Source organism: Dipodomys merriami, unplaced genomic scaffold (assembly GCF_024711535.1).
Source record: "Dipodomys merriami isolate MVZ:Mamm:240054 unplaced genomic scaffold, mDipMer1.0.p SCAF_2, whole genome shotgun sequence".
NCBI lineage: Eukaryota > Metazoa > Chordata > Mammalia > Rodentia > Heteromyidae > Dipodomys > Dipodomys merriami.
The window spans coordinates 87,454,546-87,526,634 of record NW_027203381.1 but is presented as its reverse complement, the minus strand read 5'-3'; the positions used below and the strand labels follow the sequence as shown (position 1 = coordinate 87,526,634).

Below are 72,089 nucleotides of genomic sequence, written 5' to 3'. Positions count from 1 at the left end.
GGAGTGGAGGGGGGGTGGGGAGTGGAGGGGTGGGGGAGGGGGAAACGTGCTGCCCACTATGTTGTGAGCAGAAGACAGGATGCTGTTAAGAATATAAGGACATGTATAGTATCTTTACAATAAAAAATTGAAAAAAAGGATAAAACAACAAAGAATTATCTGGTCCGAAATCTCAATTGTGCCAAATTGGAGACATTTTAAGTGTAGGATTTTTTTTTTGTTGTTGTTGTTAACAACTGTTGTTATAGAAAGCTACCCAGACTCTGTTGGGAATATAGAGGAGGAGGTGGTCAATACTGTAAGCAGTAAGAGTTGTCTCCATGGAGAATGGTCTTAAATAAGGCCTGTTGTAAGTAGGCTCTTGAAAAGCTTGCGGGGGTGTGTGGGGGGGGGTTGGGAGCGGATATGTTCCTGTGGAGAGGGTTGGAAAGCTCTATTTTCTAGACTAAGGAAGTGAAGTGAGCAAAAGCACAGATATGTGAAATAACCTTTTATCTCTGTGGACTGTAAAACTTGAAGATGTGTATGGGGGACTAGAAATCTAATTGGGCGGGCAGAAATTGTTTCTTCCAGTTGGGGATTTGTTATTATTTTTTTTTCCTGAAAGATGTGGGAAATAATGTGTGATTCAAACAGGGACATGATGTGATCAGGAATTTATGGGATTTATCAACCTTGTTGTGAACTGTCACATTTATAAAGAAAAACAAAATCCTGCATTTTTATGTCAGAGTAGAACCAAGGGGGAGGGGCTTAGTGGAAGGAGGGAATGTTTCTCCCAGAGGGAAAGAGAATTCCTCTTGTTTTCCTATAAATACTTTGATTTTGATTCAATAACTTCCACTTTCTTTGTCATAATTACCTCAAAGGAATAAAACTTACCTATTTTCAGTAGGATCAAAAATGAGTTTTTTTTTGTTTTTGTTTTTGTTTGATTGCTTGGATCCTGCAGAATTAAGCTACTCAGTTGTAGCATTGTCTTTTGTTAGAAATTCTTTTTTCAGATTCTAGCCATGATGGGAAAAATAAAATATGTTTAGCAATTTACAAAAATGACAAGAAATGTTTTCTCAGTTACAGCAAAACCTTGTTTCTCTATGTCAGTGATTCTCAGCTCTGAAAACTTGTTAGGCTCACTGTGGGAGATAGGTTGGGATCTGTACTTCTGAAAGCTCCTTGGGTAATTTGAATTTGCATTAGTGTGATGATTCTTACCTCACCTTAGCTCAGGGGATTCTCTCATGGATAGAAAATATTAATCTTCCATTTTATTTGGCTTTGTAATGATTTGTTTTTAGATTTTCTCCAATTAAAAATTAAATCCATTTCCATTAAAAATTAAAATCCATTTGCATTTTTTGAGTATGTACCAATTTTCAGAAAGGTAAGATTTTTTTTTCCGGAGAGCATTACAGGGAACTTGACTAATTCTTACATCAAATTCACAAGACGATGAGTCTCATTCAGGCAGCCAAGATAACTAGAGATTTAAACATGGAGTTTTTGAATAGAGGCATTAGTAAAAGGGGTCTTACTTTGTGCTTCTGGCTGGTTCAAGTGGCAAGTGAGCATAGTCTAGGGAAGGAAAGACTGGGAGTGTGTTTTCTGAGCGCTCTTTCTGCTCTTTGGACCAGGTTCAATACCATTCTGGGCAGCTACTTTCCATTGGGGGGATTTCTTGACAAAATGATAGAGAATATGATTGTATTGTCATTTATTCATCCTTCAAAAAGCGATCAAAGATGTCAACCTTCATCTTCTGTTTACTCAAATAGTTGTTAATAATTTGCTCTATTTAAGGCAATGACCTTTTTTTTCACCTATCAAGAAATAGAGCCTGTATTGCTTATGAATTTATTATCACAATATACTAGCAAACAATTGTTACAAATCATCTTCTTCCTTCTCCTCTCGAATACCTTTCCCTTTGCATTTACCATCAAAGTTTTTTTTTCTGAAATAATTCTAGACCCATTTTCTCTTTCAGTTCATAAGATGTCATATAGACATATCATATAGACATAGCCTCTAACTCCTTACTGAATATTTATAACAAACCTCCTCCCAGACATGAACAAATAAATGATGAGTCAGGTTCTACAGTCTAACTGTAAGTTCAAACTTAGAACTTTCTTTTAATACACTTTCCTTAATATTGTCTTATGAACAGTTCAGTATTAGGATTCTAGCTTTTTGTTGCTTTATTTTTTCCTGCCAGGCCAATGAAAACACATTCCATATGGAACATTTTTACCCATGGGTACCATGTTTTACAGCAAACTTTTGAACTATAATCTGTACATACATGAAAATTGTATATACCAGACTAATATCTTTCCACATTTACCATTTGTTTCTATACTAGTTCTTCCTATTTTATAAATTGTTTCATGACAATGATGTTCTTGACTGGCTGACCAATATTCTAGCCCAATAATTATTGCAAAAGATTGTTGCACTCTAAACTCATGCTTTCTGGCAAAGCTTGTAGAACATCCTCCTACTAGGATCAATAAAATATTTGGAGCAGTGTGTGGATAATTTGAAAACAACAACAACTGTACTTCATTCTATTTCTTTGATTTTTTTCCTTTCCTTTCCTTTTCTTTTCCTTTCTCTTATTCTTCTTTTTTTGTCAGTTGTGGGGCCTGAACTCTGGGCCTGGGTGCTGTCCCTCAGCTCTTCAGCTCAAGGCTAGCACTCTACCACTTGAGCCACAGTACCACTTCTGGCTTTTTTTTCTTTTTGCTTATGTGGTGCTGAGGTATTGAACCCAGGGCCTCAGGAATGCAAGGCAAGCGCTCTACCACTGAGCCACCTTCCCAGCCCTTGGTATTCTTGATAGAATATTTACCAAACTATTAGTAAATGGACTTTTCTTTTTTATTGAGGTGGGATCTCCATATCTATAAGGATTTATGTTTAAATTTGCCAAAGGCCACGAATTACTATTTAAGATTCAACTTATATGCAATCTCATGCACAATAAAGGTGTGGCTTGAAGCCATTTCTAGGGCTTACCTATTGCTTTAAAGAATACGGTGGTCAATGAGCTGAAAGTTGGGTTTAGAGTTATATCTTATATGCCCAACTTTGGTTATTGCCAGGGTATGATGTTGTGAGTATTATGATCATCTCAGCTATACTCAAAAGCTCATATGTTATCTCTTGTATTTACTTACTTATTTAGGTAGTACTGGGGTTTGAACTTGGCCTCATGTTTGCTTAGGCTGTTCTTCTACTTAAGCCATGCCTCTAACCTCGCTTTTTCTTTTAATTGGTTATTGTGGAGACAGTTACAAAGACTTTTTTTCTGTTCAGGTTGGTTTCAAATCAGCCTCCTGAGTACCTAGAATTCGAAGTTGCTAATATGCTGCCAATAAGCTATTATCATAAGAAGTAATTCCTGTCCTTCAAAACTCTGATTCTCTAAAAACCTTGTCACCATGTTGACTTTGGTCCTGTTAATATTTCTGATTTCTTTTTTCTGTTTTTAACTAACTCAACTAGTTAAAGATGAAATGTCTTTTTTTTGCCAAGTTCTACAATCGAGTCAGCCATTAACAAGAAACTTTAAGAAAGGTGAAAGGAGAGTTTGTAACCTACCAATAGATAATAACCTGTTTCTGAATTTTTGTTATTGATAGGTTTCAAACACAAAATTGAAGTATTTTAATCTTTAGTATTTTGTAACTTGCCTTTACACAAACTTTTTAATAAGTCACTTTAAAACAGAAGTACTGTTGCCATGTAAAACTCGGAAGTAATGCTCGATTATTTCCTTTGAATTACCTGTGTTGTGAGCAAAGATTTGATATAATAATCATCTTTTCTAAAAAGTTATATGACAGAAACAATGTAATGCTAATGAAGGGGCCTAAGTGTGTGGCTTTGAATTTTAGGTTCTCTCTGATTCCAACATTGATTCTAGATAATGCTTCTGTATATGTATGCTACTTGATGCAAATGACTAAAAGTTATCTGGATCTGATTTAGTCATGCTCAAAAAGTACCATATTGTGTGGTTATAATTGTGTTGTTAGCAAACCACTACATTAAAGATAATTAAAATTATCATTTCAAGAACTGTTTTTAGCTATCATCTCTTTTCTTAGTTGTTGCAAGTAATAAACTCATGCAACTATCTAGGAAAAGCATCGAACTGCTTGTCTTTGATTTTCACTCCTAGGAAACAAAGGTGTCTTTGTTTCCTTCAATGCATTATTCTTCAGAGCACTGTCACAAAGATTACTCTTGTATCACCTAAAAAAGATCAACAGTAATTTAAAAATTTCGGACCTTTAATAAAAGTGGGATTAAACATATTTTAGACAGAATAAAGCATTTGTATAAATTATTTTGTGATTATTGCTTCTTATAGGCCTCTAATGAAAAATATTTTCAAGGAGAAATACAATTGTAAAACCAATAGTCAATGAGTTTTTTTCCACATAATTTTAATTTTACTATTTTTTTGTCCATGGAAGGCCGAATCAAATTGTTCCAAAGTGGAAGAGCTAATGTCTCTCTTTATCAGCGTGAGAATAGGCTGTGAAGTCTTTTCTCACTAGTTCTTCTTATAATGAGAAGAGGTCTTGAAAGTGTTGTAGGTACATTGTTTACCACTTCAATTTTCATGATCAGAATAAGAAGGCAGTAAAGCTTAACCTCTAATAAGGGAGATAGGTTATTCCTGAAAGATAAAATTTTTCTTTGAAAATTTACCATTACTTTTTCTTATACCATTGCTAACGAATCATAATTTCATAGGCTTTTTTTTTTTTATAGCTGAACATCATCTTTGTCATTCTGCATTCTGGTGTTTATTTCATGTTCGATAACTGAATGCTAGCCCGTCAAGTGACTTTTCCCAGGCCATGCAGTAAATTAGTGACAGAGTAACAGAACCCAAGCTTCTGTTCTGTAGTACATGTAGTGCATGTAGTATAAATGTCAAATTCTGTGAAATACACAGATATTATGGAAACCTAGAACCTCAGACTCTAGGAGGAAGCTTCTGGAGTCTCAGGCCACAATTTATAATGTTAAGGCAATTATTTTTCCTAGGAATATGTTCAGTACTTGTAGAGAATAAAGATAGTCTCCTAAATTCACTTCTAGAAGTTTCTAAGATTATTCACAAAATTAACAACATAAAATGAAGCAAAAGTGTTTAAAATATCTATTTAATATTTAAAAATACTCTAGAGGCAGAAACACATGCACTTTATTTAATGAGGTCACAGCACACTTGCATTGGCTTTCAACCAACTTAACTGCATTTTCTAGAAAGGTACTACAATCAGTACAAACAACATATATAGTAATCCTGTTATTTCAGTCAATGAGTTACATCTCCCTATAAATATGTAGACAATATCAATCTGATTTGATTTTACTGGATCCAATTTTATATAAAAGTGCAAAATTTTTACTCAGTTAATATTTTAATCAAAATAGAAAGTAACTTGCTAAATGGTCATATTTAAACTACTGAAAATATCAACATACATAGATTCTTTAGCACAAAAAAATTTCTCTAGCTTTTGATTTGCTTAAAAACTTTTACATTTACTTATTTCAGAAGCAAATTCACTGGAAAAGGATTTATCTTCTAAGCTAATTATGATTACTTACTAGGTAAAGAATTTGTCTGAGATAGCCAACATATAAATAATGCTTTTCATAGTCTGCATAAGGATTTGATATATTAAAGTTGTTTCCACAGTTATATAGTTCACTTAACTCAGATCACATAATCCATATATCCAATCCATACATCATTCCTAACAGTAAAGTTATATATTACCCACTTTACCCTCTGTAACACCAAACTTGTAATGCTTAATATTTGTTTATATTTTGCATTTCTTGGTTCTTAAAATATTTGTATGACTTTTATCCAACTTTAAGTCTTTTAAATTTTGATGTATGTTTGCATTTACTCATATTCTTTTTGGTCCAAAAAGACCCTAGATTTCTTAAGGATGAAAAGTGATATCTGCTATTAGGATTTTTTGGTATTACAAGAGACTAAAGTGATATAAACACGATTCAAAACTGAAATCTTTGCTTCTAGTTGTTTTATAAATTGGTCTCCATTTTTTGATTTTGAAAAAAAGTTATGAAATATCTTTTTTGATGGAGAGTTTTTAATGTTAAATTGATATTGGATATTATCATGAATTAATTATAACTTTCTTGAAATTAGTAATGATATTGTGAGATCTTTATTCCCATGACAGGTAAAAGATTAATGTTGCAAATGTCTGAAAGTTATTTTCAAGCGATTCAACATCTACCACTACTACCAGAACAAATAGATGGATGAATGGAATTTAAAAAAGATTAGAAAAATAATGTCTGATTTGAATTTCCATATCTCAAAGCTTTATTGGACTGATAATTTTAGCTTCCAAAAATATATCATTGAAAATTCTGATCTCATCTTCAAAAACTGTGGTCTCATTGAGGGAAGAAAAACTTTCTGTAAAAATCCCATGAGAATCTGTATGTTTCTGTCTGTTTTGTGTTTAAAATTAGCTAATGTCTTGAATATACCTAAACAAAGATTGTATTATTTGTGTTTATGTTAAGTCAATTACACAAGTCTGCTCTATTGCCCCTGGTAGGCAATATTTAATATTTAATACTGCCTGAATACCTTTGATTTGTACTTAGTTTCTTTGGGGAAAGCATTAATCAACATTTTTCTCATCCTACTTCTCATCTTCTATGATTCACATGTGGAAAGGGAGGGAAGGGAGAGGGTAGAGGCTGGTTTAGAGACACAGGCACTGGAACCAAGTTATCTGAGTTCCAATGCTGTCTCAACTACTTCGTGGGAAAGTGATCCTGGGAAAGTGATCATTCTTTGCTTTGTAATTACCTGTATCCTTCAAATACCTGTAAAATCAGGATCATTATAATACTTATTTCATGAGTTTTAGTCAGATAGGAAGGGTACTATTATTAAATCTCTTATAGTAGTGCCTTGTACATAATCATTATTGCATTTAGGAGTTTTTCTAAAAGATACTTTAAAGCATTTTTATTGTCTTTGAGCAGCTGTGCAAATGAGTTGCTATTTAACGAGCAGTTTATGAATACAATGTGTCTTGGTTAATGCCACCCCTTTCAGCATCCTCACCAATTCCTTCCCTATCCATTCCTTCCTTATTCTTAATGTTGTAGGAATATAACATTGAATTCTTCTTTTATATATAAAAAACAATAAAAATTAAAGGTAAAAATTTAATAAACACTATTACTGTTTGTTGATTCTCTAATTCATTTGTTATTTTGGTGTCCTAATTGGCCTCTGTGGAGAATTTTTATCTGTGTGTTTGGTGGGTGTCACTGCTACCCTTAGAATGTGCATAATAGATGACCTAACTTGTAATTCCTTTTCTCAAAATAGTTATGATACAGTGATTCATCCCACCTCTACCCACTGACTTACACCTTCTACCAGTGATGATACACGTGATCTCTTTCTGTGATTCAGGGAAACTCACTAGGGTGACTTTCTCCATTCTTCATCAGAATAGCTCCAATCAATCCTTCAATTCTTATCCACTTTGGCATGTCTCAGAACATCTTCCCCGAACCCACCCATCTACATGAGGTTATATCTTAAGGGTTTCTTCAAGCATTCTTTACTTTCACCAAATGTATTTGTAAGTATATTTTATGTGTGATTGTTAATTATCGCCTCCTTCTTCAGCCTGTAAACTCTGGGAAGATAAGGATCATGTTTGTGTGCTCAGCTTTGGACCCCCAGCACTTTAAGTCTGGCAGTTAGAAACTGCTCAATAAATGATGTGTAATAAATACATAATGAATGAATTGATATAGAAATTCAGTCTTGAAGTACGATTAGAAAGAGTCTCTTGCATGAGGCACAGGTTGTGTAAGGGGTAAAGAAGCTGTGTTTTTATTATTCATTTTTGTAATCTTGATATTTTTGATTATTGGGAAGTGGATTTATACTCAGCTAGAGTGTATAAGTCTGGTGTCCTTTGGTTTGACTGATTTCTGAGTTGTTCCTGCTTGCAAATATTTTGTAAATCATCCTTATTAAAAAGGTTTTCTTTTTGGAAAGGTTGGACAAATGGGATTGCATAAGATTGCAGAGCTTCTGCAGGGCAAATGACATAGCTGGCAAGATCAATAGAAAGCCCACCGATTGGGAGAAGATCTTTACTAGCCATACAACGGACAAAGGTCTCATATCAAAAATATACTTGGAACTCAAAAAATTAAACCACCCAACAACAAATCCTCAAAGAAACAACTGCCCAATAAATAAGTGGGCGAAAGACTTAAAGAGAAGCTTCTCTGAAGAAGAAAGAAGGATGGCCAATAGACACATGAAGAAATGTTCAACATCCCTAGCCATAAAAGAAATGCAAATCAAAACAACATTGAGATATCACCTCACTCCAGTTAGAACAGCAAAAATCAAGAACTCTAATAACAACAGATGCTGGAGGGGATGTGGACAGAAAGGAACCTTACTTCATTGTTGGTGGGAATGTAAACTTGTTCAACCACTTTGGAAAGCAGTATGGAGGTTCCTCAAAAGACTTCACATAGATCTCCCCTATGATCCAGCAATCCCACTTTTGGGCATTTACCCAAATGTTTACAAACAAGACCACACTAAAGCTACCAGCACAACTATGTTTATTGCAGCATTATTTACCATAGCTAAGATATGGAACCAACCCAGATGCCCCTCAGTAGATGAATGGATCAAGAAAATGTGGTATATATACACAATGGAATTCTATGCCTCCATCAGAAAGAATGACATTTCCCCATTTGTTAGGAAATGGAAAGGTTTGGAAAAAATTATATTAAGTGAAGTAAGCCAGGCCCAAAGAAGCATAGGTCCCATGGTTTCCCTTATTTGCAATATCTAGTATAGGTATGAGTCAAGCGGAAAAGGCCAGATAATGTGATGTTAGGAAAATGAACCCTTAAATATGTATTTTAATGTTTTCGTTTCTTTCATGCATGTATTTCTAATGCATTTATAAGATTATTCCTTTATTGCTTTGTATGTCCCTCCCCCACAGTGTAACCCCCGCTTTCACTATATTTGATATCAGTATATCATGTGGAGGAGATGGGGACAAACAAATCGTTTAAGGATTCAGGTGGACCTGTTGCAACAATGAGAAGTACAAAATGTCATGTCAAAACCAGCTTTACAATTTCGGTGTGGGGGGGGGAGGGGGGTATAATTGGGTGGGGGGAGGGGGGTAAAATTGGGTGGGGGGAGGGGGGAGGCAGGGAAGGGAAGTGAAGGGTAAACAAAGGAGGAGGCTGCAATGCTTGGTAAGAAATGTATGCATTATTCTGCCCATGTAATTGTAGCCCCTCTGTACAGTATGTTCTCAAATAAAATAAAATACAATTTAAAAAAAAAAAAAAAAAAAAAAAAAAAAAAAAAAAAAAAAAAAAAAAAAAAAGAAATGTACTCACTACCTTGCTCATGTAATTCTAACCCCTCTGTATAGTATTTTCACAATAAATACCTTATTTAAAAAAAGAAAAAAAAAAAAAAAAAAAAAAAAAAAAAAAAAAAAGGTTTTCTTTTTGGAATAGGCATACTAATTGTCTGTGTCAAATTAATGAGGGAAAAACAATCCATTAACTAAAGTATCATTTTGTTATATAGTTCATGAAAGGATGAAGAAAGGTAAAATACTTAACGTAAGTTTAAAACTATGTCAGAACTGTATAATGTGTAAGTACCTTGAAGAGGGACTTGAATTGTTACAGAAAAGCTCTTAAAGTGACTTAGTTCAATCTGTCAGTTTCAGTACTTCCCTAAAACTAAGGTACCAGAATAAATGTTCTCAGGGATACACCACAGAGCATTTAATCATTAGATTACTTGAAGAACTCTTCAACAGAGAGACACACGAGGGAGGTGGGCAAAGGGAAATAAATGTACACTCATTCACTCTATGTCAGAGACAATTAGAGTAGGGTTTCTCTGAGGAGTAGCCATTGGCATTCATATTTCCTTATGGTATACATCAGCATCTTTAGAGGTATAAAATTTCCAAATGCCTCCTTGATAACTAAGTATATTTCCTTCTTTGAGGCATTATTCTGAAATTGCATGGTGTGTTTTATTCTTTGTTTAGTAAGACAAGGACACTCTACATTAAAGAAAATATATGTACATAATAATGGATATTTCAGACGAAGGCTTGTATTTTCATTTGCCTTTTAATATATAGGGTGCTCTAATGTTCCAAGAGCAACATAAAGAATATAGAGCTCCAGTCTAGACATTCCATCAAAAACCATGTTTCCTTATTAAAGAATTATGATCTCCAGCACTTAAAAAAGCAATGATTTTAGAGGGTGAGCCAATATATTCTTTTTTTTCCTAGGAGAAAAAGTACCTCTGAGTTTCGCAGGACAATGAGTTTTCTATTGTGCTAGTACCACTTTACCTTCTCTCCTGTTGTTTGCTTCTAAAGAAGGCCTTCTTTCTTAGACTTTGATCTCTTGAAATACACATATGTCTTCTTCTCTCTTTTCCTGGGAAGGTTTAAAAGTGTCTGGGCAGTGACTGATCCTTTCTGAAGTACAGGCATGAATGGCTGCTACGGAATGAGGCTGCGTCCTATGCCTGAACTGCACATCCAGGCAATGTAGCTCTGAGGAGGACAGGGAATGAAGAGACCAAGGCATCACTGACACCAGAGAACTACTTCGTGTTTCTGAGAATCCATATAATTATGAGCCTGTTTTAAATTCTCATAAAATCTGCTTGAGTTTAGTAAAACGAATGGTAAACCTTAGATTGATGATTGTATTTTCAAAGAAATGATGTGTGCTTTGAATTTCCTGTTTTTCCTCTTATCAGTAACAATATCATACATACTGGCCTATAGGAAGGCCAATACAATTAAGGAAGTATAAAGCTTTAATACATGGTGTGAATCCATTTGCCTCTGCAGAAGTTCTTCTTAAGAGCAGATAAAGACACTTTTAAAGGTGTCCAGGTTTTTTGGTCTGGTCATGGGATACTATTTAATAAATTACTTTTGTCAGGCCCTAAGTGGTCACCTTTGTACACCTGAAAATGCAAGTTTAATGCAGGTTTTCAAAGTGCCTAAGTTATTCTGAAAGGATAATTTATACATGGAAAAATAGTTTTTTTTTTAAAAAAAGTTAGGAAGTGGCTACAATGAAAAAGAAGTGTTAATTAAAGACAGATAGATCTGTTTATTTATAACAAAAGTTTTTTTTTAACCTCCAAGATTTACTTCTATGGATTAAATATACGTCTTGGGCTATCTTATGAAAAATTTAAAGGAGTTCTTCCTTTGCAACTCAGAATGTCTATTTTCCATAGCACTGATCACAAATAATTTGCAGTTTGCTCTTGTATGTTAGTTCTTCCTGATTTCTTTAACTAGGATATATATGCTGTATCTCCATTTCCCCCTAATTTTTGTTTTTCAGACCCTTCCCATAAAACCAAGCACATGCAAACATTCATTAATTATTTGATAGATGAATGAAGAATAAATCTGTCTTGATCAAATTTTTTAAATAACTGACAAATTTCCTTTTGATGGGGAGAAATATATATCATTTGCTGGAAAGTGCTATCACATAATGGTTGGGTGATTTTCTTGAACCCTTCTGCTTGGGTACAAATCCTGATTCTCACACAATGGCTGGCTGTTTAGCATTTAATGGCCTTTATTTCTTTTCTCAGGAATTGGGAGAATGAATTACTTGACAGCTTTGACATGGTTAAGAAATATGTATAATAGAGTTATGCCATTCTGGTACACAATCAGCCCTTAAAACTCTGTAGTAATACTGTTATTAAATCAGTTTGTAAAAAGAATTCTTTTTTAGGCAGTCATTGCTAAATGAAACAGAGTTATGGCAATTATGTGGATATTAAGAAATATTTTGCCCCAATCATCTGAATCATGTAGTTCAAGGCATATTTTAAGCATATGTTATTAACATAATTTACTTTCTGGAAATTAGGACATTAATTTTATTTATTTAACAAACTCTAATGAAGTCAAACAGAGTGGTGTAATAATTGCAAAGGTCGAGCTCAGCTTTGGATTCTGCACTGCTATTTTCTAGGTCTGTGACCCTGGACAAGTCAATTTAAAACTTTTAAGCTTCAGCTTAAAAATTGTTTTATAATAAAATAGAGAGAGCTGTAGTTCTGGAAGAACTGAAAGAATTGAGTGTGAATTGAAGGAATTTTTTCTAATTTATTCAATCCTAAACAAACAAATTAAAATTTTCTATCTCAGAAGAGCTTATCATTTTAAAAGGAAATTGTATTATGACAAATATTGACAAATTTGACCCAAATCATTTAGCATTCAACTTCTTTTGTGCTGCTAATTATCAAGCTAAACCACATGAGTGTTGAAGAGATGAGAGTTTTTTTAAATGAATATTTCTGGGTTCTTTAAAATTCATCATTCTACATACAACCCTGTTTTCCCTCCCCTTTCCTCATCAATTTAAATTTATGAAGGCACTAAGTAAGAAGTACAAATCTCTTGAGTAAGGTTATTATTAAAATTTCTATTAATATTTATAATGTTGGCTATGTTCAGCCACCTTGTAAGTCACTATTCAAATCCAAGCAGAAGTGTGGGTTGCTGAACTTAGATGTGCTAGAAAAGATGGGAATTGCTTCTGCTGAGATTCTCTAGGAAGTACTTCTGGAGCCCCAGTGTGACAAGAAATATCTCAGATCATTCTAGAGTAGACTTCACAAATCAATCTATTCCAAGTGTTTTACTCAGCTCATGACTGGAATAAAGATGTATGAATATGCATGTGTCCAAAAACTACTAAAGCCAGAACATCATGTTTTGATGAATGCATAGAATGTTCAGAATCCCCAAATCCAGAGCAATGTATTTTATTTTAGAAAAACAAAATTAGGAACTGTGATAAGGTAGGATTTCCCTGCTTGTTACTATCAGCAAATGTTTACTGTTTTATGTGGAGAGGAACTGATGAAGACAGGCTTGGGTGGGAGGTTTGCCCGTTAATAGTTCTCTGTTTTATTTTAACTTGTTGGTATTTAATAGCCTCTACAAGTCTTGCCATTGCAATAAGCACTGCTGATATTGCAGGGATTCAAAACAGGAATACCATCTGTAAAAGAGGTGTTGGTGTATTTTCAAAATTCCATTTTCTGGACCCTAACATGAAAGCATACATCAATCACTATAAATCAAATACTGTGATTTAACTAATCAGGGTTATCATTAACTCAGGGTTCTTTTGTTTCTCGTGAAACTAAGTTCTGGAGTACAGTGTTGGCCAGTGGAACTCAGGCCTAAACACTGTCCCCTCCCTTGCATGTTCTTATAAAGGACATGACTTACACAAGAATATATGGTTCCTTACACTTAGGAATTTTATGTCTTCTGTGTACTTAGACTATCAATCTTTACGCAGTTGTACAAAGAAGTTGCCATTTAACAAAGCCATTTATGAATATGATTCATCTTGATCAATGTCACCTCTTTTACCATTCCTCCCCTGCCCACCCCTTCCCTCACTCTTCATAATTTTGTAGAAGGAACAGTGGATTCTTGTCTGCAGTTCCCCCACTTCATTCACCTACCCCTTTCCCTTAGACACCACTCTATCTCTTGCAATTATCCGCTTGCTGATATTTATTTTGTTGAGCTTGGACTTTGCCATTCTAAGGAATTACACTATTTGAGTTCTCCCTTGAAGCTACCCTATTTCAGTTAATGCATTTGTATATACTTGCATACCACCAAGCATATTTAATCATAAGGTTATTAGCCCTCAGATATAAAGGAAACATGCATCCCTTCACTCTCTGGACCTTACGTGTCTGATTTGCTTCACTTTACATAATTTCCCTAGGTCTTTCCATGTCTTTCAAATGGTACAGCATCAGTTTTTCTGTTGCATAAGTAAAATTCCATGTGTGTATACACAATATTTTTTGATCAGTTTGTCCATTGTGGGACATCTGGTCTGATTCCATACATTGGCTCTGGTGAGCAAGTAGTGCTGCAGTAGTGCTTTACTATATTCTGGTTTGTAGTCTTTTTTGCTTCTGTATATATTTTTTATTATAAAAATACTGTACAGAGGGGTTATAGTTACATGAGTAAGATAATGAGTATATTTCCTATCGAGCATTTTTAACTTCTCCTTTGTTTTTCTCCTACCATCCCTTCCCTCCCCTCCAAGTTATAAAGTAAGTTTTCAACATAGTGTCTTTTTTTTTTTGGATGGGCTGAACTCTTGGCCTGGGGGCTGTCCCTCAGCTCTTTAGCAAGGCTAGTACCCTACCACTTGAGCCACAGCACCACTTCCGGCTTTTTTCTGCTTATGTGGTGCTGAGGAATTGAACCCAGGGCCCCAAGCATGCGAGGCAAGCACTCTATCACTGAGCCAACTTCCCAGCCCAACATAGTGTCTTGTACATCTCCTTGTTACAATAGGTCAACCTGTATCCTTATTTCAGCATTTTGTTATTTTCCTTTTCCTCCCCAAATCAGATAAGGTGATCTTAGGGAAATGAACCCTAAGATATGTATTCAAATGTTTTTTTTCTTTCATGCGATTGTTTCTAACACATTTATAAGATGATTTTTTTGTTGCTTTGTATGTCCCTTCCCCACAATTTAACCCCTGCTTTCACTGTATTTGATGTCGGTATAATTTGTGGAGGGGAAGGGGAAAAACAAATTGTTTAAATAGGGATACAGGTGGACCCATTGCAACAATGAGATGTACAAGTCGTTATGTAAAAAACGAACTTCACAAATTTGGTGGTGGGGGGGAGGATTGGGTGGGAGGATGGGGGGAGGATAGGAAGGGATGGGAAGGGGAAACAAAGGAGGAGGCTACAATGCTTGATAAGAAATGTACTCATTATCTTGCCCATGTAATTGTAACCTCTCTGTACAGTATTTTCACAATAAAAAAGAAAAGAAATGAAATGAAAAACGTATACACAAGATGCAGGGCACCAGAATCAAATACAGTGAAAACAGGGGTTATACCATGGAGGAAGAACATACAAAAGAAATTAAAAAAATCACGTGGTACATTATGAATACATTAAAAACAACAGCAAGAAATGCTCAGGAGTGGAATTACTGGATCATGGGGTAGTTCTATATTTAATTTTTTGAGGAAATTCTATGCTGCTTTCCAGAATGGTTGAGCTCATTCACATCCCTACCAACAGTGTAGTAGCTTTCTCATTTGGCCACATCCTCACCGGCATTTGTTATTATTAGTTTTCTTGATAGTGGAAATTCTAACTGGGGTGAGGTGGAATCCCAATGTTGTTTTAATTTGCATTTCCTTTATGGCCAGAGGTGTTGAATATTTCCTCATGTGTCTATTGGCCATTTTTACTTTTTCTTCTGATAAGATTCTCTTTAGCACATTAGCCCATTTTTCAATTAGGTTATTAGTTTTCTGAGGGTTTAATTTTTAAGTTCCTTTTATATTATAGATATTAGGCCATTGTCTGGTGTGTAGCTGCAAAAGTTCTACCCCATTCTTCCCCCATTCTGTTGTAGGCTGTCTTTGATTTGCTGTATTTCTGGGTGTTTGTCAACGAGTTCTTTCCTGTACCAAGGAGCCCCAGTGGTTCTCCCACTCCTTCCTGTAATAGTTTAATGGTTTCAGGTCTTTCACTGAGGTCTTTGATACCTTTTTTTTTTTTTGTCGGTTGTGGTGACTGAACTCTGGGCCTTGACACTGTTCCTCAGCTCTTCAGCTCATGGCTAGCACTCTACCACTTGAGCCACAGCGCAACTTCTGGCTTTTTCTGCTTATGTGGTGCAGAGGACTCGAACCCAGGGCCTCATGCATGAAGCTACGTTCCCAGCCCCTTTGATACATATTTTTTTGTATGAATTTAGAGTTTATACAGTTTATAAGGTCTTATGATCATCATTTAATTTTCAATAGCTGAGAAAGAATTTGAATTCACATCTGAGATAAAATTCATACAATTGAATAGGTTAAGCTTTGTTCTACCTCTTTGTCATCAAAGTATTTAATAACTGTTTTAATCTCCATGCTAGTGCTGAAGCTTTTGTTCTCAGTATGAAAGAAATTGGCATATCTTTTTTGCCATCTTAGATTTGATCAAATGCAGTAAAAAATTCGACATATATCCTACAAAATTACAAAAGGTGAGGGAAGAGACAGTAGGGGAGGGAAGGGTGAGACTGTCGAAGGGTGACTTTGGTCAAGATGCATTGTATTTATAAACTAAGATGCATTGTATTTATAAACTAAGATGCATTGTATTTATAAACTCTTTTGTTAAACGGCAACTTCTTTGTACAAATACTTAAAGATAGTAATAAAAAAGTAAAATTACAAAGCAAGATTCTACTACTGTTCTCAGTTGTTGCAATTAGCATGACTTTTCATTCATTTTGCCATACAGATATGTCCATCTGATACCTTTCACTGCTTTCACAATGAGAAAGGAAAGCTTGTCTTTTAAATGAATTATTTTTCTTCCCCATAATACCCATATTCTAAACTGTAGCTATTTAAAAATTTTATTAATGACATAATAATGTACTTTTTAATAAGATGAAATGAGTTTTTAAAGGAGACACAATTTAGAAATTAAGCGTGGTAGTGTGTGCGTGTAATGCCAACAATTGGAAGGCTGAGGCAGAAGGAGTACGTTGTAGGGACAGTCTGAGCTATGTAGCTGGACCTGTCTCAAAAAAGAAATAATAAAAAAATGGAAGTATAATGGAACAGTTAAGGACTGGTGGTGTGGTTTAGTTGGGTAAAGCACTAGCCGGCGAGCCAAAGTGTCAGGTATTGAATTCAAATCCCGGTCTTGGTCCTAAAAAAATAAAAGAAAATAATTGATTATGATAAATAGTAAGCAACAGAATCACACAGTTCTTTTTACTAGCAGGTGGCATTTAGGTAGTTTATACACCAAACTTCACTAACAGTAATATTTGTGGTTGCATTTTGTTTCTCTCACTTGTTTTCTATGTTACTGAAATGTGATGAGACTAAGTTTTCCCTCTGGACATGGAGTAATAATTCCAATATCACATAATCATTGTAAGAAATATAAATGGAAGATTAAAAGTCAGGGACCTGTCCTATCTCTGTACAGTAAATGCACTGGATAAATGTTTTCCTATTGTGAAGAAATATTGAAGCCAGAAAGTGTCTCCACAAATAAAAACAACTCACTGAGTACCCTGACTCCAAGTCTTTAGAGCACAAACCTGTGTTGGGATGCACTAGTGTAGATCTAGAGTCTCCAATACCTTTTAGAATTTAATACCACTCATCCTAAGAAGGTAGTGGCAGAGTAAAGAATAAATGTGTGTGTGTGTATGTGTGTGTGTGTGTGTGTGTGTGTGTGTATGTGTGTGTGTTTAAAGCGTGAATGTATTGGTAATGGAAGTCTATCACTGTGCACTGTGTTGTTCTCTTTCCTAACAATCTTCCAAGATCTTCAAAGTAGAACTGTCTTGTCCTATTTTAAGCCTTCTGACAGCTAGCTAGCAATGAGGAAGTATGACAAACAGAACTCAGGGTATGAGTCAGACATTTGTGTGAACCTTTTGTTTATGGATTGTCTCAAAGGATCGGATCCAACCAGATGAAAAGCTGTTATTCCCCCAAGTAATGAGGTTTGTGACCAATAATGTGTAAGAATACCAACGGAAGGAAGTCTATGTAGAACAAGTTGTTTTCAGTCTATTTTGGAGAGTAAGCTCATGTCTTTCTTTCCCACATCCTCTCCACAGCAAGTTTGTTGGCCATAAACTTGTAATTCTAAAACGATCATTTTAAAAGCAAAGTGTATTTCCTTCCTTTTGCTCAAAACTTGACTAGTTATCCAGGGAGGAGTCTTTAAGATTAGCTAAAATACCATGGCATGCCAAACCCCAAGCTTTTAGAATGCACTAAGGTATCTGAGTGAACCTTTACAGTTTTTTTTTTTCTTCTTACTTTTGATGCATAGGCCCAAACCACCAACCTGAAAGAATGTTTTTCAATGCTGTGAGAATTAACTTGATGCTTCTGTAAGGTGTTTTATGATGTTTATTAGGCCAATCAAAGGGCATACAGGAAAATGTATTGAAATTCGGTCTGACAGGTATTCATGTATTAAAGTCAATTTTCATTTATCTGTCCACCCACATAAGAATCTGAAGAATCAACTTCTATTAGCTTCTCCTCAGCATTCATCGTGCTCACACATCTGTACTGGCCTCACATCTCATCAAGAGCTCAATCAGCACGCACTTATTGGAAAAGCTACAATACTGTTCACATTACATACTATTTTTTCTTTGTGTTATCCCCGTAGTTCTGAGGAAATGATGCACAAACCACTGAGAACTAACAATGTTAAGAATTACATTTCTGAGAGTTTTTTTCCCCTGACAGCATTTGGTCATTCAGAGTATTGAAAATTTGCTCAAAATTGAGTATTGAATGATGACTCCAAAGTGACTTCTCATATGTTGATACTCTATGTGTTCAGAAATCTCATCTGCCACATAGTTGGTTTGAGTTCTTTCTTAATAATATTTTCCCCTTTGAAAACCATATGATTTATACCTCACCTGTTCTTTTCAAAACCTGGCTTTCTCACCATTAACAAACGGAAATCAAACAATAAAAATAACAGTAAAGCACTGTTATAGAAATCTCTGACTTCATTTTTTGGTGATTTTTTAAAATAATCCTTGGCCTTTATGGAGCTTTGACAACATGCATACAGATTGTGTTTCCCACAGCAAGCTGAGATCAGCCTCAGTCTTTCTAACAAGTAGGAGTGATGGCTGGTGATATCCACATAATTCTTTTTATAGGTTTTGCAATGGAAGGAATATGGTTGTTGATGCTTCTAATAAGAGTGCTTCCTGGCTCTGCTCAGTTCAATGGTTACAACTGTGATGCCAACCTCCACAGCAGATTTCCTGGTAAGTCTAGAGCTAACCTACCTGCATTGTTTCTGGAAGGAATGGTTATGTTTGAATAGTAAATAATTAAGAGTCTTATGGGAATGGGGGTCTGCCCCTTTATGTAAGTGTGTCAAATGAGGAGACATTTTCTGGAGTTGTCATTAATATCAATATTTACACACAAAGTATTTATCAAAGTTAATATTGTTATAATGACTGTTCACAAATGTGAAAATATTGACCAGTGGCTAATGAACTTTGGAGAGGTTAGTTTCATTTAACATTTATCTAATGGGTGATGTGTTTAAGTCACACATTAATTCAGACTTAAAAGTATGCTTATGTGTTAATGGATATAAGAATAAATGCCTCAGAAAAATAATTGTGAATTGTTGTGTGATATCCCTAAAATACTATTTCAATGAAATATTAGTCATTATCTAAGTACACAGATCAGCTTCAGAGTAAATTTTACAGAAAGATATCAATATTGTGACTATTGATGGGCATAGCTCATAGATTTCTAAAATCTACACGCAGTGCAGAGGTATTCTACATTTCATATAAGTATTTGCCATTTTGCAGTAGGTGAAACTACAGAACCTTAGACAAAAAAAATAATGTTTACCAAATGCAATGAGTGAATTGGAAGCATTCGTGGGGTGTAAACTCAGGGCCTGGGCTCTATCCTTGAGCTTTTTCCATCAAGGCTAGTGCTCTACCGCATTGAGCCACTGCTCCACTTCTGGTTTTCTGGTGGTTAATTGGAGGTAACAGTCTCATGGACTTGCTGCCCATGCTAACTTTGAACCACAATTCTCAGAGCTTAGACTTCTGCGTAGCCAGGCACACAGACATGAGCCACTATCATCAAGCAGAAACTATTTTTTTTAAGACTGCTTTGCTGAATATATACCTTCAGAGTTTTCTAAACCTGTCAAAGATTCCTATAATGAAGCATGCTAAGGCAACCACATACCTGCATAGACAGAGCAATCAGTAGATAGTTCCATAGTAGAATTGAGTTTTCTATGTCAGGATAAAGACTAGAGTATATTTTAGTGACCCCCTTGAACCAGACAGTGTCCAACTTCTTGGCATGCTGGGTAAACTCTAGAGGTCATGGTAGGAAATTCTGCCATGGTGGAGAAAGGTAAGTCTTCTAAAGATGGGTTATTAATGATTTTGAGTGCTATACATGATTGTTTTTCTTATTTTTTATTATGAAAAATTACAGATATGTAAAAAAGAAGATAGTAAAATGTGCATTCATCTTAATACTGTAACTTTCTCATTATCAACATTTTAAATTTCTAGTTAATCTCTCTCCTATCACTCTTATCTCTGGAATATTTTAATATAAACTTATGTTCAATCTCCAGCATATATGTGATACATATGATGTTCTATTTATCTAAATATATAAAAAAGAATTTTAAGCATCTTTACATTTCATGTATTGCTCAAATAACACTTTTAATTTTAATTAATAACACTATTTTCAGACAAATTGCTTTTTATTTGATCATCTGTCCTGTAGATTTTTGAGTGTCTGGATTTGGTTAAATGCAAGAGTATTATTTGACACGCGCCTCTTTGCTTGTATGTCCAGTGAACTAATTAGATCTAGAAGTTTGAGTAAATTCAAATTCAATTGTTTTTTTGGTTTTATCTATTATATTGTGTAATGAAAGTGTCTGTCTTTATTTTGCCAGCAACGAAGAGCCATTGAATCTTTTTAAACATATTTTTGAAAGACTTAATATGGTAATATTTCATTTTATAAAACCGACTTTGGGAAAAATGAAAGACAGAATCAAGTTAGACAGAGACAGAGGCAGAGAGAGATGTTATGAAGTCACCAATAGTTAGAGCAATAGAAGAAGACAAATTTAAGAGATTTTTGTGTTGGAGTCAGTAGAACTTGATTTGGCAGGCACAAGGAAAAAAAAAACCAGAGGAAGTTTTTAACTTGGAAAAGTGAATGTTGACATCATAACATAGAAAATACAGGATGCTTGCATTTTTTAGTAAAGAACTTTGAGTTTGGAAATAACAGGTTAAAGGCATTTTTAAAATAAGGTATAGTGGAAGCTTCTACCCAATAATAGGAAATATATACCTAGGTTTGAGAAAGGATATCAACTTATAGCTATCAGAAAGTTGAATTCTTATGTAGTGTGAGAGCAATAGGAAATAGGAATATGAAAGGTTTCACAAACACTGTTATTTAGATAACTTTTGCTTTGAATGAAAAAGAAGAGTAAAGTTAATTTCCAACATAGTGTCTTGTGAGTGTGTCATTGTTGCAATGGGTCATCCTGTGTCCTTGTTTCAGCATTTTGTTTTTTCCCTTCCCCTCCCCAAATTAGATAAATGTATATACAAGATGCAGGGCACTGGAATCAAATACAGTGACAACAGGGGATATACCACAGGGGGAAGATAATACAAAGAAACAAAAACAAATCACATAGTATATTAAAAACAACAAGGGCAGGGGAGGAGTGGGGGAGGAGGGGGAAGGGGGGAGAAGGGATAGGAGGAGAAAAACAAAGGAGGGGTAACAATGATGGACAGGAAATGTACTCCTTACCTATTCATGTAACTCTAATCCTTCTGTACAGCATCTTTACAATAAAATAAAAATGTTAAAAATACTGGTAGTTTCCCCCATCCCCGAAAGAGAAAAAGAAGAGTAAGATGGACTACAAATTGAAATAAGAAAGCAGTGGTTTCGAACTAGAGTCCTGAGATCTCAGAAAGGAAAAGTATTCAGAGACTGGAAATACTAATCAGGAAAAAATTGATGCTATGAGGAAGAAATCAGTGGTGTGGAGAGAAGAGTCAACTTTGGGGACATAGTAGCTCTTTCTCTGATTTAAAAGAGAAGGAGTAATAAAGACCCAGAGAAAGAAAGTGTGAGATACTATGTTTCCTTTCTCCTGGTAGTGGGAGGTGATGAGTAATTTTTTTGAGACATCCCACCCACTGGTAGCCAAGACATGGCATTATTATGGGTAGATGAAAAGGCTGATTTGGAAAAGGAAATACTGCTCAGCTGAGATCATTGGGCTGATGTTGTATCTATATATACTGTGGAGGCATTAATAAAACATGTTGACTGATCAACAACAGCAAAAGCAAGTATTTATCATACAATAAAACTGAAATAGGTTAAGGCACATATTTATGATGATTTCTATTAACCACTGTCACAAAATCATCTTGGGTAGTGTGTGGACTCCACTATTTCACCTCAAATGTAATGTTGGAACATTTGAATATGGTGATGATAATCTGTATGAAATTCTACAGATTGACCCAATGTACACTTATGGTTAAGCACAAGTGATGATGTTATTCTATATTTTCTGTAGGGCATTAGTTGTCATTAGAAGCACAACCATGTGTTAGGTAAATGTAATTGCACACAAAACCTTCTGCCAGTCTAAAATCCGCTCCACCAATGTAATAAAGAAAGAAGACACTCTTAGTGTTGAATACAAATTACACTCAGAATGTGATACGCGTCTTAGGCTTCAGAGAAGGAAAAAACTAAGAACATTTATACAGCCAAACAGATGTAGCACATTACATACAACATGTTTTTAAGACACACAATAACTGCTCCTCAAGTAAGCGGACTTGACAACAACATTTGTCACGTTTTCTGACTCCACCTGGTAATTGGAGTGACCATCTGTATCACCTTTATCGCTAAGAAAAATTAACTTTTTATGTGTCAGGATAGGAGGTAGTTTAGTGATTTGAAGCAAGTCTTACACAAAGTCTCTTCCTCAGAGACTGGGAGATACAGATGTTGCAACCCTCCATGTTTACATTTCAAAGCGATAGCTTCCAGATTCTAGACACAGACATATCCACATTATAAAGTTTACAAAAGTCTCATCTAGTTTTCCAACAGATTTATATACATTTCAATGAAAGGAGAAAGTACTCACAATTTCTAGTTTTGTCTTTCTTTTTTGGGGGGAGGGGGGTTGGTCATGGGGCTCGAACTCAGAACCAGGGCACTCTCCCTGAGCTTTTTTGCTAGTGCTCTAGCATTTTGATCCACAGTACCATTTCCACCATTGGCACCACTCTGGTGGCCAATTGAATATAAGAGTCTCATGGACATGTCTAGTTCTTTAAAGTAAACTCTTTTTTTTTTTTGTCAGTTGTGGGGCTTAAACTCTGGGCCTGGGCACTGTCCCTCAGCTCTTCAGCTCAAGGCTAGCACTCTACCACTTGAGCAACAGAGCCACTGTCCTGAGTGGTTAATTGGAGATAAGAGTCTCACTGATTTTTCTTGCCCAGGCTGGCTTTGAACAATAATCTTCAGATCTCAGTCTCCTTAGTAGCTAGTATTACAGGTGTGAGCCACCAGTGTACCACCTTTTTATTTTTGCCAGTCCTGGGGTTTGAACTCAAGTTTGAACACTGTCTCTAAGCTTCTTTTGCTCAAAGCTAGCACTCTACCACTTGAGCCCCAGCACCACTTCCATTTTTTCTGTTTATATGGTACAGAAGAATTGAACCCAGGGCTTCATGCATGCTAGGCAAGCACTCTACCACTAAGCCACATTCGCAGCCCTAAAATAAAATCTTTTAAGGAAAGGGAGAGAGGAAAAATCTCTTGGTCCAGGAGCATTGATTAAGGATCTTTTAATTTGCATTTCCCTTAAGATGTTAGTATATTTGGAATTGACTTACTTAGGTAACAAATATTGAAATTTACTCATGCATGTATGCACACAAACATACACATTTATACATTCATACACACACTGTAATACTTTAAAATTTATATAAAAATCCCTCAAATCCAAATGAAGGGGAAGTACCAGGAACTTTACCTTTGTGGGTATTACTTAATATTCATTTTTTTTGCAGGTTGTTTGTAGAAAGAACAGAATGAACCACTAAAGCCTAAAGGTTAATTGCTCATTTCCCTCTTGACTTCTGGCTTGTTTCCACATCAGGATCAGCCTTGGTGTCATCAGGAGCTGTAAGAGCTGCTCAGATTCTAAGCAGTGAGATAGAATGACAATGAGTCTGGCAAAGAAGAGGGGCTATCTAAATGGAAAGCAATGTTAATAATGATGAGAGTAATCATCTCACCCTATCTGACCTTTGCTGTTTCATGACATTAGAAGTATATTCTTTAATTTCCATAGCATTTATTTTTGGGACAAGAGAACTACCATGTTCAGAGTCATTAACAATTAAAGCGATATCATCTCATTTAACTTTGTTATATAAGCTAAGGAGCAGCAGACTGATGTAGCACTGGAACTGTAGTCCTGTTCTTCCCGGAGTAAAATTCAATTCACAATTGACTTTTAAATGCCAAGGAGCTGTGCTTGGGACACAAATGGATAGATGTATATGCCTCTGTAATTCAGGAGTTCCTTCTGGATCTAGTCTTTGGTTTGGAAAGGGAGTAGAGTTAGGCTGAACTTTTAGGTCTCTGAAGTAGTCTAGAATAATAAAAGGACAGGCAAGGAGATAAGTGAGCACCAGAAAGGTAATGGCCTGATGCTGTCTTGTGGTGATCTAAACAGTTTTTGGGAAGTTTAATGTAAGTCAGTCTTTCAGACTTTGCAATTTGATGTTCAATTTAAAATATCACTAACAGGGAAGGCAATAACATGTTTCATATAAAGAATTGTAGGTACCTCAGAGAAATTTCTCTTTCACTTTTCACAATAAACAGACCAAGTATTTCTTAAACATCACATTCCAATTGGAACACCGTGTAAGAACTTGTGTAATATTGCAAATTTGTAGTCTATCAAATGCCATAGCCAAAAAATAAATAGTAAGTTTAATAAATGTTGTAGGAAGGGATAATCACAGAGGTATATGCCACAATAAAGATTCCGAAAAGACAAATGTATTTGTTTAGCTAGTTCAAAACCTGGTTGACTAAAGAAATCTTTTTCTTCCTCTGTCAATGCCTATTAACATTTGAATGAAAACAAGTGTACTCCAGAAAACAAAATTGAGAATCCTTGATTTAATTGATAGAACTGACTTGTGAATTAAACAAAACAAAGTAACTTTATGTTAAGATTTGCTTAATTATTACAGTTAAGTGCTAAAAGACAAAGGAAGAGTGGATAATAGAATAATAATCCCAAGGGCTATGTTCTAGTCCTCCCTGGAGATGAAAGGTGGATTCTCTCACCTTCCTACTTAGTATTCATGTTTTGGTCCCAGGACATCACTGTACCTGGGGCAGCAGTGACTGACCAGATGTGGGAGAACTTATTGACACAGCAATGACTGATCACATCCAAATTAATCTACAATGAAAAAGTGCAGTGGAAAACAAAGAAATCAGCTAATATGTTCAAGGAGTGGAAAATGCAGAGTCCATACCCTTATTCAACAACAACAAAAAATTATGGTATGAATTTTGCACTTCCTCTGAACAAGTAAAACCTACGTTTTCTGCCCATGGAAAAAATCTCTTCTGGTTTCAAAGAATGTGGAGCACAAAGTGTAGTTATAATTCTGCAAAGTTTGCTTCAGACTGCATATAAATGTCCTACAGCACTGGAAACAACAGCTTGTATTTGCTAACGAGAAGCAGATGTGCTGGGAAACCAAGGTGACAAGAAACCTGTTCAAAATAGAGAGGAAACTTGATCCACTTGAAATTCTTATCAGCTGTTGCTATTTGGTGTAGATGAAATATCAATATCCCTTAAGGATTTCTTGCTGTTTTAGTACCCAAACCCATTCTGGAATAAAAACTTTGTGGGAGGAAATATAACTTTAAAAATGAGTTAAAACAACATACATAGCATCTGTTCTCTAGGCAATTTCTATAGTACCAAATACCATCACTCTAAGTTTAGAAAGAGAAACAAATGACAGACAAATTACTCTTGGAACTTACTAAGATGGTATACATTTATATTAGAATATTTTCTAGAACACAGAAAGTAAGTTATTTTCAGAAAAATTCTATTGCACTCCAAAACACTCTTCAGCATACCGAATGCCTTACCTCCACCATCTTAACAGATTTTTATTGATACTCTGAGTTTTATCCCAGGATTTTTTTACAAGTATACACGTGACATTGTGTTTGCATGATCCTTTTATCTGAACAGTACAGATTTTCCACTTATGCTCATTGTGGACCAACCATCCAACCCCAATATTCTCCATTTGTGCTGGAGCCTCCCAGGTGTGTCTCACAGATAGTCAGAAAGTATCTGCTTCCACTATATTCCCTGACCAGCGTGCTACAGATACTGCCTTTGCTAGTAGCATTTTGTATTGAATACATCACCCCGCTTATCATAGCTGCATTTTGGAGTGGGCTGTTCTGCTATGCTTTGTGGAATGGGGTAGAGATAGGAGTTAGAGGAACCGATCCTTTACTCATTTGGCTCTCACATGTGATCATCTGAGCATTAAAGTAAACTCAGGCTCAGCCTCACAGGGATTTTCATGAGATTTATTTGAGATTCAAAGCCAGGTATTTCTTTAGCTAAAGAAGAGAAAGGACAATTTCTCTTCTCTATCTCTCTCCGTCCCTTTTTCTTTCTTTCCCCTATCACTTTTACATTTGAACTTTCCCCTCTTCTAGGCATGTACACCATTCAAACATATATTTGGTGGAAGTGTTTAACACCTCCAAAAAAGCTTCTTTCTGTCTAATCACAATGCATGGTTGTGACTTAGCAGAAGTGACTGAGAGACCCGGATTGCTAGTATCACCTGAGAGCTTATGAGAAATACACAAACTAGATTCCCACTGCAAATCTACTGAACCAGAATGATGCCTTGTAACATGCTTTTCTGGTGATTTGTTTGCACTCTAAAGTATAACAGGTGCAGGCTACAGCATGGTCTTGGTGATGGTCTTGCTGGCTTCATGCTCTGATGACATACCTAGCATCCCCAGCAGAACATTATGCACATCTTGTTGAGGATAATAGGCATTAGCAAATATGCCACTTATTATAGGGTATTATTTTCTAAAAAAATTATTATTAAAATGAGTTAAAATAGTCACCAAGACTAATACATTAAAACAGGTGTAAAATGCCCAAATGGATTGCAAAAACATATTACTTACATATTAATGAACGAGCTATGTTTTCTTAATTGGAAGTCAGATAATCTATGTCAGACTTTGAGTAAATTGTTGTTCGTTGGCAGTTTGAGATCAGAGGCCTCCTTTCAGGCAGTTGGCAGAGTACAGAAAGGACACACTGTGGAATGCTCTGGGAAAATGCACGACTTCCAAGGAGTTTATAATTTAGTGGGAAAGCAATTGTCCACCCTAGCTATAAGATAAATCATATAGTAGGTTCATAGGAAAAGGGAAAAGTAATGCGTGGAATAGGTTACAAGAGGATGATCACACTTCTTTGGATAACTAGGGAATGTCTCATCCAAGTACAACTTTAACACAATTTTTTCTGTCCTCACCTTGTTTGACTACCTTTTTTAAAATTTTTGCTGGTCCTGGGGCTTAAACTCAGGGCCTGAGCAGTGTCCCTGACCTTTGGCTCAAGGCTAATACACTACCACATGAGCCACAGCAGCACTTCTAGCTTTCTCTGAAAGTTTATTGGAGATGAGAGTCTCATAGACTTTCCTGCCTGGGATGGTTTGGAAGAACAATCTGCAGATCTCAGCCTCCTGATTAGCTAGGATTACAGGCGAGAGCCTCTGGGGCCTGGCTTGTTTCTCTTCTTAACTGAATGGTGTCATGATTAGTTTCAGCTATTAGTATAGCTAACTATTAATATGTTGGGTATCTGATGAATCTCAAATATATATTTTTCTCTTTTCTATCATAATTATGATATTTCTACTAGCATGCTATACATTTTTGTATAAAGATTTCATTTCCCATTTAGAACTCAGCCTCTCAAACCATGGGCATTCTCTTTCTTCTTTCTGAATTCTGTATCTCAGGGAATAATCCATCAAAACTAGAAACCTGATCATTAGTGACACCTATTTCTCATTGTACCATAATCTAATCAATTTCTTATAAAACATAGCCTTTGGAAATATTTCATTTCTTCCTAACAATTCCTTCCCAGACATTTTCTTCTACCAAGATAAAGGTGTATGTAATCTTTACAAAGCTCCCTTGTACCATCAGGCTGTAATTGTACCTGGCTACTTTTCATCTGTCTCATCTTTCAACCACAAGCTCTGGGAAGTAACAGAGTAACTTGTCAATATTTTTAGTTTTTGGTTAAATACAAAGATTGACAGCTACTATACATTTAATAAAATTTAGGGAAATTTGCTGACATACAGTGGCATGCAGTGTAGCTTTTGAAAGCAAATAGGACTAACAGGGTGACAATTGTCAAGATATATTCTGTTTATAAACTACTTTGCTTTTTTCCCCATGAGAACTATTTTTATTTATTTATTTTTAAAATTTAATTTTCAAGGTGATGTACAGATAGGTTACAGTTGCATAGTATGATAATGAGTACATTTCTTGTCCAACATTGTTACCCACTTTCTTATTTTTCTCCCAATTTCCCTTGTCCCTAACCCCTCCCCCACCAAATTGTAAAGTTCATTTCTAACATATTGTCTTGTGAGTACCGCTATTACATTGGTTCAGCCTTCATCCCTGTTTCAACATTTTGTTGTTCCTTTCCCTTTCCCAAATCAGATAAATATATATACAATATACAGGGTACCAAAATCAAATACAAGGACAACAGGAGATAAAACCAAAGGGGAAAAGAGAAAGAAAAAAGAAATAACTTCACACAGTTCATTAAAAACAAAAACCACCAAGAAAAACCTCTTGTTTCCTTATCTTGGAGTTCATTTCGATTAGCATCATCTTATATGGTCATATGTACATAAGTATTGAGCTATTCTGATCCTCTGCTAGGACTATCCTAGACATATACTAATTATTACAAATGAGGGAAACCATGGAGCCTATGTTTCTTTGTGTCTTGTTTACTTTGTTAAATGGCAACTCTTTTGTACAACTACTTAAAGATAATAAAAATAATACAAAAAACCAAACCAACTCTAAATAGCCTCTAGAGTAGGACCATACTGATGGCACTGACTTTCTCTGTCCAGTTCTTATAAACTCCACTTTCTTTTAGTAATAAAGACAAGCCTCTAGAATTGTCTTTCATATATGCTGACTACCAGCTTGCAGCCAAGTAGTTCATCATTGATGTCTTTGTAGTAAAAGATACAAGTAGGTACATTGTTAAATTAATTGTATTGATCCGTGTCCTTATTATTTCATAACATAATTAGAAAATGTTTAACCATCTTATGCCACTGAAAGGGAATGCAGGTCTCCAAGTGAATAGTACCCAAATGAGAAGAGAAAGGTTCAGTCTATCATAAGTCAATCTTTAGCTTCACCTAGATGCTTCTGGGCTTACAAAAGTTGACTAGGAATTGTTGAAGGAAGAAAGTTAGACATTCTTATTAGGTGTATGTATGAGTGCTACAAATGTATTGTCAGCCATTGTTTCTAAATACATGTGCAATTAGGTTTTCTAGGAATAGGATTTCACAAGGAGTAAAGGTTGTGTACTATCTCTCTTTCTATATATATATGAGGCTTTAATATATATATTATATATATATATAACTTAACATATATACATATATAAAAGAGGGTTTAGCACTCATATATATATATGTAATTTGATGTAGCCATTTAAGCCTATTTATATGATAAATATAAGCTATGAACTCCAAATTAGGACAGATTTTTATACATGATAAGCTGGAGAGTTGGCAGTGTGGAAGCTTATTTAAGGTTTGCATAATTTTAGAAAATCTGTGAGAAACAAACCCCATTGCCAGTGTGATACCCTAAATATATATTGTCCCTTCATGTTTTTTCCATTAGCTTCTAGAAGGTGTAGTACAGAGAAGTGTTGCAATTTAGGTCAGCCAAAGACAGTAAGAGGCTAAAAACTTTGTTGAAAGAGTTATCAGTAGCTGAAAAAAAATCTCTACTTTTGTCAGAGACTGTCTTTTCGTGACTTGAAGTATCTTTTTATTTTTCCTCAAAGCCTCCCAAATGGTAAAATTGAGCTGAATGGATGCCTTTAGTATCTACAACCAGGGGGGGAAATATGTTTCTCTGAAAGATAGTGAAAAGTCTTTAGAAAGCTGGGTCAGAATGGATTTGAACATATCTCTTTTCTTACACTGCAAAAGCCTTTAATTTGTTATCATATCTTCAAGTGGGATCAGCTTGTAGCAAATTCAGCTTCACCGCAGGGGTTACATGCCTTTGGTTGTAAAGCAGAAAACAGAAGAGAGCTTTACATCTAAACACAGCAATTGCTTCTATTGGTTCAGGTAGTCTAAACATCAGTGCATGTCCGCAAACAGCTGAGGAAGTGAAGTCTTAAGTTTAAGTTAAGGATAATGACATCTCTCCTTTGTGACATATTTATTATTTATTTTGGTGCGTTTAGAACATACCAACTAATACAATTAGGCTTGTTCATTGAGCACAAATCCAAGTGTTAGTGGACTTATTAATAGGGGAGAGTTTAACATTCAGATAGACATTTTAACATTTTAACATTTAGAAAGACCATTTTTCTCTGTAAAACTATCTTATCAATTCATCTGTATCTTCCACTGGATTAATACATTACCATTTTTTTTCTTCTTTAAATCCTAATAAAAAGAGTCCTGTCTGGCTCCCAAGAAACCTGAATGTATTTTATCATTCACCTAGTCCCTACTGTGTTATTAATTTCTGTTTCTTAACATAGCTAACTCTTATTGACACTTTGAAATTAAAGTCAATGCCATCTTTTGCAAGATGTGTCTAACCAACTTATCTGGTCTAGGTTGACTTTCTCTTCCACTTCACAGATCTCTGCACAATCTTTCTGTCAATACAATCCATCCTCTAATAACAGATTGTAATACATATGAGAACAGGTCACTACTATTGAAATCCTCAGTGTAGACTACTGCTCCAGTACTTTATAGAATTGATTAAACAATCACAGGAATGCATCAGTGAATAGAGTAGGTTTTCTGCCCTGGGGATTTTCAGTTCATTAGAAAAATATACAAATGCATGTATGAACTTAAAGCCACGGACAGCATAAAAATAAAGTTGTTTTCTTTATATTTGGGATCAGGGAGATCTTGGATAAGAAGAAGTTGAAGACTTGGAGGATGAGGGAGTGATTGCTCAGTTAAAGCTTCGGGACTAAAGGAACATTCTAAGCTGAAAAAAGCACTATCTTGTAGATAAGGTGTTTAATGATTTTTTAAATGCTCATGATACGTTGTTGAGGTGTAATTTCTATGTAATTAGATAGACAAATCATAAGAATGGAACTTGACATTTTAACATTTTTACAATTATGTAACCCTGTCAGAACAAAGCATGGAACATTTTTTTTTTAAATCTCTCTACTAACTTTTCTTGTGCCACTATTGTAAAAAATCCCAACATGACAGGATGGAATCCTCATTCTGACATCCATCACTAAGTGTGCTTCTTTCAAACAATGAAATATATCCAGAGTCACAATGTAGACAAAGGAGAGAGATGAGAATGTAGCGGTAGGAATGTGGTATATCAAGAAGAGTTTTCAGTGCCTGATCAACACACAGATTTTGGTCTAAGTAACACAAAGAACTGATGATCTAAGAAGCTGAAATGAATAGATGAATATATTAACAAGTATATTAAAGGGGTGAGAGGGAAAAGGAAACAGTGGTTAATGCGCTATCCCAGAGGAAAAATGACAGTCGTGTTGGCCAAGAAATAGCATTTAGAGGGAGAAAAATGTTTTCAAATTTAAGATGTATTTTGAAGTTGATAAATAGTCAGTAACCATATTTTAACAAACTATGCTACTTTAGCAAAGAGGATCATTTAAAATTTAGCTTTCCACTTAGACAATTAATCTTGCCAAATACTGCTATTCACATTTCTCAGATTTACATGATATTTAGTGTTTTCTGTGGTAGTGAGGCATATCTTTGTGTTATTTTTCTATCTTCACAAGAATAGTGCTTAAAATTTTCTGTAAAACTGATGTTAGTGTTTCCTTTTTTATAGGTACTTCTAGTGAGTTTAAAATTACTACCATATATATATGTATATATATTTCTATACCCATACTGATATATTCACAATCTCAAAACTATAACTCATTTTTACTAGCAAAAACTGGTAGAGAATAAACATCCTAAGGAGAGATGCTATTGAACAATTTCTACTCTTAAATTAAGGCTGAGTTATTAGGTAAATTAATTCAATGATGAACATTTTAATTGACATTTACATACTTCATAGGTGAACGTTCTATCATTTGCAAAAATATATTTTATTTTGTTCCATTTTCTTTTGGTGAACAACCAAAGTAGTTTTTCTAATCAGTTCTTGTTTGTTGGTTTCCACATTTGACACATCTGATGTCTGTTTCTTATTCTTTTTGTAAATATTGGAATGATGTTAGATGTGGAAAGGTCAATGTATTAGTATTCCAGTACTGGTTACCTAAGTCCCACTATGAAGGGAATCTAGAACAATTGAAAGTATTATTTCTTGGTATTATTTAAAACAGTGTAGATACATTGTCTCACACTTCTGAAGACCATACAATCAAATCAAGGCAGAACCATGCTCTCTCTCTCTCTCTCTCTCTCTCTCTCTCTCTCTCTCTCTCTCTCTCTCTCTCTCTCTCTCTCTCACTCTCTCTCTCTCTCTATTTCTCACTCTAGGGAGGATTCTTGTCTCCTCTTAGCTTTTGGATACTTCTGAATGTGCCTTGACTCCTAGATGAATCATTTAACTCTTCTGTCTTCACTAGGAACTCTCGTTATGTCTTTTTTCTTTTTAGAGTATGTTCCCTTCATAAGAACATCAGTTCATGTTTGATTGGTGCCCCATTCTACTCCAGAATCACCACAACTCATTAAATAAATAAATATAAATAAATCCTGGAATAGAAGAATTTAGGATTTCATGTCCTTTTGGGGGTAGGATTCAACTCAATTCATAGACGTTACCCAAATTAATAACAGTTAACTCTGAAATTATTCAGAAGCCAAAGTTTCCATTCTCTATGCTCATTTTCTTCTCTATATGTAGAAAACCTAAATAGAGCTATGAAATGCTTGTCTATGTATATGTATGTGAGTGTGCTCACTCTCAAGACCAAGACCTAGGGTAACTCTTACTGTTGATAAGTCATGAAATCAAGGAGAATCATGAAAATTGTGTTTTGCATTTCATGTTTAGTATATACTCTTCTTTTCTGCATACATTGTCATTGGAAAATTGTTCTTTCAGTAGCCTACACATCTTTGGTTATCATACCACTATACTTGTATTCTCTATCTCTATTGCAATTTAGGTTTAATTAATATAGGTTAAATTTACTTAAAATTTTTATTAATTAAATTTAATTAATATAGGTTAAATAAAATGAAATTCTTTTGGATGGCTTTAGTTGTACATCCATGGTAAGTTACTAAACACCAAGGTGCTTAACAATTTGGACTTGGACAAATGTAATTGCTTCATCTTTATACCTGGGAGAATGTATAATCTGTACTGAAGTTCACAACATATAGGGAATTTAAATAATTTGCTCTAGTTTGGAATGTTCTAAGAAATATGTTTTCTTTTCTTTCTTTTTTTTCCATACTCAATTTTCTTGTAATTCAACAGCCTTCAATCGGTAGTCAGTGCATACCTACTGAACTGCAGACACAAAGAAACGGAGGTAAACTCTAATGTCTGTATGCAATACCTCTTCTGTTTTTCCTTGAAGAGCAAAATTAAGTTCTTGAATAACCTTGAAATAAAGTGTGCAGACTAGAAAGAGTTAGATGATAGTGCAAACATCTCAGAAGCGAAAGAGTTGTTCATCTATGCTCTACTGCACCTTTCTGACAATTGTTTATTTTTAAATCCATTTATGTTTTAGCTGAAAGAGACATCAATGTGTACTGTGGGGTGCAGACCATTACAATGAAGATTAATTTTTGCACGGTCCTCTTCTCGGGTTATTCTGAAACAGACCTGGCGCTGAATGGAAGGCACGGGGATTCCCATTGCAGGGGCTTCATCAATAACAACACCTTTCCAGCCGTGGTCATTTTCATCATCAATCTCAGCACCTTGGAGGGCTGTGGAAACAACTTAGTGGTAAGATACGAGTGTGATATTATGTGCTAGGTATGAAGTCATAAATAAAAAGCTACCTATTTTCAGGAAATAATCAGAAGCTCAATCTATCTTTCCAAAAAAAAATTCCAAGAAAACTAAACACATCTTTTTCTTCCCCTTTGCCTGCTGGAGGCTTGCACTCCCAAACACACAATTTTGTCTTCCAGTAATGGTTTTGTTTATAGTAGCTGAGAAGTCGAAAGGGCCTAATGGTGGCTTAGCTGCTCTAAGCAACATTCTTTTGGGTAAGTGACATGGATGGAAATTTCTTTGCAGTTTATCATTAGCCATCGGCTTTATGCTTTCACTGCAGTACCTGATCATACAGTGTTTATGCCAGTGAATTTGACTTGAATCACTTGGCCTTTTGCTTCAGTGATCTCATTCAGGAAGAAAGAATACAGGTAAAATAGGACAATTATTATCTTCTGTTAATCTTGCCATTGAATGATCAGCATTAATCCTTTGTATAAGAAGGCTGTTGGTGTTTCTTGGGTGAATCTCTTCATTGTGTGGGCCTACACTTCCAATTCAAAATGTTTAGCAGAGTTAAGTCTTACTCATAAAATTCCAGTGTACACTTTTTCAGTCATTTTGAAGGTCAAAGCAGTGCTTTGCAAATTTTCACCCTGAATGAGAACTAATAGCCTGTTTTTTGAAATTTTAATTTATTGTCAAGGTGATGTACAGAGGGGTTACAGTTGCACAAGAAAGGTAGTGAGTATATTCCTTGTCTAACTTGTTATCCTCTCCCTCATTTTTCTACCTCTCTCTCTCTCCCCCAAAACCCCTCTCTCAGGTTGTACAGATCATTTCCAACATATTGTCTTGTGAGTGTCACTGTTGCATTGGTTTACCCTTTGTCTTTTTTTTTGGGGGGGGGTCCGGTCGTGGGGCCTGAACTCTGGGCCTGGGCGCTACCCTTTGTCTTTTGTTTCAACATTCTGTTGTTCTCCTTCCCTTTCCTAATTGAGATAAACATATATATAATACCCAGGGCACCAAAATCAAATACAGTAACAACAGGAGATAAACAACAGGGGAAAAAACACAAAAGAACAAAATCACGTAGTACATTGAGAACAAAAACGACAAAGGTAAACCTCTTGTGTTTATGTTGGAGTTCGTTTTGCTTAGCATCATCTTATATGGTCATATGTACATAGCTATTGAGCTCTTCTGCTCAGCTGCTAAGATTATCCTAGATGTATACTAATTATTGCAAATAAGGGAAACCATGGGACCTATGCTTCTTTGGGTCTGGCTTAATTCACTTAATATGATTTTTTCCAACTCTTTTCATTTCCTTACAAATGGGGCGGTGTCATTCTTTCTGATGGAAGCATAGAATTCCATTGTGTATATATATATATATTTTTTTTTTCTTGATCCATTCATCTACTGATATGGGTTGGTTACATACCTTTGGTGATAATGCTGCAATAAACATAGTTGTGCAGGTAGCTTTAGTATGGCTTTTTAAAAAATTTTATCGTAAAGATGCTGTACAGGGGGGTTACAATTACACAAGTAAGGTAATAAGTACATTTCTTATCGAACATTATCACTCCCTCTTTTGTTTTTCTCCTACTTTGTGATCATTTGGGTAAATGTCCAGAAGTGGGATTGCTGGGTCTTAGGGGAGCTCTATGTTTAGTCTTTTGAGGAAACTCCATACTGCTTTCCAGAGTGTTGGAACAAGTTTACAATCTCATCAGCAGTGCAGTCGGGTTTCCTTTTAGCCACATCCCCTCCAGCATCTGTTATTCTATTTCTTGATTATAGCCATTCTAACTGGGATGAGATAGAATCTCAATGTTATTTTAATTTGTATTTCTTTTATGTCAGAGAGGTTGAGCATTTCTTCCTGTGTCTATTGGCCATTCTTTTTTCCTCTTCAGAGAAGTCTCTCTTTAAGTCTTTAGCACACTTGTTGATGGAGCGGTTGTTTCTTGGAGGATTTGGTTTTGGGAAATTTAATTTCTTGAGTTCCAAATATATTTTAGATGTGAGGCCCTTGTCTCTTCTATGGCAGAGAAGATCTTCTTCCAATCTATGGGCTTTCTATTGATCTTGCTATTGCCCTTTGCCATGCAGAAGCTCTGAAGTTTCATGCAATCCCATTTGTCCAACCTTTCTTTGATTTGTTGTGTTTCTAGGTCTCTATTAAGAAAATTTCGGCCTGTGCCAAGGAGCCCTAGAGTTTCTCCTATTCTTTCCTGTAATGTTTTCAGGGTGTCTGGTTTGACCTCGAGTCTTTGATCTATTTGGAGTTGATTCTGGTGCAGGATGATATATAAGGATCTAACTTTAGTTTTCTACAGGTGGTTAACCAATTTTGCCAGCACTGTTTATGAAGAGGTTGTCTTTCTTCCATCCTAATTTTTTGTCTCCTTTATTGGAGATTAGGTGGCCATAGGTGCTTGGATTCATTTCTGGCTCTTCAGTTCTATTCCAGTGGTCCTTAGGTCTGTTCTTGTGCCAGTACTAAGCTGTTTTGATTATTATAACTTTGGTATTGAAGTCTGGTATTGATATTCCTCTGGCACTGTTCTTTCTGCTAAGGATTGTTTTTGCTGTTCAGGGTCTTTTTTTTGGGGGGGGGGTCCGGTCGTGGGGCCTGAACTCTGGGCCTGGGCGCTGTCCCTCAGCTCTTTAGCTCAAGGCTAGCGCTCTACCACTGGAGTCACAACACCACATCTGGCTTTTTTCTTTTTGCTTATGTGGTGCTGAGGAATCGAACCCAGGGCCTCATGCATGCAAGGCAAGCACTTTACCACTGAGCCACCTTCCCAGCCCTATTCAGGGTCTTTTATTGTTCCATATAATTGTTCCATAATTTTTGGATTGATTCTTCTAGTCCATTGAAGAATGGGGTTGGGATATTGATGGGTACTACATTGAATTTGTAGGTAGCCTTTGGCAGTATTGCCATTTTTATGATGTTAATCCTCCCAATCCAGGAGCATGGGAGGTTTTTCCACTTTAATTTTCTTTTTCAGCTTTTTAAAGTTTCCATCATAGAGGTCCTTCACTTTTTTGGTTAATTCCTTGGTATTTTATTTTTTTTTGTGGGGCTATTACAAAAGGAGTTGCTTTCTTGATTTCAGCCTCGCTTTTCTCATTGTTGACATACAGAAAAGTCATTGAGTTTTGAGGGTTAACTTTCTACCCTGCTACTTTGCCAAAGTTTTGGATCTGCTCCAGTAACTTGGGAGTGGAATCTATGCGTTTCTTTAAATACAGGATCATGTCATCTTCAAAGAGGGTGAGTTTTACTTCATCTTTTCCTATTTGGATCCCCATTTATGTCTGCATCATGCTTTATTATTCCAGTTAGACTTTGTAATACTGTATTGAAGAGGAGTGGAGAGAGCAGACATCTTGTGTTTTTTTAAAAATTAATTCATTGAACACACACACACAAAGAATCAAAGAAGGAATTGACTTTCCAGGGAATTAAAAATTAATTGGAATGAATATATTTTTGATGAGTATTAATTGCAAAGAAATTTACTTAGGACTGGTTTTTATTTTGCTTGTCAAAATAACAAGGTGGTATAGCCTAGCAAAGTAAAGAAGGAGAAATTGACATTCACTTTCTTCTAAATAATTTTTATTGTATTGTAAAGGTGATGACAGACGGATTACAGTTATGTAAGTCGGTGACGAGTACATTTCATTTTTTTCTTTTCAAATTATTGTTTAGAATTAAAAGAGAAGGCTTTATTATTCTAAGAGCCTGGTGTCTAAATTTGGTAGGGACTGGTAGACAGGCAAAGAGATTTATTTGAATCTTCTTACTTATCTTTTCCCAAAGGGCAGTTAGAATATTGTGCTTGTGTTTGCAGGTCTGTATTGTCGACTTTTTTGATTAAAAACATTTATTTATCTCTCTGAGTTGTGTGCAGAGAGGTTATAAGGGAGAGTGAGGCATGTTGGTCATTGCTGGCCTTGTTCCTTTTTGGAGTAGACGGTGGGAGGCTCAGCCTTCTCCTATCATACCCTAATGCCCTTCTTTCGTGGATTTAAGTTACCCTGCCTTCCTGGTTGGGAAATGATACAAAATTAAAGTCAGGAAAATGTGTCTTTTTTATATATGCACCATGTTTTAAAGAGCAGAAATAACTCTAATATAAAACTATTCTGTGTGTGTGTATGCCTGTGTGAATTTTTTCATAGAACTATTATCTTTAGTAAGTTGGGAAGTGAAGAAGATTTGCTCATTTTTCATATTTTGCCTTGAATACTTCCAGAGTTGGAATCTGCTGAAAACATTCCTTATGAGTAAAATTAAATTACTAAATTATTGGTTTAGAATAAAAATGTTTTTATTCATAAAAATTGTTTCCACAGTTGTGGATTGTCTAGAGTTTTAGCTTTGCTTATGTGCTGTTAGATTCATACATAAAATTTATCCGTTGGTTGAAAATTAAGATTTAAAGGATTTAGTAATATCTATTCAAATATTTGTTGGATGCCATATTACATCTTTGATTTTATAAAAATAAGAAACATATTTACTGTGTTCTTAAAATGATAGCTTTTCAATTATAGTATTGTTTGAGAGTCCAATAAAAAAATAAGCAAACCCAAGAAAATACATATATAAGATAGCCATGACTTGTGGGAGTTCATGGTGGTCTGAAAAGTATCTATAAACTGTGACAACTGGAAGAGAATGAGCATCTCCATGAATAACAGAAGACCAATCCTGAGCACATTTGTGACTTCAACGTTGTCCAGAAATTATTTGTGAGGCCCATGCTGCTGGAGCTGTAGATATGACCTGGCTGGCCCCTGCTCAGAAAGAGCTTTGAGTATGAAGGGGGAAACTCCCAGCTCTGTGATCAGGCTGCTCCTCTACTGAACCTGCTGTGATGACAAGAGATAAACACAGAGTTGGCTTTTTCCCAGGGAAGAATAACACCTACAAAGGAAAGACCTATATCTTACTGCCTGAAGTAGAAAGCAGTAAGAGCAAGACCAAAGCAAGAAGGGTCTTGGGGCTAGAACATTCCTATCAAGAACAGAAGCTTGAAGATTGGAAGTTAATGTGGAAAATACTGTTAGATTAATTGGAATCTTAAACCATGCCTGAGAAGTTGGACCTTTTAGAGGGGCTTCCTATGAACTTGTAGCCCCATGGGCTCTTTTCTTCCTTACTCCCTTTCCTTTCTTATGTAGGAAATATGAGTAAAGTGTCTTGGATAAATATAAACTTTAATTTACTTAAAAGATGTAACTAATGATTTATAAACAACATTCATTGTGCATAATTTCATTACCACAGCATGTAACCATTGAACAGAAACCTAGAAAGGATCTAATACAATGCTTATTTGCATAGGAATTGCCTGTATATGTAAATATGTATATGTGTGTATACACATACACACATGTATGAAAATTTAATCATTAAATATGATCTGCTGTTCTGACAGGTCTCCACAATTCCTGGTGTCACTGGTTATGGAAATTCAACTTCAGTACAAATAGGAAATATTTCAGGATATATTGATACTCCAGACCCACCAACAATCATCAGCTATCTACCTGGGCTTCTTTATAAATTTAGTTGTACTTACCCTTTGGAATACCTGGTTAATAACACTCAACTTGCTTCGTAAGTTTATGTTTTATTCTTGTTTTCTCCTATTGTTTTTATATTGGAGTTATTTCTTATATTTAAGGTATCTAGAAAGATAGAAGTCCTACTCAGACAATTTAATAGAAGCCATTTGTTTTGTTTTTTTCTGCCTTTATCGTCTCTCCTCTGTCTCCTCTGTTGCTGTCTGTCTGCTTATCTTTCTCTCTTTCTTTCTCCTCCCATGAATTCTCTTTTGTTTTGCCCAAGAACCATGCTTACTTAAGCAGTTCTGGAGACCTGGTGGTATTTCCAGGGTTTAAGTGTAAACACTTGCTTTGGTCACTACATTTTTGGATCTTTTTGCTTGAAAAAGGGGACAAACATGTTGGATTCTGCTGCTGTGAGTTCTGAGGAGTTTCTGTGATTCTCTAGGAGAGGTGGTTTGGCCTAGATCCAAGGAACTCTACTCATGGACTGAGGCTATAGTTTGTAACCATGTGTTCATTTGTTATTTCTAAAGTACACACTCCAAGACACAATTATGTTCATATCACAATACCATCACTTGGATTTGTCAAATATTTTTCATCATCTTTTTCCAGTATTATGGGGTTTGTTATTATGAAATCAAAATTATAGTTTGTCATAATTACAAGAGAATACGGAGGCTGCATGGTGACTCATTTTAAAATAAATACCCATACTTAATTTTAACAACAAAATGATGATGATCCACATCTTAGTCAAAAGCAAACTGATGAGGAAAATGGGAACACAAGACTTTGGTCCAAAGACTACAGTTGTAAAGAGAAGCAACTCTCTTTTATTCTCTACCGCCAACATTAAATGAATTTCTCAGCTTTAATTGCTGTAGGAATTCATTCACTCATCCAATCAATATTTATCATGCTTACTTCACAATGTTGTAGCAATTAACAAAGTAAAACAAAATCCTGGATCTCATGAAACTTCTCTTTCCATGGGACTGAGGAAAGTGTATGTGCACGAGATTCAGTTCTTACAAAATGATAATATTTTTCAAAATGTCTTATACACGCAATGCAAAACACAGAAGGGATTTTTTTGATAAATGAAAAGTATATAAAGGACAGTTTATCTTTATTTCATTTCCCTTGCTTTTTCATTATTTGTCCTGTGATTTAAATGGTATTGCCTACTCTAAGAGCTTAAGAGTTTTGGTGCCTGAAATCTACCTAAACATTCCAAGTAGACCTAAAACTTCTAATTTAAAATCTCACCAGTGTTCTCCATCTTCTAAATCTGTTTTAGGTCCTCAGCTGCTATTTCTGTGCGAGAGAACAATGGAACATTTGTCAGCACTTTGAGCCTACTCCTTTATAACGTATGTTGACGGGTGAAAGATGTTATTTTCCCTTTCGCTGTTGTGAGGAGCCATTTAGGCGAATAGCTTTTCTATAAAAATCTACTGAAAGTCACATGAACCCTGCTGTTCTTGGGTAACATTTATTCATCTTAGCTTCCAACTTCATATTGCTTAGTCATAAAGTATGGTATAAGCTCCATTCACATTTCTACAAATTGATAGATGATTGAGAATTTAAATGATAAGTGTGATTTGATAATAGTAATGGCAAGTATCAAGTTAAGTACGTGTACACATATATGAGTGTGCATTTTAGCAATAAGCAGGGTCAAGATTTTGGAAACCAAATTTTTGTGATAGAAAGGTGCAGGAATTCCAAAGGATTCTTCTCTGGGAAACATCTTGGTGATGAATGTGTTAATATTTTCAGTCTGGATTTTGGATAAGGACAATTGTGTCATATCTGAAATAATTTGGATTGACAACAGAGCATTGTCTAAAGTTTTGTCATGTAAATATTGAGAGCGGCAGCAAAACGTGGAAAAATACACGGGTTCTATTTATAACCATACCATTAATCCCCCAAATGATATTTTCATGTTGATTAAAAATTTTTATTCATACATTTTAAATGCCTGATTTAAATATCAATTTTTCAATCTATCAGCCAACATTTTTGTAAATTATGAATCTGATTTTTTGCATTATTATTCATGTCATCATGGCATGGAGTTATAATTCATGCAACTGATTTAAAAGCCAGTGCTTTATACTTGGAATATAATGAGCTATAAATATTGTAGTAGGACTTTTTTCCAAAGGCATTTAAAAAATCATGTTTGTAAGTTTGTAGTGTGACATCTCTGAGTTCTAAACAACAAATTAAAATGTATTGGAATGAAGATTGCTTTTCTGTCATCTGGCAACTTTCTTCTGCAAATAGAGATGCCTGTTAACTTGGTTCTAGAATGCCCATGGCAATATTTGTTTTCAATATGGCTAGACATTTATTTATTTATTTTGCTTTAAGCAATTTTTTATATTTAGTTGAAAGGTTTCTATCCAATGAGTTATATATGTAAGCTCTTGTGGTAGCATCGAGGTGACTGGTTTGATTCAGGAATATTTATTATAATTGAGTGAGATAAATAGGAGGTTTTCCAAGCTAAAAAAATGAAAAATATATCCACATTCCATTTAATTATATATTTGTTTTCTGTGAAATTAAATGATTGTTTCATGGGAAAAGCAGAAAATCAAAATGTACAAATGTGGTTTTGAAGACAGCTTTCTTGTGAAGTTCTTTACAATTCGAAATGGTACTGTAAGCCTGTTGCCAGCATGACATAATCTTTCAGTTTCTACATGTTTTCCCTTTTATTTTATTTGGTGGTACTGTGGTTTGAACCCAGGACTTTGCGCTTGCTAGTTAGATGCTTTACCACTTAGGCCAAGCGCCTAGACTGTTTTGGTTTTAGTTATTTTTTAGGTAGAGTCTTAGGTTCTGAGTTCCACCTTCTCCCTCCACTCACCTGTACGATCCACTTACCTGCAAACCCTAGGCTGAAATCCTTCTACACCTATGTAGCTCCACTACATACTTCCTGTGTACACTCCACTAACACTCAGTGTTATTGTTGAAATGGGTCTTGCTAATTTTCCCTTGCTGGTCTTGAACTACAATCCTCCCCTTGAGCCACTATGCCTGGTTCTGTAATCTTTATACTGAATAAGTATAATGTAAAAATGACTTTTATATTTTGGTTCTATGGGAAAACATAACCCATTTTATGTCACAATATTAATGAAAGAGGTAGTGCCAAAGGTATTTTTCTTTTCAGTAAAGGTATTATTAGTGGTTGAACTTTAAAAAATACGTATTTTAACAGTTCCTTATTAATCACACATGTAGTAAAATTCAATCATGTCCTCCAAGCTAGTGTTAAATCTTCTTAAAATTAACAATTGTTTTAGAGAATTATAGGTATAAATAACCCCCTCTTGCCTCTGGACAGAATTTCTTCTATTATCATGTATTGTGATATTACTGTGACAAATAATAAAGCAGGATAGCTTATAAATGGTCACTAGTAAGACACCATAGTTCACATTTAGTTGACTTTCCCTGTTGAACATTGTGTGAATTTGTGTGTGTGTGTGTGTGTGTGTGTGTGTGTGTGTGTGTGTGTGTGTGTGTGTGTGTGTGTGTTCGTGCCAGTCCTGGAGCTGGAACTCTGGGTCTGGATGCTATCCCTAAGCTTTTTAGTTCAAGACTAGCACTCTACCACTTGTGCCACAGCTCTACTACTAGTTTCTTGGTAGTTAATTGGAGATTTGAGTCATATGGACTTATATTAAACTATAACTGGGTCATCTTTCATTTTCAAATGACTTAGATGTAGTGTATATTTGAGAAGAACTTTTTGCATTCTTGGCAACAATATTGCTGAAACATAAGATGAAAAACCAGTAATGTTAATCAATTGTACTTTACTTGGAGACATTGGAAAAGGAAGTCAGAAAAATTATTAAAGAAAACCACCACCTATCAGATATGGCTAGAAGAGCTAGTACCATTTATCAGAGATATAGAAAATAATTAGAAATATAGAAAGGAATATAAGCACAATTTCCAAGTGCAGCATATAATCACACACACACGTGTGTGTGTGTGTGTGTGTGTGTGTGTGTGTTTATTTGAGAATGAAATGTTCCACATGGCAGCAATTTTTAAGTAAAACATCTAACTCTTATTATTTCATTTTAAAAGTTCAAAAGATGTTATTTCTTCCCAGCCTTTGAAAATATGAAGGGTTGTCTGTGTTTCAAATTTTTTATTTCCAGTCTTTTTCTTCACTATCAAATTTTACATTTCTGATCAGCTTTTATCTACTGTAGATGAGGGATAAATAAACTGTAGAACAGTCTAAAATAAGACTGAAGACTTTAAAAGAAAGCTCTGAGAGTCTTGTATTGGTACTCACAAAAATTTTTGGTATAAGACTTGTATGATGTACATTTTGGAATTCAGAAAATGTGTGGTTCTTTTTATTTTACTTTTTGGTTTTTAGTGAAATTTGGTAATTTTAAATCACAAGATAAAGGATATCAGATAAAGATACCAAAAATTTAAGTCCTGATACTGCAACAGTAAGAGCTTGAATTGAATCTGGTACAGTTTAAATAAATTGATGCTAGTCACTGATGTAATTTGAATAAGCTGAATGCTCGCTTAAATAAACTAAACATTGGCCATTAGATATTTCACAAACTGAGTAATAACCACTGACTAATGAATATAATTAATATGGTGAACATTAACCACAACATATGGATAGACGATAGAAAGAAAATGATTTTTGCATGGTAATCCAACTAGTTGCAAGAATATGATTTAAGAGAAATTCTGTCAGAAATTAGGATTTCATGCATTGTTTTTGGAGTTAGTTATGTAGATTTATCTTAATTTACTTCCCCCCTTTTAACCCCTCTAATGATGTTCTAAGTGGTAAACATGATGTTGTCAGAGAAGTAATGAGAGATGTTTATTATTTCATCATTAGGATTCAACCTACAGTCAGCAGTTAATTATCCCGAGTATAGGATTGCCTTTGAAAACCAAAGTGTTTGCATCTGTGCAAGCTACAAATCTGGATGGCAGGTATTTTCAAATGCTTCTATTTTGTTTGCCCAGACACTTAAGTCTTCTGCATCCTAAAGTCACCTCTTTCACTTTCACATTTGACTCAAAAATACTATCATTGCCACACTGGTTAGTCATGTCAATAAAAAGAGATAACCAGTTGCAAAGTTTAAGGGGTAACACTAGTTTAATGTCATTACTTGGAAAATAACAACTGTTCCCACATATAAGGAGGGGGAGTGAGTTGAAGGGCCCTGGAGAGACCTTCTGGAATACTGGAATGTTTTATTTCTTTGTCAGAAAGATGATTAACTATAGGTAGTAATTTTGTGAACACTTGTCATATGTGTGTATATGCATAAACTCACACATAACTATTAGATAACAAAAGATGTTTCATAAAAGTCAGGGACAGAATCACTTAAAATTTTTTCAGAAAAATTACTGCAAAATTAGTTTTTTATATAACACTTCAGAGATTTGGAATGATTAAAATAGAAAAGGATCCCAGTTCTTCAGAAACTGAGGCAGAAAAATGATGAATTTGAAGCCAATCTGGGTTAAGTAGAGAGACCCTGTCTCCAAAAAAGAGAGAGAGATTACAGAAAACAAACCAGAAAAATAGCCTAAAAAAGGAACTCAAAAACTAAAGATCTAATACTGCCATAAAGGTAAAAAAAAAATACAAAGATGTTAATGAATTATTTGGGACTTCTGTATTATTCCTTAAACTTTGCAGCTGGTATTCTGATACTCTGGCAATTTCGTACTTCTTTATCTTCTCTCTTTTTATTTTAATTTTTTTTTTACCTATCTAAGTTTTTAACCATGGCTTGAGCTCCATTTTTGCGGGGGGCGGGGAGGAGTCTGGTCATGGGGCCTGAACTCTGGGCCTGGGCGCTGTCCCTCAGCTCTTCAGCTCAAGGCTAGCGCTCTACCATTTGAACCACAGCGCCACTTCTGGCTTTTTAATTTTTTTTGCTTATGTGGTGCTGAGGAATCGAACCCAGGACCTAATTCATGCAAGGCAAGCGCTCTACCACGGAGCCACCTTCCCAGCCCAAGATTTTCTTTTTACATTTTATTGACATTTCCTTTCTGGTAGACTATTTACTTACTTATTGACTTATGCTTTTTTACACTGTATATAAATCTTGATTCAATCTGTTCTGGTGGAGAAAAACTGCATGTGCCTCATGGCTTTCTTCTATCTGTTGAATTGTCATGAATGCCATTCCCATCTCCCTGACTCTGTCATATAAACTGCATCAAACCTTGACTGTATTTGTTGTCATAATATTTTCTATCTTATGTTTCTGAAGATGAAAGACCATTTCATAGTGAAGCTCAGAAGCATCTTTCTGTGAAGCATACCTAGAGTTTCTGCTTCTCCAGACCTTGACCACTCATTTTGGGGTGTACTATTAGCTTTTACATAGGATTAAAAGTTTGTTGTAGATTTTAAATAGTTTGAATTTAGTAGAAAATCTGAATAGACAAGAAGTTTTTGTTTAAAAAAACTAGTAATACAAAATTATCTGCCATGGGATAAGAAGTTTGTCAATATTTACTTTTTTTTGGATTAACTATCAATTCCTCAATGAGGATTCTGACTGTATATTATGTTTGCTTCTACAGATGGAATGTCTTGATGGATTCTTGCTACACAACTCCATCAGGGAATCCAAATGATGATATTCGATATGACCTCTTTCTTAGGTAAGTGTCAGAGATCTGTATTGATACCAAAGACCAAGTTGTAGATAATGAAAATGGGAAATCTAGGTCAGATGCACAAATTATGGAATTCATATTATAGAAGCACAGCAGTCTGATAAGGCTATTGTGTGAAAGTTGCAAGTAAAGTCCAGAAAAGACAGGACTATTTCATTGTCTTAGGAAAAGCATGGGTAGGAAAGTATTCAGTGTAGAAAGACAGTAGGAGGGTTTTAATTACCTATAACCATTTCATCTCATCAGATATCAAAAGGAGAGTGAAAGCAAACTAATGGTCTGAATAATTTAGGCCCAACATGCAACATTCTTTTGCTCATTTATCAGTATTTAATAGAAAAGTATAATATAACCGATACTCCTTTTTTTCCCCCTTGGTCAATAACTGCAGCTACACGTCTCAGTCGACAATGATAGAGTGAATGTAATCTACATCTGGGAAAAAGGAACATTGATCATAAAACATTTCATCATGCTAGTTCCCTTCCAGCATTTTTATCTGACAGCAGAACAGACTTGAGTATTATGTAATGTCTTCTAAGCATGCTTATAAAATGCACTCAGCTCAGATCATTGCAGCTTATTGACACATGATGAGAGTAATATGTGGGAAACCAAAAGAATATATTTTATTGGCTAATCATGGCTAAGATGATGTTCAGAGGGTATGGTCACTGCCACTCATATATCCTATTACTGGAAGTATTCATCTGCACAAGAATTTTGGGGGAACATGCCAGTATGCATCAAAACCCTTAAAAGATTTCATCTCATTTGATTATATGTTTAAAATTTGAAAGTTAAGTTTTATAGTGTTGAAGATATTCTCATCTATTGGTGTTATTTAAGATGGTGAAACAGAGAGATATTTAGACAAGGGTTCAGACCAGAGAAGAGACTTTTCACCACATATATTTCTAGCTATATTTTATATTATTTGGATTTTTGAATTCTCTGAATGTACAATCCTCCTAAAATCTGACAGTGATATTGTGATCAAAAATTGACCTCTTTAGCTTTTTTTTTTTAATTGTGAAAATACTGTATAGAGGACTTACAATTACATGGGCAAGATAATGAGTACATTGTTGCCTCCTCCTTTGTTTCCTCTTCCTTCCCTTCCCATCTCTCCCCTATCCCCCTCAACCCCCCCTCCCCCACCAGAGTTGTAAAGTTCGTTTTTCAACATAACGACTTGTACATCTCATTGTTGCAATGGGTCCACCTGTATCCCATTTAAACGATTTGTTTTTCTCCCTTCCCCTCCTCAAATTATACCAACATCAAATACAGTGAAAGCAGGGGTTATATCATGGGGGAGGGACATACAAAGCAACAAAGAAATAATCTTATATGTTAGAAACAATCACATGAAAGAAAAAAACATTTGAATGCTTATCTTGGGGTTCATTTCGCCTAACATCAACTTATCTGACCTTTTCTGCTTGTCTCAGACATATACTAGTTATTGCAAATAAGGGAAACCCTGGGACCTATGTTTCTTTGGGCCTTGCTTACTTCACTTAATAAAATTTTTTCTAAGTCTTTCCATTTCCTAACAAATGGGGCAATGTCATTCTTTCTGATGGAGGCATAGAATTCCATTGTGTATATATACCACATTTTCTTTACTCTTGCAATAATTATTAAATTAGCTTATACTCTTTGTAAGTATCTGTAACATAGCAAGTTTCTCTTGGCTGATACTGTAATTAAGCTCCCTCTAATACTGTACAAATCAATCAACAAATCCCAATACATTGGTACTTTTCAACAATATTCTATTTTCACATTCCTTGTCGTATAGCTGTGACAAAGACCCTCAGACTACCGTCATTGAAAATGGCAGGAGCCAACGGGGCCGGTTTTCATTTGAAGTGTTCCGTTTTGTGAAGCACAAGAATCAGAAAATGTCCACCGTCTTCCTGCACTGTGCTACCAAGCTCTGCAGAGCCGATGACTGCCCCTTCCTGATGCCAGTATGTGTTAAATTAAGTTTTATTCTAAATTATTGCATTAATCTGTGTTGAAAGGTTAGCAGATGTCAGCATCTAATTTCTGTGAGCAAAATTATGGGTTGGACTGTGGGAAGTAGAACTCAAATCACTCATTTAGTAACAATCTATTGAATGCTTACTTTGTGCCAAGCTGGGAACACAGAAATGATTCATTAATGAATTCTGAATTCAATGGGCTTGTGTTTCAGGATCATGCAATGATCATAAAAAGAAGCAGGATTAAAAAAAAATCTTATGGTGTAAATGATGACAAATACATGAATACTACAAGAAAGATGGAGGGGAGGGTAAGCAGAGAGGCTGAAGCTATAATATGAAGACAAATGATGTCCAAGGAAGCAGAGAGTACAAGAAACACTCCATATAAGAAAGGATGCTCAAACTTGTAGACATCCATTACAGGATGGGCAGAGTGTAGGCAGATGAGAAAACTTGGGAACTGGGCTAGGCTCATGCTAAAAAGTTAGATGAGGATCAAATGGATCAAAAGTTAAATGCTCTAAAAGATGTAGATTGAATTGTATGCAGACACCAAGTATAAATAGTATTGATTTTTTTAATTCTAAAATTTGGATTTGACAGGTTGAATTAATATTAACCTTAGAAAAATACAAGCAACTTTAAAAATCAGAAGTAGCACTAATGGTATTTATAATCAGTTCATTCTTATTCTTCCTGATCATTGCTCGCTTTTGTCCTAACTAGCCCTATCAGATGGACGTTGATGCAAAGTTCATATTACCTTGGGTCTGTGCTGACCAATATTGTGGAGAATTTATTGAAGACTTGCGGGAAATAAAAGCAGAGAAGTTTGATAAACACAGCTCTTTTTCAGGAGAGTCACTGAGCCATGTGAATTAATGAGGCGATGCACTATTATAGGGAGGAAATAAGAAATGTGGCCCAAGCCAGGATAAGAAACACTGTAGCTGTTATATGCCAAGTAATTAAATAAATGCACAGAAGGAAATGAATAAAATTAAACATGTGGTATCTCTTTCAAAAGAATCTGTTTTCCAAATGGCCATAAAGAAACAATTTTGTGCTGGTGTGGAATTTCATTTGCTTTCATTAACACCTCAGATTTGTGGCAACAGAGAAAAGAGAGCTGCTGCAAGCAGGACCACTTGGAGTCCCCAGAGTACTTCCGGAAGCGCCATCCTCTCTGCTGGCCCCATCATCACTAGAAGTGGTATGAGTGCTCCTCCTTGTGTCGTCAGCAATAGATTTTTCTTTTCTTTCTTATGAACCCTTAGATGTGTATTTTAATGTTTTTTCTTTCATGCATGTGTTTCTAACGCATTTATAAGATTATCTCTTTGTTGCTTTGTATGTCCCTCCCCCACAGTATAACCCCTGCTTTCACTATATTTGATGTCAGTATAACTTGAGGAGGAGATGGGGAAAAACCAGTTGTTTAAGGATACAGGTGGACCTGTTGCAACAATGAGAAGTACAAGTTGTCATGTCCAAAACGAGCTTTACAACGTCTGTGCGGGGGCGGGGGGGGGAATGGGGGGGAAGGAGAAGGATTGGGATTGGGGGGGAGGGGGGTGGCTGGGAAGGGATGTGAAGGGTAAACAAAGGAGGAGGCTACAATGCTTGGTAAGAAATGTACGCATTATCCTGCCCATGTAATTGTAACCCCTCTGTACAGTATGTTCACAAATAAAATAAAATAAAAAAAAAAAAAAGAAAAACGAACTTTACAACTTTGGGGGAGGAGGTGGGAAGGAATGGGAAGCGGAAACAAAGGAGGAAGCAACAATGCTTGATAAGAAATGTATTCATTATCTTGCCCATGTAATTGTAACCCCTCTGTACAGCATTTTCACAATAAAAATAAAAAAGGAAGAAAAAAATTTTTTTTTAGTGTAAAGATGCTGTACAGGAGGGTTACACTTACATGATAAGGTAAAGAGTACATTTCCTATCGAGCATTGTTACCCCTTCTTTGTTTTTCCCCTACCATCCCTTCCTGCCCCACCTACCTAACTCCTCCCTGCCGGCTCCCCAGGTTGTAATGTTCTTTTTCAACATAGTGTCTTGTACTTCTCATTGTTACAATGGGTCATCCTGTATCCTTATTTCAGCATTTTGTAATTTCCCTTCCCCTCCCCAAATCAGAAAAAATGTATATACAAGATGCAGGGCACCAGAATCAAATACAGTGACAACAGGGGTTATACCATAGAGGGGAGAAAATATCAAAACAAAAAAAATCACATAGTACGTTAAAAACAAAAGGAAAAAAACCTCATGTCCATATCTTGGGGGTTCATTTCGCTTAGCATCATCTTATATGGTCATACGTACATAGCTTTTGACCTTTTCTGATTGTCTGGTAAGATAATCCATGAGCTATTTTAGAAAAACGTATAACTAGTATATGTCTAGCAATAGATTTTTCTAAGATGGCTTATGGCTTGTCTTCTAATAAAGTCTCAAAATAGTTCGTAAATATTAAACTGCTAAGAAACTTAAATTTCACTGCTTCTGTTTCAGCTTTTCTCTCTAGATGTCTCTCTCTCTCTCACACACACAGACACAGACACAGACACACACACACACACACACACACACACACACACACACACACACACACACACACACACACACACACACACACACCATGCACTGCAGATATTTCATTACCTTTCCACTTTACCTTTCCTGTTCTACCCTCTCAGCCCCTGACATGAGTCACCTATACAGACTTCGCTCATTTGTACACTCCGTTGCCTACTAATTTCTGACTTGGCCAGTAGGTGGTGCTGTCGAAAGCCTGGCCTTAGAAATGTGAAGTCATTATTCCCATTAGACACTCGCCATAAAACTATTCTCTCTGGGTTCCTGAAACCTACTCTTAAACTCATTGCCTAGGAAAGTCAACTTTCTTTTGTGAATTTACTATTTCTTTGTAAATAGTCCTATTAAATATGCATTACACCTGTCAGTTTGAGTACTGTTTCCTTGTGGAATCTTGAATTATACACCACATACAGGGTACTCAGTCCTGCACATAGGTTAACATGAGCATATAGACATAACTGTTAATATATTTATGTAACCATATATAGAAACATCTGTGCATATATGAATGCACACATATCCATACAGGCTGTGCAATGGAGTATAGATTTAAGTCAGTGTTGATTGAGAAAATACACATGCAGAGTATACACCATGGGGCGGAAGCTGGCAAAAGCTGGTTCTAGGTATAGTTTTGGTTTTAACAAGATATGTGACTTGAGGTTTTACCTCATTTATTTAATTATTCATTTATTACCTCATTTATTTATTATTCTTTATGTTTAAGCTGGGTGCCAGTGACTCATGCCTATAATCCTAACTACTTAGGAAGCTGAGATCTGAGGATCGTGGTTCAAAGCCAGCCCAGGCAGGAAAGTCCATGAAACTCTTATCTTCAATAAACGACCACAAAACTGGAAGTGGTACTGTGGCTCAGGTGGCAGAGTGCTAGTCTTGAGCTGAAGAGCTGAGAGACAGTGCCCAGGCCCAGAGTTCAAGCCTTATGACCGACAAAAATAAAAAATAAAAAAATAAAAAATTTCTTTATGTTTAAAATTAAGGCTTTTTTTCCCCTTAAAAGTATGCTTCAAGATTCTCAAGCTATAGTTGCAGACTTATCTAACAAAAGAATGATTCTGGTTTAGATTATATATTAATAATGTTTCCTCGATCTATATTTAAGTGCAAGATTATTGCTCTGTCTCAGTTATATTGCCTTTCTGCTCATCTCATAGTTAAAGTAAGTTGGCCAGAAATAGCTGTATAATTAAGCAAAAAGTGGCTTTGGCTAACAAAATACAGATGATTGCTTTAATTATTCACTTCTCTGTGTTTGTATAAGCATACCATTATTGGAAAGGACACTAATAGACTTTTTAAATAATGCAAAAATTTATTAAATACGAAATTTCAAAATCAGTCTTTACTCCCTATGGTCTTGGTATATGTTATGACTGGCTAGAAGATGACTAGTGTTTGTGAAAGACCCAATTCTTATATCTATGTAAGTATAAGAAATTGCTAATAGAATTACATTGGAAGGAAATTCACCATTGGTTGCCAATAATTAGGAATGCTTCAGCATTGTAAAGATGATGTATACAGAGGGGCTGCAGTTACGTAAGTATAGTAATGAGTAGATTTCTTGTGGAATATTGTTACCCACTTCTTTGTTTTTCTATAGAACATGTCTGAAGACAGTTTGCTTTAGGAAAAGTACCTTAATGGAGACATTTGTATCTTTCTGTTTATTTGGGAATTTTTAGTGTTTCTGGGGTTTTAACACAAGATCCCACACTTGCTAGCCAGGCATACCACCACATACTCACTCGTCCAGCTATTCATTTTGGGTAAATGCTTTTTTTTTCTTAATAATCTCATTTCTGTCTTACCCAGGTCAAATAAAATTTGGATATTAACATTTTTGAATAATTTGCTACTGTAAGATAATTATGAAAGTATAATTTTGTGGGCTGGAAAGGTGGCTCAGTGGTAGAGTGCTTGCCTTGCATGCATGAGGCCCTGGGTTCGATTCCTCAGCACCACATAAGCAGAAAAAGCTGGAAGTGGTGCTCAAGTGGTAGAGCTCTAGCCTTGAGCTGAAGAGCTGAGGGACAGTGCCCACGCTCAGAGTTAAAGCCACACAACCTATATATATATATATATATATATATATATATATATATATATATATATATATATATATATATATATATATAATTGTTATTATTATTGTTCAAAGGGTTACCATTTCATAATCAGGTAATGAGTACATTTGTTTTTCTTTGCTTTCCTCCACGAGTTGCATAGTTCATTTTCCACATAGTGTCTACTGAGTACTATTACAATGCAAGGTAATTTTTAAAGAAGCCAAAACAATTTTCTAAGATATTCAACTTTCAGTGAGGATTCACAAGTAAACCTGATTCTAGCATAGCTAACTAGCTATTCTAGTTGTAAATTTCATACATCCAGTGTCCAGTTGCTTGGAATGTCTAAGCTAAGACTTTAGTGAGCTGCTTTGACACTCAGATTTCTTGCTTTCCAGTTTCTGACCTGTTTCTACCCTTTTCGTCAGCACATTAGAGCGTTCTAAGTCCCCTTGGATTTGTCCACAACAAAAGCTACTACAAAACCTTGTTCCTATCTGCAGGATACCTTAATTTCTCTCTTACATGCTCTAGTTTTATTTTATTTATTACTTTGATAGTTAACAGAAGTCTTTATTTTTTTGGTTCGCATGATGGCCTCACTGTTTCAGTGTCAATGTTTAGCAATGTTTGCACTGAACTACTTTAATATTCATGCAAATTTAAAAATTCTACATGAACGTTGAGTTTGGAACAAAAGCCATTTCCTTCTGCAGGCAAATGCTGTGCAAACTTAATATTCAGCTTTATGACCAAGGCTACTGCTTTGTTTGTTTGTTTCACTTTATTTTTTGCTTACATCTGGTAGAATCTATTTTCCCAATCCTATGACCAAGTTGGTATAGACAAGTCCAATTTCGGGCTTGATTTGCCCTCTTAAAAGCTCTGATAGTTGGAAATTTTGCTCTATTTATTCATCGAACCACTCTTTTCCCCTAGATGTCTGGCTTACACCAAGTTAAATAAGTTGTAAAACTTCACAACTCTTGTTTTGTCTTGCTTTTTTATGAAATCAAATTGACTTTGGTTATTTTTATCCAACAATGTTAATCTTTTAGCTAATTATGCTTTAATTTTTCAGAATGAAAATCTTCAACATGACTGAAGTGTTCTTATGTACAGCTCACAAATCTGAAGACATCTTAGGTGGAAAAATGCCGATGGGGTACAATTTTAGCACAAACACAAGAAACAGAAATTCCTGTTTCACTAAATTAACTTTTTATGGAGAAAGCCCAAGACAAATTCTTGTCCATTTGATATCAGTGAGTTTAATGAGTCAATAATAACTCACATAACTCATATAGGCATATTTATTTAACTCCTTCATGAAACATGCACTTTTCTAGGATCTGACCTTAAACTTGATCCCAAGGATCTTGGAGTTCAGAAGGAACAGGCATTTTATATAGAAGAAAAAAATTTAAAGTATAGAGGTTTTTGAATTGATAATTATGATTCATTTTACTAGAGAGAGATAAAAGATGATTTAAAAATAGTTCAATAGATATGGAAAAGTATTTATCCTGCATATATCTTTGTAATGATGTTTACATTTCCAATTTTTCCACCTTTTTATGTGAGAGGCAGTAGATAATGACAGGATCTCTGCCATTTCTGGCTTTCCAACAGCTGTGGTACCGCTACAAATATCTTTTTTTTCCTATGGATCCTCAGCAATATATTCTTTGAAAATCCTACCAAGTTTACTATTCCACTTTATTTTAATTCCAGACATCTTTGTGTGTTTCTTTTAGCACATGTGTGTATGATAAGACCGACTGGATCTGAGGATGACAAAAGGCTCCTGGGAATATCTGACTTCCCTTTCTTGGTTAGGTAGTGCTTTTTATCACAATGATATAAGTATGTAATTGCATGAACACCCACCGGAAAAAGCAAGCCTTTCTACCTTTGTTTTTCTTTCAGCAGTCTTCCAATGGCAGGAGTTGTTGTTGCTGTTGTTTTTAATTTCTGCAACCTAGATCTGGCCTCATCTGGATGGACAATTTATCCAACACACCTAAGACACAAATAAATTTACTTTTTTTTTCTATAGCCAAGTCCTCACAGGCTATTATTATTAGGCTTATTAGGATATTATTATTAGGATATTATTCCCACAGAGGTTCATGGTAAATTGGGAAATAGAGATTTCCTGGTTTCAGAATGCAGAATTCATGGGGACTCCAGTCACATGGAGCTTATTATTATTTAATACAAACTTTTTTGGGGGGTTAGTACTAGAGTTGAACCCAAGTTCTCACATTTCTTATACAGGTGCTCAACTACCAAATTATACTTCTAGACCCTTTTTGCGATAGTCATTTTGAGACGGGGTCTCACTTCCTTTATGGGTGTGTGCCTAGACTATGTTCTATTGATTTTAGACTTCCTGTTGTAAAGTCAGGTACTTTTCTGCTTGTATTGGCTTGGAATCTCTATTTTCCACAGGCTCCAAAGTAGTTAGGATTACATGTGTAATCTACCAGGGGCTATAATAGGGGGAAAAAGTTTTTAAAGCCGTTATGTGTGATTTCTTAATAAAAAATGAAGTCTAAATAGAGCATAATATGGTGATATATGCTCCTCTCATGTTCCAGTGAGGCAGCTTATTTTGGAAAAAGAACACAGGATATCTGGATGAATTGAACACTGTTCACTCATCCCATTAATTTCCATGTGGAGGTATATTTATAAAGTAGGTTGATTGGAAGTTAGGATTTCCATAAGGGTGGCCTGTAGTGAAAATTAGTTTTCTTTATTTTTCCTGTTGCAATGTACCAAATCATTCTTCTTCTTCTTTTTTTTTGGTCTATTGTGGGGCTTGAACTCTAGGCCTGGGTGCTGTCCCTCAGCTTTTCAGCTCAAGGCTAGCACTCTACCACTTGAGCCACAGTGCCTCCTCTGGTTTTCTGATGGTTTATTGGAGATTAGAGTCTCAGGAACTTTCCTGCCTGGGCTGGCTTCCATCCTCAAATCTCAGCCTCCTGAGTAGCGAGGATTACAGGCGTGAGCCACTAGCGCCCAGCTACCAAATCATTCTTAAGAATCCCGCAAATGAAGGTTGTATTCACTTTGAGCACTGTACTTCAGGGTCAGATAGCAAAATTATCACTACTGCCAAGATTCATGTATCTTAAAAGAAATGCCATCATATACCTCATAAATTTCTATAAGGTTCTCCTACTATTTATTTCAAATTCATTTCATTACAATATTGCCCACATTTGACTAGTTTATATTACTTTAGAAAAAGGATTATGAAGAGGAACTTAGCATATGTTTACTTTACCACAGAGTCTGAGACAGATGGAAGCTTCTTCATCTGAAAAATGGGGGTAGCAATATTATCTAGATCACATGGCTACTGTAGGCATTAAATGTGCTAGCATATGAAATAGCTCTTTATAAACTGCATGGCATACATTTATTGCAATAATATTTATTCTCCAGCAATGAATAGTCAATGGCACACATGTTATGGATACAAAAATAATCAAACACAAATTCACACCCACATGTTAACATGGACATGAGGTGCACAAGTTTCAGAGCTCAAAAATAAATAATGATAGGATTACAAATTGGCAACAAAAATTGGAAAAGCAAGTAATCATCCATTTCATCTATTGTGTTTGCTAAAGAAAGTGAAAAATCAACAGCTTCCGTCTTTCACTTAATAGATGCAAATAAAACAACAGCTCAGGCTCAGGAGTCATGTTTTTCTTTTCATTTAGTTATTAAGTGTGAGTTTGTCTTCTTGGAATGTAAATGATGTTTGTGTAGATTATGTTTGTGACACTTGAGATGCAGTGACTAAATATGAATATTTCTCTATACCAGAATAACAAATGGTAGGTTACAGGCCCATAAAAGATGTAATAGCTGTTAACAATTACTGGCCCCACTAACCTGCGTGCAGAGATAATAACGAAAGCTGGCAGGAAAGAATATAACGTAAGCAAGGGTAGTAGTTGTATTTGCATATTCAAGGCATTGGCAGTAAGTGGGCTTGGGGAACAGGTAGATGGTTAAATGCAGCATATAGAGGAGAAAATGGGAGAGTGCATCTATTCCTTCTCCCTGACCCTTGTGGTGGAAGGAAGTAAATAGAAATGGAGACTAAAAGTTACTATGAAGTCATAAATTTATAAAGTAAATAATTGAAGAAAATAATTGTCACTTCCCTTTTTCTGTTTTGTTCCTTCAGATGAAACTCCAACCAACAATTCCCAGCATGGTAAGATAATTAACATGTATTGCAAATGAAAAGGCTATGTTTTAAAAATATTTGATTACAGTTAATGTTATAAGATCTATTTTCACAGTTTAAAAAATTCATTTTATTTATTTACTATATATTTTATTATTTGTTTTAATATTTATTTATTTATTTATTTATGCCAATCCTGAGGCTTGACCTTAGGGACTGGGCTCTGTCCCTGAGCTTCTTTTGCTCAAGGTTATAGTGCTCTACCTCTTGAGCCAAAGCCCCAGTTATGGCAATTTATTTTTAAAATTTTTATTTTATTGTAAAGATACAGAGGGGCGCCGGGTGCTGGTGGCTCACGCCTGTAATCCTAGCTACTCAGGAGGCTGAGATCTGAGGATCGCGGTTCAAAGCCAGCCCGGGCAGGAAAGACTGTGAGACTCCTATCTCCAATAAACCACCAGAAAACCGGAAGTGGCGCTGTAGCTCAAGTGGTAGAGCACTCGCCTTGAGCTGAAGAACTGAGGGACAGCACTCAGGCCCAGAGTTCAAGCCCCACGACCGACAAAAAAAAAAAAAAAAAAAAAAAAAAGAAGTTACAGAGGGGTTACAGTTACATGAGTAAGTCAATGAGTTCATTTCTTGTCGAGCGTTATTAGTTTATTGGATATAAGAGTCTCATGGACTTTAAGCTTGTCTGGGCTGGCTTTGAACTGTGATCTTCAGATCTCAGCCTCCTGAGTAGCTAAGATTACAGGCATGAGCCACCAGCGCTTGGCTTGTTTTTTATTTTAAGTGACAGTTTACTGAGGATTTTTGATGCTCTGATCAATTTTTATAATATTTTATAGCTTTGGCAGTTTCTTTCTTCTTATTTGTTTTGGTTTTAGTTTTGATTTGGGTGCCTATAGGATTCCAGACTACTCACAAAGATCATCACTTCTGAGTACTGTTTTTGAATTGCTGTCAAATAGGTTAGAGCAGAATTCCATGGCATGCTGTTGCTTGTAAGATCCTGCTGAGAGATGTTTTTGGGAAGCCTGAGTTGGAAGAAAGGTGAGCTAAACATGGTTTGAAGCCTCTCTGACTATGTCTCTGTCATTTCCTGCAGGTTCTCTGGGTGAGCCTCGTTTCCAGCTGAATGCCATCACCAGTGCTCTGATATCAGGAATGGTTATTCTGGGTGTTCTGAGCTTTTCTCTTCTCCTGTGCTCACTAGCCCTTCTCCACAGGAAGGGACCCACCAGTCTGGTGTTGAATGGCATCAGAAATCCAGTCTTTGAGTGACTGCATCAGGTTCTGCTCTCCAGAGAAGGTGTTATTGACTATACTATGAGTGACTGTATTCAGTGTACAATCTATACTGAATGTCAGCCACATTTAGTATTTGTAGTCTGATAGGTTTCATGGTATAGTTCATTAGCATGAGGATAGTGAAAGGATTTTGATAGCATGCTTATTTTCATCTGTACATGTGGCCGACCCTAATTTTATAGCATCAGTGGGCCTTTTGAAATGACAACAAAAAATCCAGGCCTTCAATCAGTCACACTTTATTTTATTTCAATATTCTTTTTTTTTTCTTTTGTGGTGCTGGGTGTTGAACCTAGGACCTTGTGCATGTGAGACAAGCACTCTCACATTTAACTACAACCACAGTCCTAAATTTTCTTTTGATTGTTGTTTTAAGACATAGCATGTAAACATAGAAACAAATGCATTTGATGCATTCTCCCCCCCTCACTATGCATAAACGCACAATGCAAAGGCATTAAAATTGTGTATGTGGCCCTAAAATGCCAATTGTTTTTTGTTTTATTATAGATAATTCCAGCTTAAGGTATTGTATTGGACAATTTGGATACCTTAAATTTAAGTATTTATTCTATGGCTTCCTGTATTTGGGGTTGTGTTTCATGTCTGATGACATTCATTGGAAAAAAAATGCCCTAGAAAAACTCCTGGGAAATGTATTCTATAATGTGGGGCCTGTGGTGTCCACTTGGGTGGTACATAGTAAGAATAGCTCTGAAATGATACTAAGTGTTCCTGCGTCATTGTTCCTCTGGATAGGAATGCAGTGATGGTTTTCTCCTTCCTGTTTATGGGAGAGTATCAGCACAGGGTTATCTCTCCTCCCAAGCACACAGTTTAACGGCTGTTGGCATTGTCTCTCTCATGGAGGCAACGGTGCAGTGATTATTCTTAATTCTCATATCACCACATCAAAAAACAAAGTTTGGTTGTGTGGTGAAGACATCATCCCCACCTAAAAATGGTATTTCAAAATAGAGTTAAAAAACAGAGATTTAGGTTTTCTCTACCCCCCAGCAACCTCCAGCCAAGAATAAGGAGGTCAGTTGGACTAAGGATAGTTTACAGAAACTGTAATCTCTGTGGGAAAAAATTTGTTCATTTTCCCCTTAAATTGTTGATGTCAAGAGGAAGAAATAGTATAATGAAGCCTTCTTTCTCAGGTTAGGGTTTGTTAGCATCATGGAACAAACAACATTTTCCCCTAAGAGTAAATTCTGAGAGTATTTGATCCCCTATAGATCTTACAAACTTATTTTAAAAGGCCAAAATTTAGGCAACCTCGTTCTTACAAAAAATTTGAAAAGGAAAATAAAAACCAAATCCTTCTTTTTGTTTAATATGTTGACAAATTTGAACAAGTAAAACAAGCTCCAGAACAAACAACAACATTGCCTGAACAGTTCCTAGAAATGCTGCACTAACTGTTAACACCTTGCTTGTGACCCATTTTTAGGGCTTATTTTACTATATTATATGCAAATCATTATGAAATTTCAGATTTGCTTCAAATGGAGTCTCTATACTGTGAGTTAATAATTAAATTAATCATCAAATTGAAAGAAGCTAACATTCTCCTCAAGTTGCTGGAAGATTTCATGAACAAATGTTTATACATATAAAATAATTGTAATTACTTTTCTATTTCAAGATACAGACACAAAGTGAATTGGGTCTGAAAGGTCTCTAATTTTTTAATGTTAAAAATGTTTAATTTAGTAAAAAAAAGTTTTTTCTTTGTGTAATATCAAATAACTTTGAAGTGACCCTGTTGTTAACAATATTAACCATGATACTAATGTGACTGTGTATGTACATGGACGATACTGAAGTATTTCAGTAAACTTGCTCCAGATAACTTAAAAGAATTGCCTTTGATCCGAAGATAAAGTTCTGTGAATAGGACATTATATCATTGAAGCTGGTTTGATAGTTTGATTTTCTGTTTTGGGGATGGCTACTCTTTCAACTGTTGACCTTTTAAATTCCATACTCCATTTTACAGTGCTGAACAATGGACATATATCATTTTGGAAGCAACTTAAGTCTCATATTTTTTTTTCTACCCTTTCATCATAAATGAGAGAATCAGTTATTCTGAGAAAACCAGGCTTGTTACATACAGCTTGCAGCTTATGAGGCTGTAGTTTTAGGTAGTATTTAGTAATGCTCAAGTGTATGATTATCATAGCATGAAAACCTTACAAATATGTGCAAATATCCCTTCAGTTTTAATACCTCAAACTGTGTTTTTTATGGCACTTCAGGGGTAAGGTCTGATGATATGTAAAAGATGATTGTTTAATAAAATAATTATGATTAAATATCATGAAAATGCTGATCTTTTTATTTGCAAAAATGTATTTCTTATTCCTACTTAATATTCCTACTTTACATGAATATTGAGAAAGATTTAGCTTGATAATAAGCTACAAAGGGTAAGGTTGTGATTTCTGCAAGTGGATATCTCTCTTCTCAGTACTGAATTTCCTGTTAAAGGCCCTATGTTGGGGATATATATATATCTCAACTACCCTTTTCCTTGAGCTTGACTTCTGTATAAAATGGAGCCTACAATTTTAAAACATGGTAGATACAGTAAAACATGGAAAGACAAGGAGTTCAGCTTCTTCCCAGAGTTTCAGTCTGTCATTAAAGTCCCAGCACATCCTGGCTTTCATTCTTATCTGAGGGGAAGGTGGATTGAAAGTGAGACAGTACTGAACTGACCTAGGGAGACTCTGGTCCTACAAAGTGGGCACTCCATGATGTTTCCAAGATCATCCATGAGCTTGGGGAATGCCACAGACATGAGCGTTCAGGATGAGCCTTGCCGGCACACTGTGATTTATGCATTTGGGATCAGGGACTGTAGGAGCCTTTCAGTTCATGTATTGAGTTCAGTGGTGGTGGGATGTGGTGCACTTGGATGGGTCCCTGTCAGACTTTGTGCTTGCCACTTTCAGCATAAAGTGGCACAGGCAGTGAAATGGGACCTGGCCAGATGTTAGGGCCCTGTGGTGGGTTCCCAGCAGGGAGTATGGCCTATATATTTTGGCCTGCTGGTGGATCCTCAGCCTGGATTCAGGCCTGGATGCAGGTTCCTGCAAGGCAGGATTCAGAGGTCTAGTGTCCAGGTCTTGGTTCTGGCTGGTGGTGGGTTCTTGCAGGACAGAGCACAGCCATTTACCTTCCTAACCCTTGTTTGGATTCTGAGGTGAGCTCACAAAATGCAGGGTGGGGAGGACTAGAGTCCTGGACTGAGTTCTAGCCCAGGGGTAGATTCCTGCAAGGTATGGAACACTGTTCTAACATCCTGTCCCAGATCCAGGCTCAGAGACTGCTGGACCTTGTAGGTCTTTGGCATGGGAGAAGGGTTGTCTCCAGTGATCTTTAGCAGGTAACTGAAGAAGGGGTGTGAAAAAGGCTTTGGCTTCTTTGCCATCTTCCAGTATGGCATCCCTCTTGGGTGGGAGGAGTGAATGGGGGGGTCCAGGTTAAGCATTCTGGGATACCACTGGCACTGATCTTCCAAGGAAGGGGTCCCCTGTGGGATAGTCATGTTTCCTGACATTGGTTCTGGGGTAACTAGCAGCATGAGGTAAGAGTTTGGATATGACAGTCTCATGTTCCCGTTTTGGCAATTCTGGAGCTTCAGGTATATCGCTGTCTTTGCTGGTCAGGATTGCAACATGGCCAAGACCACAGCTTAGCTGTGCTTCAGGTGTGTGTGGGGGGGTACTTTGCAGGTTTCTGTCCTCATGTGTACGAGGTATAAATACTTCTTTGTTCTTGAGATTCTCTTTTACTTATATTTTCCTCTTGTTTCTCTCTTGAGCTGAAGTGTGGGCTTGGGCCCTAAATCTGTTTGACTAGAAAGAAGTAGGGTGGTTCCCTGTCGCTACTCTGTTATCTTGCTAATTTAATTAAACAATATTGAGAGTTAATTTAATAATTAGAATTTGTAGCTTCTTTGAAAAAAGCTCCTATTTTATATTCACTGAATAAATGGAAGTAAGGCATGGCCATGTGTGGGGGAGTTGTGCTCTGAGTCATGTCAAATTACCCTACATCACAAAGAAAAACAGTACAGGAGGTATGGCTTGGAAATACTCAGTGACCCAATGTGATATTTGGTTGGCATTCAAAGTGCTGGTGGCTGAGGAGAGAGGAAGAATGACATCAATGTTGACTTCAGGTCAGAGAAGTGAAGAGCTTACAAAAGGGTCGCAGAAATAACAATGGAGAAGTACTGGATTCTAGGAGCTAAGTCCATTGGCTGAAAGGAACTTAACTGGTAGTAGACAGAAAAATCATTATATTTGTTATCCACGGTTCCGTAATGACAACCCATCTCCTCCAGAATTCAAGGAAAGTGGAAACTGGATAAAGAGTTTCATATTCATGTTTATTAGAATATCTTACCTGACAGCTTATTGGCAAAAATCACCATCCTCTGCAAACTTGAATAACACAGGAAACCTGAGCCAGCCGTCATGAATGGTGCATTTTGCTGAGACAGCAAGGAAAGAATTGATTTGAGTGGCTTCTGCTCATTTACACTCAACATAATATTTAGACATTTCTGCTCAGTAATCTTCAGCTATGTGATACTTTGTATTGTTGGCAAAAGGAAATTGAATATTCAGATTTTTATCTGCCTAGTTCAAACTTCCAATTCCATTTTGCTTCTAGTGTGTGGATATTTTCTTCTCATATTGCCAACATAGCTACCTCAAATTCCCTTCTTATTTTCTATGTAGAGAAGAGTAGTGCTATCATGAACTGGAGCTTCAGCCAATGATAATGTGGACTAAGTTTTGAGGTCATGTTTTGTCAGGATCTTAACTGTGTTTTCATTGCCCAAAGCAGAATCCATTATCAAATAATCCTAATCATTTGGCTAATCAGCAGAACACTGAAAAATCCTGGGAGAGCTTTAGCTTGACAATTTAATGCAACTCCAACTCAAAGTTATGCATGCAGGTCTTGAAGCTTTATCTGCTTTTGTTCATAGATTTGCAACTTATTTTTAACAGTTGTGAACAATTAGCTAACATGAAAAATTACCTAACAGGCAATATAGTTGGTTTTAGTAATTATTTAGAACTTATTTACTATTTAATAGTTTTCATTTTGCTACCATGTACATATATGATAGATTCTGAAAGCTGATCATAAAAAATGATATAGAGAGTACATTGTGGAAGAAATGGAGCCCATAACCCTTCACATTGTGGAAGAAAGTGACCCAATAATCCCTTTTGGATCTTCCATACACGAATCATGAATGGATTTTGGTATCTTCCCTCCTATTGATACAATTTGGAAAAATTTACTATCACTGGTTTAAAGATTATTAAAATGTTATTTCTAGTTTGTTAATGGATTTATACCCAGAGACTCCCGGATTTTGCAAATTAATCATTAAAATGTTTGCATCATTATGTCAAAATTGATTTATGCCACTAGGACTGGATCTCATTTAAAGGTACAATGAATATTATAACTAAGCCAATGGAAGAGTGTGGCCATTTAATTAACTAATGTTTCAGAGAATGCGTACACATATTTAGCTTCAAATTTATAGTTATAAAGAAATTTTCCTGGCCAGGCCCCTACCCCAATGTCTTCCAAATCTAGGACCTTATTGCCCTAGGATGAATACTTCCATTGACCAACAGGAATCTTCTGCAAACTTGTTTTCATTTCTGTATAAAATATTCAACATGCTGGAAAGTTTATGTAACATTTTGTGTGTACATAATTTGAGTTAGAAAAAAATGAAATTGGAATTTGAGAATACAAAAGAGAGGCTAAGTACACATCAAGAAAAATAAGAGAAGTTAGGGTTACTATCATCTTCCTCTTTTAATTCCTTAAACTTTTTAATTTATAGAAAAAATTCATCAAGCAACATAACAAGTCACAGACATTTTATATATATATAAATTTTTTTTTTGGTCATGGGGCTTGAACTCTGGGCTTGGGTGCTGTCTCTCAGCTCTTCAGCTCAAGGTGAGTGCTCTACCACTTGAGCCACTGAGCCACTTCTGGTTTTCTGAGTGGTTTATTGGAGATAAGAGCCTCATGGACTTTCCTGCCCAGACTGGCTTTGAACCATGATCATCAGTCTCAGCCTCCTGAGTAGTTAGGATTACAGGCATGAGCCACCGGCACCCGGCCATATTTTGTTTTTTAATTGCTTCCTGCCATATTTTGTTTTTTAATTGCTTCAAATATATAAAAAGAAATTTGTATATAAGTTGAAGTCTATTTTGTTTCCCTTTTCTAATCTTAGTTTGTTTTTTTCTTTAATCCCCAACCCTAGAAGCAATCACTGCCATAAAGTTGGTGTTTTCTTTCCAGCTACTGAATGCTCTGCTCTGCAAATTGTGTTCAGAAATGGACGACATGTTCTTAAAATTTCTTCATCCTGACAGATATTTGTTTCATCCTTAGAAGGGGCAGGTGATTACCATATGACCCTGCTCTGACTGCAGGTTGTTAAGGTACAGGGAAATACAGGCTGGCTGCCTTAATGAATTTCTATTCAAAAGAATCATTCACTAATCATTCACTCTTTGTTCACATTGAAAAATAAATTTTGTGAATTGTTAAAACATATGCTGCTTTTCCTATACGTTGTCAAAAGAATGCTTACATTACATACAATATCTTATTTCCTGACCTCCTGTTCTTTAGAGATAAAGGGACTATAAATGACACCAAATTCTTCTCAGAAGCTATGTGTTTGTGAACAGCAACATTTTCTAGAAGGCTGGGATTAATAAAATCTCCAGTATAATTGAAGTATCTTTACTTGTCTGCTAGAAGATTATGTGTTTCAAAATTTTTAATTTTTTTGTTCTTCTGCTTAATCCGAAGTTTTAGTTTATTTTTATATATTTTTATCATAAGTCAGTGACAGAGGAAATAGCTTCAAAAAGCTCAAATATGATGTCATAATATTTTAATTTTTGATTGTCAGGAAAAATGAATTATATGAGTCATAATCATTTAACATTAAAAGGCTTATTTTTATAGATATTATGCCATTAATAGATAGCAATCAAACTACTAGAAATTTGATTTAGTATTTAATACAATTCAAATTATTCTGGACAGTATTAAGATGTGCTAGATTTATTTCGCTGAAAAAGAAGTACTGCTTGTATTATCTAGAATTATATTCTATTGAAATAAGAGATAATATCACAGTAGCTTAAGTGAAATAGAAACTTCATGTACTATTTCAGGACAGGTATAGCTGCTTGATACCATGCTGTCTTCAGAGACTGGGACTCCTTTGATATGACTGCTATTTGCCTGTAGTCTTTGTTCTGTGGTCTAAAATAGAGAAAGAAATACAAAAGTAGAATCACAGGGCACACACATCATCAATAACTTCAGAAAGCTGCAGAGCTATTGCAGCTTGCTTTCATTAAGTGAAGTGTAAGTCCTACAGGCAGTGTACCTGCAAGGCCCTCTGGGAAATGTAGTCTTTATTGTAGGCATCCCTAAGTCCCATTAAGGTCAGACCTACCTTGGACTATTATTCAAATAGCCTCATCATTTACTCACAGATTTAAAACAGTAGGTGCATTATTTTGAGTACAAGTTTACCACTATTATTTTTAATAGCAAAACTAGTACATGGTACAAATTCTTAAGTAGAAAATTTGTGCATAAAGTACTTTTTGTGGGTATACACTAAAATCAGTTATTAAAACCTTTAGTGAATTAGTAAATGATTGTGTTATAATATGAAAAGAAGAAAATCTGGACATACACATATACATACATGTACATACTTAACATGTATTTTATGTAGAAAAACAGACCAGTCAGACATTGATAGAAATAATTATGATCGATAAGGAAAAAAAAATCATTGGTTTTATTATGAGTTTTCTTTTTGCCTTCTAGAACATTTCCTCTTGAGAAAGTATCTAAATAATTAAAACTGGAAAGCATTTAGTGGTCTGATAATAGAGGAGCTAAAGAAAGAGTTTAGTCAATATTATTGAAGTAATTATACCAACTCTCAACTTTGTTTTGTTTTATCTGATGACAGAAAAATCCTTTGTACCTAATCTGCTAAGTACATGAACCAAGAAATAAGATTTTAAGCTTTTTCTGAGAGAGAGTCAAAATTCGGTTTCTTTGCTTATTCCTAAACAATGCTGACATTTGACTTAACAAGCAGATCATCTTCAGTGTCTTTCAGATGGCAGGTCTGGGGAACTCTGTCTAGCATTTGCTTTCTGACTGACTCCTCGTTGGTGCATTTTTTTTTCCACACCACTGGCATGCATTATAATCCCACAGCCAGTTCAGGCAACAGGAATTGATGCTCTGAGAGATAGCTGAAAAGCATCATCATCTTTGTTTTGTCAACAATGAAAATGATGCTTGTCTGTGCTCACTGGACTGTAATGTTTGCAAACAACATCCAAGCATTTCCCTTTCACCAAGAGAAAGAAAATACCCATATACCATGATAGATTTTCTGTTATTATTTTTTTTCTTTTACAAATTATCTGTGTTCCTCTTGGCCCATGGAGCTGGGAAAAGCTGCATGTAATGAATGCTATTTGTACATAAAGGCAATATCTAGAATGAATACAACACTACACTGCCTGCTGATTCTTGAGTGAAATGGCATGTGTAAAAGACACACAAACTCTCCAAATTACTCCTTCAGTGGAACATTACCCATTCCTTGAAGCAAATAGATAACTGTTTCCCGTGTAGTTTCATCTTACTTCTTCCTGTCAAAACAGGATGATAATTGGTTTGTGAACTCTCCCGATTCCCTCCATTACCTATGAGGTCTTGCTTAGAAGGAAAGGCCAAGACTACTGTAAATATAATTACCATGTAACTCCAATAAATTGTGACCCTCATTCCAGTAGTCTGAAGAGAAAGGTACTAACAACTTCTTCCATTAACTCTGTTTGTATTGAGATCTTTTCTTAAAATGGCTACTAATGAAAACAACTTTATAGGTACCTGTGGAGGAACAGGTTAGAAGAGGCATTGAAATAAAACTCCAAAGCTTGGTTTTCTTTTGTTTTTTTTTTCAATTTTTAAATTTTAATATACTTTTATTGTAAAAATACTATTACAGAGGGGTTACAGTTACACGAGCAAAGTAATGAGTACATTTCCTATCATACATTGTTGCCTCTTCCTTTGTTTTTCCCCTAGCTTCCCTTCCTTCCCACCTCTACTCCCCAACCCCTCCACACCCCAACCCCCTGCCTCTTGCCTAAATTGTAAAGTTCATTTTCAACCTACTGTCTTGTACATCTCATTGTTACAATGGGTCAAACTGTATCCCAATTCAAGCATTTTTTCCCTTCCTCTCCCCAAATTAGAGAATTGTATGTGCAAGATGCAGGGCACCAACATCAAATACAGTGAAAACAAGGGTTATACCATGGAGGAGGAACATATAAAGCAACAAAAAAAATCACATGGTATATTATAAATATGTTGGAAACAATAGCAAGAAAGAAAAAAACACTTGTGTCCCTATCTTGGGGTTCATTTTACTTAACACCATCTTATCTAGTCATATGTGCATTGCTTTTGACCTTTTCTACTTGTCCCAGACATATACTAGTTATTGCAAATAAGGGAAACCATAGGACCTATGTTTCCTACTTCACTTAATACAATTTTTTCCGTCTTTCCATTTCCTAACAAATAGGATGATGCCATTCTTTCTGAGGGAGGCATAGAATTCCAGTGTGTGTGTGTGTGTGTGTGTGTGTGTGTGTGTGTGTGTGTGTGTGTGTGTGTGTGTGTGTGTGTGTGTGTATGTGGTGTGTGTTTGTGTGTGCGTGTATCACATTTTCTTGATCCATTCATCTACTGAGGGGCATCTCGGTTGCTTCCATATCTTCGCTATGGTAAATAATGCTGCAATAAATATAATTGTGCTGGTAGCTTTAGTGTGGTCTTGTTTGTGATCATTTGGGTAAATGCCCAAAAGTGGGATTGCTGGGTCATAAGGGAGCTCTATGTAGAGTCTTTTGAGGAACCTCCATACTGCTTTCCAAAGTGGTTGAACAAGTTTACACTCCCACCAACAATGCAGTAGGGTTCCCTTCTGTCCACATTCCCTCCAGCATCTGTTGTTATTAGAGTTCTTGATTATAGCTATTCTAACTGGTATGAGGTGGAATCTCAATGTTGTTTTGATTTGCATTTCTTTTATGGCTAGGGAGGTTGAGCATTTCTTAATGTGTCTATTAGCCATTCTTATTTCCTCTTCAGAGAAGTTTCTCTTTAAGTCTTTAGCCCACTTATTTTTTGGGCAGTTGTTTCTTTGAGGATTTGTTGTTGGGATTTAATTTGGGGGGGATTTAATTTTTTGAGTTCCAAGTGTATTTTAGATATGAGGCCCTTGTCTGTTGTATGGCTAGTGAAGATCTTCTCCCAATCTGTGGGCTTTCTATTGATCTTGCTAACTATGTCCTTTGCCATGCAGAAGCTCTGAAGCTTCATGAAATCCCATTTGTCCAACCTTTCTTTGATTTGTTGTGTTTCTGGGTCTCTATTAAGAAAATTTTGGCCTGTGCCAAAGAGACCTAGGGTTTCTCATATTCTTTCCAGTAATATTTTCAGGGTAAGACTGGTTTTCTTAATTGTCCACTGTTTGCTTTCATTTTAAAATCATTTTTTCCCCTTCAGATGGGATAAAAACAACCGAGCCTAGTGTAACATATCAATGTGTTCATCTTTTCTGTTTAGTCAAAATTACTTTTTCTAATATAGAAGCTCTCTATTCACTGCCAATGGGAGGCAGGAAGCAAAGACTGATGGGCTGCTTCAAATGCAGATAGAAGATAAGATGTTGAGGCTAGATTTTTAAAAACCACACTGAAGATTATTCATTTCTCCCTCACATTTAAATAATGCTCACATTGAATAATTGTTCCAACCGAACTGTCAGAACAAACAGTAAGAGCTTCCCCTACTCAGCTCTGACAACTATGAAAGTTCCAAGCTCACGGGGAAGCTCTGAAAATTATTTTTTAAAAAATTCATTTGCAAAACATGAGCAAAACCTTATTTCTCTCTGGTTATGAGCAGGAACGTGAACACAGTTACAATATTGAACAGGTGAAACTTTCTCGATTACATTGATTATGGAGGGTGAGCCCAAGGATGTTGAATTTTGCATAAACTGCAACATTATGGACATTATTGTTTATTTACTTGTCATCATGGAAGTGAACACTTGTATAAAAAGCTTGTTGTATATTCTGGATAGCTGGTAGCATATAATGACTGACATTGGTCAGGAATAAAGAGAAATAAATTAGAAGCTTGTAATAATTATAGTATCAGAGACTTCAGAGTATGGATTCATGTACAGCATCATCAGAAGTACCCAGGAAGTGTTCAGCAATGTAACTTCTGAGAGCAGAGGTCAGTTTTTTCCAATCAGAAACTTTTGGGGGGAAATTTCGTGTTTTCCCCCTTAATAAGCTATCCGTTTCTATTAGCCTCTGAACATGGCAGGCTCTTTAGGGGAAAACTTATCAGTGTAGTCTCAAAGTATCCTTTGCTTTTTTATTCGGCTGAAACTTTTAAAAAAAGATGAGCATACTTAGTACAGTTCCTATCCACCATCTTTATGATAGGAAGCTGAGCATGCCCTCTCTGCCATTTTTCTTTTAAACATGCACTCCATTACCTTGAACTTAAAAAAAAAATAAAATGCCTCCAAAGACACTTGCCATCTCTCTTCTTGAATTATATGACCATAAACTAAATATGCCCAGAAATGTATTCCTTTTAGAAAAATCTGTTTTTCTGTTTTTGGCAGTTCTGAGGTTTAAACGCAGGGCTTATCATTTTCTAGGCAAGTATTCTACAGCTTGATCTTTTTTATTTATTTTTCAGATTGAGAGTCATGCTTTTTTTTTTAAACCTGGGATAGCATCAGTCCATATGCTATTCTTATCTCTTATATAACTGGGATCATAGGTCCATACCACCCTGCTTGCCTTGTTTGCTGAGAGTTTTGCTAAGGGATTTGTGTTGTATGTGCTAGGCCATACCTTGTATCCCTGCCTCTTAAATAGCTGAAATTATAGCCATGGGCTATGCACCTGGTCTAGGAATATATTCACCTGTGCCCACTCAGGAATATGCCTACCCATAAAGTATTTTTCTATGCAAGGATGTATAGACTTACCAATTTAAAACTTCACTTTCTTTGTTAGAGGAAGGCATTGTTTTGGAAGTAACTCTTGCTTCAGGTAATAAATCTTTCCCCACTCTTCTATTTTTTGGTCATGTTTATAATTGGCTTTGTACTGGCCAAGATGAGAATTTACTGCATCTGGTTGCAGTTCTATTGCATGTTAGATTTTGAGAATTGTTGCTCTAACATAAAGCTGAAGTCAACTCCAGGAAGTTCAAGGGAGATCATAGACATGTGGCACCATCTGTAAATCCACTAGGCACTACCTGATGTCTAGAACTTGAGATGTACCTCCATAATAAAATCAATGTACTCCCTTCTGCACAACATTTTAATCTTATTGATTGCACTTACCTGTGACCTATTGAACAAAGGATGCTTGCAGCAGACCCGGCAGGGCAAAAGTGTGCATGTTTTTTTTTGTTTTTGTTTTTTTTTCCACAAACCACAATGGTATTTTTGGCGGCAATAGATGCATGCTTAATTAGAGGATATAAACTTTCTAGAGTGCGAAAGGCCTTCTACTTCCACTCTGAGTTCTCCTCAGTTTTGCATCTGCTCTTTACCTTTTTGTGCCTTCTGACTTATTAATTTGTTTCTATTGAAAATTGTGGGAATTTAAGAGCATAGACTGTATTGTCAGACTGCTATAGTTTCCATTCCAGCATGAGACATATTCTGTGTTTTCTTTGTGTGCACAAAGTGAAAAATGCCACTGTTGAACTTAGCAAGTTTTTCTAAGGAATAATTTAGTGTAAGATATTATCCACTGACTCTCACACAGTACGCATGCTCTCAGTATTAGATGTGACAGCTATCTTCATTTTTCAGCTCTGTCCTGACGTCTCTTCCTTAACCTCTTTGTATCCAAAAACATAGCACTTCAGCTGGGCTCCACTGGCTCATGCCTGTAATCCTAGCTACATAAGAGGCTAAGAACTGAGGGCTGTTGTTCAAAACTAGCCCAGGCAGGAAAGTCTATGAGACTCTTATCTCCAACTAAGCACCAGAGAAAAAACCAGAAGCTGCACTGTGGCTCATAGTGGTGGAGTGCTAGCCTTGAGCAAAAATGCTCAGGGACAGCACCCAGGCCCTGAGTTTAAGCCCTACAACTG

The 72,089-nt window shown here is 35.8% G+C and overlaps 1 protein-coding gene across 1 annotated transcript; it reads left to right on the top strand.

Moving 5' to 3' along the window:
* Positions 1 to 18,913: 18,913 nt before the first annotated feature.
* Positions 18,914 to 60,416, top strand: Zpld1 (zona pellucida like domain containing 1). Its single transcript, XM_070028728.1, has 10 exons — positions 18,914 to 19,019; positions 33,968 to 34,188; positions 39,654 to 39,835; positions 41,090 to 41,162; positions 44,708 to 44,805; positions 46,426 to 46,506; positions 48,329 to 48,500; positions 49,623 to 49,731; positions 57,435 to 57,464; positions 58,546 to 60,416. Exons 1-10 carry the CDS (start codon positions 18,917 to 18,919, stop codon positions 58,719 to 58,721), a joined length of 1,245 nt encoding a protein of 414 aa, XP_069884829.1. The 5' UTR covers positions 18,914 to 18,916; the 3' UTR covers positions 58,722 to 60,416.
* The last annotated feature ends 11,673 nt before the right edge of the window (positions 60,417 to 72,089 follow it).

Coding starts and splice junctions, on each gene's coding strand:
- Zpld1 (XM_070028728.1), top strand. CDS start 18,917: ATGGAAGGAATATGGTTGTTGATGCTTCTAATAAGAGTGCTTCCTGGC. Junction 34,189..39,653: donor GCTGTGGAAACAACTTAGTG/GTAAGATACGAG, acceptor CTGTTCTGACAG/GTCTCCACAATTCCTGGTGT. Junction 57,465..58,545: donor AACCAACAATTCCCAGCATG/GTAAGATAATTA, acceptor CATTTCCTGCAG/GTTCTCTGGGTGAGCCTCGT.